This window comes from Bidens hawaiensis, unplaced genomic scaffold, assembly GCF_021521415.1.
Source record: "Bidens hawaiensis isolate Kalapana, Puna unplaced genomic scaffold, B.hawaiensis_p1.1 tig00015763_1, whole genome shotgun sequence".
Taxonomy (NCBI): Eukaryota; Viridiplantae; Streptophyta; class Magnoliopsida; order Asterales; family Asteraceae; genus Bidens; species Bidens hawaiensis.
In genome coordinates this window covers 294,900-366,988 of record NW_027492405.1, presented here as the reverse complement: position 1 = coordinate 366,988, position 72,089 = coordinate 294,900, and the positions used below count along the sequence as shown (strand labels likewise).

General features: G+C 37.3%; 2 protein-coding genes, 1 non-coding gene and 2 pseudogenes across 5 annotated transcripts in view; 1 reads left to right on the top strand and 4 right to left on the bottom strand.

Annotated features, from left to right (window-relative positions):
* The window catches only part of LOC143549711 (ABC transporter C family member 2-like), a 10,648-nt pseudogene extending 1,184 nt beyond the window's left edge, over positions 1-9,464 (bottom strand). The window contains exons 1-26 of the transcript XR_013138178.1: positions 9,417-9,464; positions 7,739-8,138; positions 7,421-7,599; positions 7,184-7,223; positions 6,768-6,924; positions 6,425-6,539; positions 6,242-6,322; positions 6,118-6,142; positions 5,881-5,937; positions 5,675-5,740; positions 5,346-5,420; positions 4,903-5,014; positions 4,408-4,538; positions 4,220-4,326; positions 4,031-4,124; positions 3,778-3,945; positions 3,562-3,702; positions 3,291-3,491; positions 3,048-3,146; positions 2,813-2,965; positions 2,380-2,747; positions 2,106-2,286; positions 1,693-2,016; positions 818-1,574; positions 234-355; positions 1-23 (exon numbers count right to left, since the gene is read on the bottom strand). The exon at positions 1-23 is cut by the window's left edge and continues 223 nt beyond it. The product of XR_013138178.1 is annotated as an ABC transporter C family member 2-like (transcript). The remainder of the gene's footprint in view (positions 24-233; positions 356-817; positions 1,575-1,692; positions 2,017-2,105; positions 2,287-2,379; positions 2,748-2,812; positions 2,966-3,047; positions 3,147-3,290; positions 3,492-3,561; positions 3,703-3,777; positions 3,946-4,030; positions 4,125-4,219; positions 4,327-4,407; positions 4,539-4,902; positions 5,015-5,345; positions 5,421-5,674; positions 5,741-5,880; positions 5,938-6,117; positions 6,143-6,241; positions 6,323-6,424; positions 6,540-6,767; positions 6,925-7,183; positions 7,224-7,420; positions 7,600-7,738; positions 8,139-9,416) is intronic.
* A 6,693-nt stretch (positions 9,465-16,157) lies between these two features.
* On the top strand, positions 16,158-16,228 carry TRNAG-GCC (transfer RNA glycine (anticodon GCC)). Its single transcript has one exon. It is a non-coding gene; the product is annotated as a tRNA-Gly (tRNA).
* A 6,540-nt stretch (positions 16,229-22,768) lies between these two features.
* Positions 22,769-29,980, bottom strand: LOC143549710 (DNA damage-binding protein 1-like). The gene is made up of 18 exons (XM_077040554.1): positions 29,875-29,980; positions 29,184-29,232; positions 28,504-28,563; positions 28,326-28,417; positions 28,187-28,238; positions 28,028-28,090; positions 27,874-27,923; positions 27,617-27,692; positions 27,297-27,506; positions 27,106-27,212; positions 26,893-27,001; positions 26,606-26,806; positions 25,624-25,839; positions 25,421-25,531; positions 25,063-25,338; positions 24,339-24,965; positions 23,943-24,227; positions 22,769-23,396 (listed from the first exon to the last, which is right to left on the bottom strand). The coding sequence occupies exons 1-18, from the start codon at positions 29,976-29,978 to the stop codon at positions 22,815-22,817; spliced, it is 3,270 nt and encodes a 1,089-aa protein (XP_076896669.1). The 5' UTR covers positions 29,979-29,980; the 3' UTR covers positions 22,769-22,814.
* A 2,744-nt stretch (positions 29,981-32,724) lies between these two features.
* LOC143549692 (photosystem I reaction center subunit psaK, chloroplastic-like) lies at positions 32,725-33,703 on the bottom strand. Its single transcript, XM_077040541.1, has 3 exons — positions 33,546-33,703; positions 33,141-33,221; positions 32,725-33,045 (listed from the first exon to the last, which is right to left on the bottom strand). The coding sequence occupies exons 1-3, from the start codon at positions 33,627-33,629 to the stop codon at positions 32,818-32,820; spliced, it is 393 nt and encodes a 130-aa protein (XP_076896656.1). The 5' UTR covers positions 33,630-33,703; the 3' UTR covers positions 32,725-32,817.
* Positions 33,704-61,103: 27,400 nt separating this feature from the next.
* LOC143549706 (protein kinase PINOID pseudogene) lies at positions 61,104-63,454 on the bottom strand (annotated as a pseudogene). The gene is made up of 2 exons (XR_013138177.1): positions 62,877-63,454; positions 61,104-61,957 (listed from the first exon to the last, which is right to left on the bottom strand). The product of XR_013138177.1 is annotated as a protein kinase PINOID pseudogene (transcript).
* Positions 63,455-72,089: the final 8,635 nt, after the last annotated feature.

Genomic DNA, 72,089 nt, shown 5'->3' with positions numbered 1-72,089 from the left:
AAGTTCTCTCCAGCTTCTGACACCTTTATCACCAAAAAACGCAAAAGTAAAAAACCGAGTCGATGATCTGTATTAAACTGATTATCGTGACTTCATACTTTTACTATAAATAAACTAGTTCTTCATGAAAATGAATATCCAGACAACTTTAACTAGAGGAATAAAGAGGTCAATTGATGAACCACATGGCTTTGCTTTAAAATAAATGCAAAAAACCGGAAATGAATATGTACCTCAGCATCTAAACCCAATGGATTCCTCCTGATGACATCCTTTAGATGGGCCCTCTCTAATGATTCCCAAAGATCAGCATCATTGTGCTCATTAAAAGGATCAAGGTTAAATCTCACGGTCCCTTTATAGAATTCCAATATATAATGAGAAAACTTGAAATGCTATAGTATCATTGGTGAAACAAATAAGCATGTCATCATATCAGTTACCGCATCCCAAAAAAAAGGCATTTGCACATCACCAAATATAGAAGAATAAGTGAAGTAATAGTTTAAAGGAAGCATGCCAAATGCGCAAAACGGGTCAAAACTCAACCAAAGGGTACTTTAAATGCAAAAAAAAAAAAAAAAAAAAAAAAAAAAAAAGAAAAAAAACATTCTAAATAACTTTATCAAGAAAAAAAAACTAGATTATTAGTGAAATAATATAGTTTTTGTAATCGTATTTGACACACAGACTATTTGTGAACAAATGAAAAATTTTGGGAAAAAAAGGTGTTTCAGGTCAACCCGACTCGACCCGCCCACCAGCCCATTTTTGCCACCTTTGATTTTATTAAATTAGATAAGCAGCATCAAGATACCTGAGAAAAGAACTGGTGCTTGAGGTATAATACCAAGAACCTTGCGAAGATCGGTTAATCCAAACTTAGCAATATCACAATTATCAATAACAATTCTTCCTGCTTCCAATTCCACAATCCGAAATAAAGCATTAAGCATGCTGGATTTCCCAGCCCCTGTTCTTCCCACTATACCAATCTTATCACTTGGAGGAATAAAAAAAGACAAACCCTGCAGCACAGCTGGAAGTTCAGGCCTATACCGTAACACAACATTCTCAAACTTTATAGCTCCTGAAGAAGGCCAGCCAGGTGGTGGGCGGTTATCATCAATAACAGCTGGAGCCTCAGATGGCAAATCAATATAAGTACCAACACGTTCAACAGCATTCAAACTGTTTTCAGCTAAACTTGCAAGTCTAAGGACAGCCGTCAATAAAGTTGTAATGTTTAATGCATAACTTAGAAGTAAACCCATGGTGGATGCAAAAGCTTCTTGATTTCTTGCTTTCCCGTTTTGCATAACAGCAAAAGTGGCAGTTAACCAAATCATGAGACCTCCAACTGTTTCTAATCGGATTGCAAGCCAACGGTTTGCACCCATGTTGACTAATGTGTACCTGATGTTATTGTCCATGGAATTCCCATTAATCTTGGCCATTCGATCGTACGCTTTGTATGCACGAATGGTAGAAAGACCGTTTAGTGCTTCCCCAAATTGTGCATACACAGGAGATCTTGTGACGGCGTCTAGTCGCTTTACCTCACGAGCAGTGTCCTGAAAGAACCAATAACCAATCAAATAATTATTAAATATTTTCTATAAATGATCAAATGGGTCGACCCACCCATTTTGCCTCTTTCGTTTTGAATATATACATGTTAAACTGACATACCTGATAATAGAGATAAGCTGCATAAAAAACCAACAGCAGCGGCAAGATAGCCCAAAGAGACATGGTGCTCACTAGTCCAATAAGAACAAAGGTTGACAAGAGTTGTGACATTTGGCTCAAAAACATGTTGACAAATGTGGCAATATTTCGATCTATGTCACCAAGATCTTTTGCAAATCTGTTAATGATACGTCCAAGTGGATTGGTGTGGAAAAAGACCATAGGAGCCCTCAATATGGAGTTAAGCATAGCATTGTGCAACTTTCTAGCTGCATAAAGGCTTGTCACAATCAACCAATAAGAACTTACCAGCGTCACCAAAACCTGAAAACCAAATTAATCCATAACTTCTGACTGATGGATTTAAAGTCAACCAATGCAGTAATAAAACTAATTAGAAAGTAGAAACATACTTGACCAAGTGATAAAAGTCCATAGATAATATTATAGAATAATGGGGTGTAGATCTTTGGTGAGCTTTCATCTGTCCATATGCTTAACCATGTGCTGCTCAGTATTCTTAAAGTTTCTGTTGCAGCATATCACCCAAACAGTATAACCACAACCCACAAGCCTCCTAATGCATCTTGATATCTGAAATAAAAACACAAAAAATAAATAGGAAGTTTCGACTTTCAGTTCCATATCTATAATTTGCCAAGATTTACACAATAACATTCGTCTTACCTCTTCAAAACATCATAGCTTACAACACCTGTTTCCCGTTCTTCTTCCTTGATAAGAACAGATTTAGTTTCTTTCTTTTTACCAGAACCCTTAGCTAACTCGCCATTAGTAACAGGTTTTGATGTTTTTGAGTCGTAAGCTCCCACCTCTGGTTGTTCCTCCGCATATTCTTCCATTTTACCTGCATTTTCCATCAGTTTTTGGAAAAGTGCACCATTCTGAGAGAGTTCCTCATAGGATCCTTCCTCTGCCACAGTGCCTTCATGGACCACTAGGATCCTATCCACTTGTGAAAGAAAGTGTAGCTGGTTTGTAACTAGAACTCGTGTTTTTCCTCCTAATTCTTCTTTAATGCATTTCTCAAAAACCTGATAATTGAATCATAGTTAATACTGACCAAATGCTTAAAGATAGGGGTAATTAGGTAATTTACCTGTCTGGCCACATGAGCATCAAGAGCACTCAAAGGGTCATCAAACACATATACATCTGAATTAGAGTACACAGCTCTAGCCATGGAAACTCTTTGCTTTTGCCCTCCACTAATATTCACCCCTCTTTCACCAATCTCAGTAAGATCACCGCCCTGCCATAACACCATAAAACATTTAACTAAAAGATGAAGATATGCTAACATAAACTCGAATTTAATGAAACATGATACTTACAGGAAGCAATTCCAGATCATGCTCCAATGCAGTTACATCTAGTGTTTTCTCATACTTGGCAGGTTCAAAGGGAGATCCAAACAGTATGTTGTCACGAACCTGGAAAATAAATGTATAAATATCAACTCATTATACTTCACTAACACTTATTCATGCTTGATGATAATAATCAGACTAAAATCCTAAATTCGCACTGAATGATTTTACAAAGACAATGGAATTCAAGTATATGGCATGACGTACGGTTGCATTGAAGATCCATGAGACTTGTGGGACATAAGCAACTGTTCCTCTCAAATCAACATGTGCATCACTAACTGGAGGAAGTTCTCCAAGCATAGCAGATATAAGTGATGTCTTTCCCTCCCCTGTACTTCCAACAATTGCCACCAGACTACCCGTTGGTATGTCTAGATTAATATTTGACAATGTGGGTTTATCGGCCTGCACAATAAAACAAAAGAAGTAAACGCTCTGCATTGTGACACATCAAAAGAAGAATTTTAAATAAGACCTTTGACTCCCATGAAAAGAATCCGTTCCTGATTGAGATAGCTGGAAGTCCTGGTTCAAGAGGTGGATTTGGAAGAAGAAGTCTCTCCTCAGCCAAGAGTAGCTCTTCCAAACGTTTCAAGGATACATTGGCATTTACAGCCTGTAAATGAGCTAATATAAAATATATAGAAATATGGAATGAAAATAAAAAACAAATGAAATAATTACACAAAACCTGACTGATAGTGCTTGGAAGCATGAAGAGTGGAAAACGTAGCACAGCAAACAAAGAAATTGATGTGAAGGCTCTAGCAGGTGTCAGATCTCCTCCAAGTAAAGTAAACATCCCAAATGAAACCACAATCACCACCACTGGAATACTATTTAATATGAAAGTATTCAACTGCAATATAATTGTAAACAATATCTGACACCATTAAGCGCCTGTAACCATGAAATCATGTAAAAGTATATGCTTGGTAACATACCGCTCCTAGCATTTGTACTTTCCAAAACCATGATAACTCTTCTGTTCGAATATTCTGGACCTTTTCTTGAAAACTATTCTCCCAAGCATAGCATCTGAAACAAAATTAGAAAGAGTCAAAATGATTATTAATATTTCAAATTATGCCCATTAACAAAAGCTGGTAAAAGGGAAATTTTAGAGAGAGTACTTGACAGTGTCCATGGCTGCTAAGATTTCATTCATGAGCCTGATTCTCTTGTCAGTTCTCTGCAGTCCTTCCTTGGACATTTTTTGCATTCTACTGATAACCATAGTCTGTTTCCAATACTTTTTCGCATTAATATTACATATATGAAAATGTATGCATGCTTATGTGTGTCTGTATTGCCATCGTACCTGTATGGGAAACATGCAAACTAGCAATAATGCACCAAGGATGGAAGCAACACCCAATTGCTGGTAGAGAAGAACCAAAGAGAGGATGATTCGGAAAGGGGCAGACCACAAAGTGTGAAGTTGCTGGGTTACTTGCTGTGGAAAAAGAAATTAAAATAAGATATCCGTTAAACTAATTAAAAGCATCATGCTTATAGGGATTGCCTGTGGAATTAATCACATTATCATTATCATAGGTTAGCAACTTAAAATACTGCATGGTTTCAACAAAGCCCTTCTCTAATGGGCAAAACAAAACTAGCTAAAAAGACAACGGATCATAAGACGTCCAAATTGTATTTCTAACGTGTTAAAACATCCAAACTCGTTTATTCAAATATCATTTTATTACTAAAAAAAAAAAAAAAAAAAAAAAAAAAAAAAAAAAAAAAAAAAAAAAAAAAAAAAAAAAAAAAAAAAAAAATTTAAAAGTTAGGAAATTAATGCTGATGAAACATGCCTGGAGTGATTCAGAATCCGTTGTCATCAAGTTGGTTATCTTCCCGGATGCAATATTTCTGCGACTCTCATTAGTTAGCTTTAAAGTCTTCCGGAAGACTGCAGCAATCTTGAAAAAAAACATGAAATCAAGTAAGCGTACCAAAACAAGCTCCACACATCCAATCAACAAGAAAGAAAACTAGCAATTGAATTGTCAACTAAGCTATCAGTATTTTAATACAATATGAAACTTGTTTGGTTTCTATGCTCCAGTAGAACAAAAGAGAATATGATGGATTCAGCAGTAAATGAGATAAGACTAGATTACAAAGTTTATAACTGGTAACAGAACAAAGGTGCCACTTCTTCCCAAGAAATTTGCCTTTTTATGTACCATGTTATTGAACATTTTTATAAGAAACAAGTATAACTGCACTTGATGAGAGTAAAGTAGTTACCAGAGTTGAACGAAGGCGGAATCCTACACGCATGACATTCTGAAAATATTGAGCTTCGCACAGCACACCAAGTACCTAAATCAATAACCAATATTTTTAACCTTTAATATTAAGTTAAAGTAATCAAAAATCCACAAGTATTAGAATCCCAAAACGGTAGATATAGACGAATCAATCATTTCACTAAATAGTGAAAATCTATATATAGATTCCTTCTTTCTTTGTAATGTCACAAGAAGCATATGCATCAAAGAATGACTGGAAATCATATGAATCTTTGAATTACAAAAGAATAGTATGAATAAGAACTGAAGTTATAGAACTTGTACCACTCCAACAAAAATTGAGAATGCGTAGATGTAGCCAATCTGAGCAGGACCACGTTCTTGCATAGACTGGAAAGTATAAACAATTAGAATAGATATTAGGGGGCTACTTAAAACAGGTAAGAAATGGAATCAAAGCAGCCAATATTTTTTATGCAAAGAACAAATAAACTGTATTAGTCGGAAATGTTTGGAAATAACAAACTCACCAGTAATAGCTCGTTCAAAATCAGTGGTCCAACAAACTGTGAAAGATCATTTCCTATCTACAAAATTTGTGATTCATCGAAAAGTCAAAAGTCATGATATTCATTAAAATCTTATTTACATGGTTTTTTTTTATTTGATAAGTCAGCAATGACAATGTTCTTAAGGAACCAATAACATGTGAGATTCAAAACTATGCAAAAATCAGTGAATTCGGAACTGAAATAAGCATTGGATACCTTCCAAAAGCCTCCCCACCAAAACCTATAACCAAATAACAAGAAATATTTTAGGTTTCTCATACTTATTGTAATTATTTATTACAGGCGATAAAACTTTATAACAAAAGGTCACTATACAAACCTTCCTCCTAGGCTACGATGTAAAGCCCTTAAAAGCCACGGTTTAGGTTTACGGGCCTCTTCTGCCCAATACATTTGAAATCTGAAGGGCAAAAATGTAATTCATCATTAAGGAAAAAAATTACCATAAAGAATTGAAATCCCATCAATCAGAAAAACAATGTAAGCAGAAATAATAGCTTACCTGCTGTTTAGTGTTTCTGTTTGATCCCACGTGTCTAGTTTCCATATATCCTTCTCTGTAAGAGGTCTTTTGTGTCCCAAATACATGAGTGGATCCATCCAAGAAAAGAAGATACCTAAATAGAAACAAGAAAATATCACATTATACTCACAAATAAATGCAATGAAGTATATAATCAGAAGCCAAAAGGTTGCAATCAACTTCAATAGAAATAGATGCAATAAAGCATGTGTACTGTAAAACTAAAGGAAAAATAAAGCATATCGTCAAATGGTAACATATACGGCTTTCATATATCAACCTTAAAAAACTACAAATAAATCAGTAAAACTTAGTAACTTACTAGAAATAATGTTGGTATGCCTCTCAGGACAGACTTCCTCTCCACCAGCAAGTTCTTCGTATTCAGCATCATCCAAAGATTCGGCCCGTATTGGGGTATAACCCGGGTAAGGATCCAAAGAAGGAAGATAGACAAGCAAGCATAGTCCAAACAGAACCTACATCAAAGAAAACTATATATTTGAATACAATTTACTTTTGCTGTTAAACCATTTGACTATCCAAACATATTACAAATTTACAATCGTTTAATATGTCCGTTATCGATGTTGAAAATTTTGATGGTATGCAGCATATGCATTTTGACAAATATGCTTATGTAAGTGTAATTGTAATTGCTAAAAATAAACACCAGCTTACATCAACTGAAGTTATAAAAGATACAAATTACATAGCATGATGAAGAGAGCATATCACCTGTATGGCAACCTCACTGGCAAAGAGATATAGTACATATCTGCAAGAAACAAGTAATAATGAAACCATGAGTTCACTTATAAATCTCATTTTTACTTATAAAATCGTGGCCTCATTACAAAATGCCAAAGTTCATGCACACATACATGGCATCTTAATGCTAAAAGGCCTTTCACATACGGTGTCGATATAAAAATGAGCAGAACAATTTAACTTCATGCGGTTAAAGAAACAAACCTGGTGTAATATTTGCTGACAGAAAGCACAAGACTGAGCAACACTGCATCCCCAAGCAAAGCATAAACGACAGCGAACCTCACAAACCAACGAACTTCATAAACATAAACCATTGTTTCGAGACCAACCACGACCAACATACAGCCCCATGCAAGAGCCTTAATAACCAAGGTCACGATCTGCAATAATTAATGAAATTTAGAAGCATGGTACAGATCATTTGAATAAGATTTCAAAATTTTCTGTGATATCATCACCGCGGGTGTAGGTTAGAACAAATGAGCATGTTGAAGTAAAGGTATGCAGAAAGAAACAAACCTCGTATGGAGCAAGACCAGTCTCTCCGTCAACATTAAAAGCCGAAATGCCCAGTATCAATCTAAACAGAGGCTCAACAGTACAGTACAAAGCCAGCAATCCCAACCAATAGTTGTAGATATTTGACCTCAATTTAAACCTTTTCACTTTCACATCCTTCTTTGTAACCCATATTCTGTATACGCAAGCCCCCAGAATCACCAAATGAGAAATGCCGGTGACCAAAGAATCTGTTGCACAAGGAGTGAAAGGCCCAAATTCATTTTCCACTGCAGTTGCCCAAACACCATTTTCCACTGGACGACAATATGAAACTAGTGGATTGAAACCCATATTCCCTTAATATCAACCAACTGCTTCTATATTGTAAACTTCATTTTTTGTCAGTTTCCCCCCTTTCCTGCAAAAAATACAACCATTCTAAAGTCTAAGCCACTAAAAATCCCCAGTCAAAACCTGCCATGATTATAATTTGCTAACTACTCAGGATCAAAACCATTGGAATTGAACCGCAAGAACCTGATTATTGAGATACTAACTGTATAATTACCTAACACATAAACCAAGCATTTGGTTATATTTATTAAAGTAGCAGTAATCATTTTTGAAAGTGAAAATCCAAACACTACTCACTGCTTACATGAAATCGTTGGTAATTCCAGACCATATTCACAAGTCGGCAAATATGGAAGGACCTAAGTTAACAAGACGGTCAAATTGGTTTAGTTTCCTAATCGTTACAACTGGAATCGAACCGCAAGAACCTGATTATTGATATACAAAATGTATAATTACCTAAGTCATAAACCAAACATTTGGTTATAATTACTAAAGTAGCAATAATCATTTCCGAAAGTGCAAATCCAAACACTACTTACATGAGTTCTATTGGTAATTCCAGACCGTATTCACAAGTCGGTCAAATTGGTTTAGTTTCCTAACTGGTAATAGGACTAGTATGGTAATGTCTTGGTCCCCAAGTTATGGTTAGGTCTTTGGATGTGTAATTAATAGATTCTTATAGTACCGATTTTTTTAGTCAGTCTCCTCTTGCAATAATAAAGTGTTTATCGATTAAATTGAATAACACTAGTAAGAAAAAAAGTCAACTCCTACTAATATACATCTTAGAATTCACATTCACATTTCAATAATCACGTAACCCTAACCTAACTATCCACACCTCAATTCATTCAAAGTTCAAACGCTAGATTCAATCCTAATAACACATTTCAGCTCAAGTCCTAAAGCAAGTAAACAATCAACAAATTCCATAACAAAACAACAACAACAACAACAATAATAAAGTGTTTATCGATTAAATTGAATGCCACTAGTAACCTAAACAGTTCATACTGAAGAAGAAAAAAAAGTCAACTCCTACTAATATACATCTTAGAATTCATATTCACATTTCAACAATCACTTAACCCTAACCCTAACTATCCACACCTCAATTCATTTAAAGTTCAAACACTAGATTCAATCCTAATAACACATTTCAGCTCAAATTAGTCCTAAAGCAAGTAAACAGTCATCATATTCCATAGCAAAACAATAATAATCAAGTGATCACGTTCAATACCAGAAGTAAACAGTCAACACGCAACGAACTGTTGCGTTGAATCACAATTGATAAACATAAGCAGTAGCTTCAATCGATTTGATCAGCAAATACCTGTGCAGTTGAGATCTGTGGAGTAGAAACAGATCGATTGATGATGATGATTGACGTACAGAGTGAAGGTATATGATAGCAGTTGCAGATTCAGTGGATGGGTGGACGTGACGACTGAGGGAAAGTGAGTGGAAGACAAGACTTTGAATTATTATTATTATTATTATTATTATTATTGAAGCATGTGACATGAAAAATTGGATGCAAACTAAAATTTAAATTTATAGTCTACCCAAAAATAATGGAGAAGCGATTATGACCTTTTTATTAAGGTGACTGGCTTGATATCCGGCTTCCTTCTAGATTTTTTTTGGCATATTAGGTTTTTTTCTCCACTTATTTCTATAAAGTATTAAATATTGATGTCATGAATGACCTTTTTATATGTTGTTTTGTTATTTTATTTTTTTAATTTTCAACTCAATTTGATTTTGATGACTAAATAGTTGAATTATTAAATGATTTACACATTAACAAGTGTGAAAATGAAAAATGTTAGAACAATGTGAATTCGAGTAGCAACGACGAGAAAATCAGATGATTATAAGTGATATGATGATGAGACAAATTTCAAAAAGACTTGGTGCATTGTTCCCCATGGTAATGCGGCTACACGTTGGCCCCCTGAACCTTGAGGTTTGACCAAAACCATACAGCCTTACTAGTTGTATCTCATTCAACTTGTCACATTGATAATATTTTCTTGTTATCACGCTTAAGGGAAAAAAATGCTCGTTGATTTGTTCAAATTCGCAATTCATTCACAGTCGGATACGGTAACTAGGTCATCGATTGTGTTACCCCTATACCATGATAGGAAACGTATGCACATTCCACTACTGGCATCAATTATTGGAAACTTCGTTCTCTTCTATTAGTTACTGCTTGACAAGCATGTAATAAGGAAAAGGAAATCTAATTCAATCGTGTTTTCATATACTATGCATATGAGATTCTTTCTATTGGTTTCCTTTTAAGATTAAGCGAGTACTATCAACCATAAAAAAGTTATTTCTAAAATCTAAGGGGAAAATGAATATTATATACCTTTAATATATAACCTTAATAGATATATAATATGTAATTAATTTTTTATTTAACGGTAATAAGATTATATTAATCCAAAATTGTTCCATCATCCGGTTGTAACTTGTAAACCATATGTAGATAAATTACATAACAAGCACGCCATATAGATTTATTTTTATTTTGACCGGCACACCATATAGATTTTTATTATTATTATTTTGGCGTACACACCATATAGATTTTTATTATTATTTTGACCGGCATATATGGCGTACACACCATATAGATTTTATTTTGACCGGCACACCATATAGATTTTTATTATTATTACATAACAAGCACGCCATATAGATTTTTATTATTATTATTTTTATTTTGACCGGAAGCAGCCTCTCTATCCCTATGGGGTAGAGGTAAGGCTGCCTACATCTTACCCTCCTCAGACCCTACCATAGCTTTGCTATTGGTGGGATATACTGAGTACGATGATGATGATGATGATGATGATTTTGGCGTACACACCATATAGATTAGTTAACCGATTTCAGATTCAAGCTTAGTTTGTAATTTATTAACGTGTAATTAATTACTGACAACAAGTTAAAAGCGAGTCTGGATACGTGATTATAATTGCACATATTTATAAATTATAACTGGGTGTTATCTCGACGCGTTGCGCTGGTGTATCTTTGTTGTAGTTGTTTCTCCGTTTAACTAGGCTGGCAGTTGTGTCGGTGTACCTTCGTTGTAGTTGTTTCTCTGTTTAGCTAGACAGTAGGTGCGATTTATTAATTATTACAAAAGTTCCTTCCATTTATGGTGCTATGTTTAGCTAGGCAATTTGGTATACGTTTAACACCAACGCTTATCGTCTATCTCCCACCTTGCAACAATTGCACCGGTCACATGATTCAAACACACATAAAGCATAGTATGTTATAATAACTTTACCGCCACACCACCTTTTCCATTACTTGATTTAGTAAGAAATATTTAAATACAAAAATCTACTACTATTTAAAAAAAAAAAACTAAACCAAAAAAAAACAAACAAACAAACAAAAAAGCCAAGTTTAAACTCATGGCCTGCCATTCATTACAATACTACACTAGTAACACTACCACCACAACAACTTCCATGGTTGTTACTTTTGTTGCTTTCAATTATTACCAAAATAGATTTGAAATATTAAAAAAAAAAGAAACTTAATGGTTGCAACATAATAGCCACTGATTGGAATTTACCAAAATCACTCTAGCAATCGATTATTATTGTTAGATTCGGTCAAATAAAAAATTATCAGGTCAAAGATCTTAAAAAAATGTCAAGAATATACCAAGTTGCATTACATGCAATTATAATATTGTCAGATTGTGTATGACTTTCACAAGAGGTGGATCAACTACGTCACGGGTTATGCAATCAAATATGAAATATAAAATGCTCAAAGAGATCATAGGATGGATTGTGTACCGACCATAATAATAACAAAATTTTTCATTATTATGTAATTTAGTAACTTTTTTTAAACGGCCAAAATATATTACCAAGCGAGAAAAGCAAGTTGTTGACCTTAAGAAAATACAATCATCAAAACAACACCACAAGTTATTTAAAACGAGAAACTCTCTCATTCCCCTCATTCTACTCCACCTATCGATAACTTTATTTCTTCTCAAATTAAACTAACTGAGTGATTTTAATAGACTAGTTTTAAAACCTAACTAATATTTAGTACAAATTTTTAAGTTGCATGTTAGTTGATATTAACTTGAAAGCTTAAAGTTGTCAAAAAGTATTCTTTTTCTTGAACGGCTATTTGGATTACTGACCAACCCGATCATCTTATTTCATCATAAGAAGAAAACCCACTACACATGAGAAAACCCCTTGACCCAAGTTGGAATCCTCTATTTTTTTTTGTCACAAATGTCAGGTGAGACGTGAATCGTCTTTTATATTTGTTTTTATATTTTATATTATTTTTTCACAATGTTAAAACACCTCCACATTAATGAAAGAGTTCATTTATAATGACTATTATGGTTTTATGACTTTATCACAATACATTAATGAAAGAGTTAAATTCACTAATGACTATTATGGTTTTATGACTTATCATAATGCATGCTTGGTTTCTAGAAGTGAAAAGTTACAAATTTAGTTTAAACATTTGCGACCATGTTGCACGTTTACCCTTCGACTTTAATGTCCGTTAGTTTTTATCGATAAATGACCCCCCAAGTACCATCTACGTGAGGGTAATTCAGTCTCTTCAAGTTGCAAATACTAATAAAATATTAATTTCTCCTTACTGATTGTTGTTCGTTTGACTTCCTTTAGATTATATAGCCTTCTTAAATATTTAGTTCTTAAATTTAACTAAACCTCCCAAATCACTGGCGGCTGGAGCAGTCTAGCACTAGAGTAGGAAATCAGCAACCGACCCCACACTAACTTACTAGAGTGATCAAACTGAGTGATGGCAACCGAACCCTAACCAGAAAATTACTTAAATACAATCATCAATAGAAAAAACCGAATTCAAGCCCTCGCTAAAAATATAGGAAATAATTATTTAATTAGTATATTTAAGAGCTTTGGTGCCACAATATAGTGTTCATCCATTTTAGTATATTTTCTAATAGTTTCATCTTATGAGTAATGACACAAGATGTGCATTTGGCTTGGTGGTTGTTGTCTTTAATTTGGAAACTGTTGTCTGGTTACTGCCTTAGTTCGGATCTTTGCTATAGCAGATATTGGGTTCTTTGTTTTAATAATCTTAATATACGTTTTATTAATTTTGTCTTTAGTGATTGATAATGAAGTTTGACTACCAACTTCTTGGGCATTATTTTTGTGATGAATGCATAGTTTTGGTGTAGCTTCCATCATTGAATCACACGTATGAATCAGGGCCTTACATAGCTGAGAATAAGCAAAAGAGAAAATTTTTAATGGTCATGAATTAGGTCGAACTCATCGATCAAATTCGTGTAGACTCACGGTATTTTGTTTTAGTTCCAGTATCGTAACGAACGTAATGAAAACCAACTGAAAGCCAATTTTGTTTTCTTATTTTATATATATTTTGTTTTAGTTCCGGTAATGTAACGAACGTAACGGAAACTGACTAAATTCGCGTAGATTGACCGCCTCAACACCTGGTGTTGACAACAGTTGAGTTTTACCGACCGATGTCGCCCCATTGGTGACTAGTCCACCTCGAGTTTTATAAATTTTTTTAGTTCAAGTACAATAACGCATGTAACCAAAACCGATCGAATTCACATTGACTTGGTGAGTCAACACTTGGGTTTTACTGACCTGTCCCGGCGCAATGCGCGGGGCAAAACACTAATTGGAACTAAAACTTATTGGAATCGACAATCGAATCCTAATTAAAGCATAACTAAAAGATGCCATTTCAATTGGGAAATAAATGGCCTAAAGTTTATTTTATTTATGAAAGTTTGGAATCGGCTTCAACACTCGGTATTCACTCATTCAAAGGCCAAAACAAAATTTTTTTTTTGTCAAACCCACATAAACGACTTAGGTCTAAATCATTTTGTTATCTAATACGTTAACTCAATTTAATATTTATATGTAATATGGTTAGTTGATTACTTTAGTTGTTTTTATTTGGTGATTCTAATATTTTATGTAGCAAGATCATATTATATTAAAATTAAATTAAAATACACAGTAATAACAAGTGGTGGACAAATTACCTACGAATTCGTCGCCTTATTTAAGTATATTGTCAATTTCACGGTCAATATAATTATATAAAATCATTATTGTATGTTTTACGCTGGATTATTTTACAACACCATCATGGTGAAGATATTGTAGTGTTGAAGTCGCAATGTAATTAACTAATAGTGCATTATATGGCAAGTTGTAGAAAGAGAACATTGAATAAACAATGGTCAAAATCAAAATGAAAACCAAATTAGAATTTGATTTAGTCTTGATTTCAAATAGGAAAACCAAAATTGAACCAAGATTATATCTAAGGTGTTTACCGGTTCATGTTTTGGCTTCCTCGATTTAGTAATGAGTTACATACTTGGGGTCAAGTTATTCTATAAAGGGGGACAAAAATGATAATATTAAGAATGATTTGTAGCCATACAAAAAAACCAGTAAAAAAATTAATAAAAAAAAAACATAACTCAAAATTTAATAAAAAAATGAAAAAAGTAAAAACATAAAAATGTTTACACCGTCTTTCTCGTTCTAAAAAAAATGCTGACTGATAAACATTATTGTGTCTTTTTGCTTTTCAATGTATTTTGTATTTATTTTCATCATTGATTGTGTCTTTTTTCCTTGATATTGTGTTATATTACTCAACATTGTGTTATATTTTGTTCAGCATTGTGTTATATTTGCGATCGATTGTGTCTTTTTTTAGTTATAATTGTGTCTTTAATTTCGGTGTTGTGTCTTTTGGTAGGTATTATTTATTTTTATTTTTTGAACGGGAATGATGGGGAAAACATTTCAGTTTTTAAATTGTTTCTTTTTTAATTTATATTTTGAGTTATGATTTTTTTTATTATTTTTTAAATTTATTTTTAAAGGGTTTTTTATGTGGTCACAAATTCTTCTCACACTTCTCATTTTTGTCTTTCTTTGTATTTTAACTTTACCCACATATTGTACTATTTAAAAGTAGGAAAATCAATATACCATATATATATATATATATATAGGCTAAGTATAAAATGAAAACCCAATTGGATTATAAAAACTCTAGAAACTCATTCTCAACCACATGTTTTTAATTAATGTTTAAATCTTGTGGTCCACAATTAAAGTGAATAAAAAATGTAAATATAAATATAACTTTTTCTCTCTCCTGAAAACATATATAAAAATTAGTAAAAAATGTTAAAAAATAGCAAAACGTTTTTTTTGATGTTTCGATGTTTTGTATTAAATGTTACAACATATATTACATGTAACAAAAAAAACCGATGTTATATAGGGTTTTTGCGAGTTTTCACAACTCAAGTGGGTTTTCATTTTAACCTTACCCTATATATATATATATATATGAACTCACTTTCCTCTGGGTTAATCAAACTGAATTTCTTAAAAACAAAAAACCAAATAACTATATTAGTTGAATTAAAAACAAACCAAAAGGCCAAACAGGTTTTGAAGACGTTGGTTCAATCTGGCTTTTGATAGAATCATATTAACATTGAACACCCTTGAGAAGAAGAGATCATGAAAATGGATTGTATCCCTCAAACATACAATAATCATTATTCATAATACTTGATATCATTCTTATTATTGATTCAACATATAATTTATAAACCTAGGGCGGGTTCTATGCAAGAGGAAAAAATATAAGAGAAATGAGATTATGTTAAAACGTTTAAGAAAAATATTTACTTGATACTTAACAAACGATAAGCACGAGCAAGAAACATAGAATCACATAGAGAAATAAAACAATATTAATTCATATTAAAAGGATTTACTCGATACTTAATAAATGATTATGAGAGTGAGTTAAATATCAAAACATCAAGGATTGTACACTATTTTTAATTCAGATATCAATGGCATATAACTTGAATTTTAACCTTTATATACACATTTGACAGCATACATAACAAACAAAAAATAACAAAATAAACCAGAGTTCGAAAGAAATACCATAGAAATAATAATAAAAACACAAAGCACCAGTGGTCTAGTGGTAGAATAGTACCCTGCCACGGTACAGACCCGGGTTCGATTCCCGGCTGGTGCAGTTGAGCTGTGATGACAAGCCTTTAATGGTGGTTGGGTCCATCATAATAACTTCAAATAAAAAGGGGAAAAGAGGCCATTTCTGAGCTCATTTTTATTTTTTGCATTCCATGTCATGAAGTGCATAAAATTATTTAAATTTAAACTGTTAACATGTCACAAAAACGTTGTTAGTTTATCAGTCATTTTTTTTTAACAAGAAGCAAACTCTAATATAAATAAAATCCAGGCGAAAGACTAGAAACAAAAACAAGGAAAAAGCATAAACAAATAAAAATCCACTAAGAAACCTCACATGAGGCACGCCTCAAAAACATTTAATGGTGGAATGGACCACAAGACCAAAGAAACCTCACATGTGAATCATACCTCAAAAACATTCGCTGGGTGAATTGGACCACAAAACCAGCAGATATAGCTCGTGGGATCTCATACCAAAGAAACCTCAAAGCAGTCAAATGTGAGGCACCCCTCAAAAACATTTAAGGAGAATTTCAAGAACTCAAAGTTTCCATATGAGGCGGAGGAGTGTTTTAAGTTTTAACTCGTGCCTTTAAAAAGTAATGAGAAGCGATCTATGAGGTTTTGTAAATAAACAAGTTCTCTAGGAAGCCAGTGTATTGTTATATGCTCATGCAAATTGTTTTGTAGTATGTAACACTTATGTTCGATTTTTGCAGCAACATAGGCAACAAACTTGGTGATATACGTCGATAAGATCATCCAACGTTTACATTTGACGCCTTTTCTATATTTAAACTGTAAAATTTCAATAATTTCACGTGAATATAAGAGGTGCACTTGGTTCTTGACTTAACCCCTGCATTTGCAAAAGGTCTGCGGAGGGGCCGGATCGCTTCGGCCTTCGTGATCTGATATACGAAACCTTACCCTATATTTTTTATGCATGAGGTTGTTTCCCACGGCTTGGACCCATGACATCAAGGTTACAAAACAACAACTTTACCAGTTGCTCCTAGGCCCACCCTCAAACCAAAAAGAGTTGCTCAATATCCTAAGGTCATACTTGTATACTATTTATGTTTACATAACATTAAAGGGCTGCATATCAACTAAAATTCGATTGAAATTTACTTTTTACACATCCACTGTACTATGTATTAATGAACTAATGTATACTTTTTTTTAACGACGCTCCCAATGTTTGAACCCTCACCAATTTTAATTTTGAGAATATAAAATCTATTATTAATAATTTGCGGACATGACGATGGGCGATTAAAAAAGTTTAGCTTAGCATTATGAAAATAATTTAAATTATTAAAATTATAATATGAGATCATGAGCTACCATAATAAGTTAATATCATTGTTCTTTTTACCAAAGCAAATGTAAAATCATCAGTTCTTATACATATTGTAAACACCTATGAATTATAAATACTATATAGTCGAAATAAACATAACGCACCAGTGGTCTAGTGGTAGAATATTACCCTGCCACGGTACAGACCCGGGTTCGATTCCCCGCTGGTGCAGGTGAGCTATGATGTTAAGCCTTAATGATTGTTGGGTCCATCATGACAGCCTCCATTTAACGGAAGAAAAAATAGTCCTTTCTGAGCTCATAATCTGTGGTTTTTTGGCTCTTCATTTTGTAGTTTCTGTAAAATTGTCACATATGGTTAATTGTCATCCCCTAGTTAATCTTTTATTACTATTACTATTATTATTATTATTATTATTATTATTATTATTATTATTAATGGCTAAATTTCACTATAAGACCACTACCTAAGTACGGTAGAGATGATCAACAAAACCGGTTCCTGGAACCGAACCGGTGGACCCGAACCGGTTCATACCCGTTTTTTGTAGGAACCGGACCCTATCTGATTCAACCCAATGATCCGTGACCGGTTCTTGCATTTCTGAGTGGGGGTGGGTAGGAACCGGAACCGGTTCTGGAACCGGAACCGGTTCCTAACCGTTTTTTTGGCCGTTTTTTGACCGTTGGGGTCAAAAATAGCCGTTTTTTGACCGGTTACGGTACAGGAACCGGGTTAGGAACCGGTAAGAACCGGTTAGATAGGTTAGGGGTCCGAGGGTGGGAGAACCGGTTCGGTTCCCTAACCGGTTCGAGCCTGGAACCAGTTTAAAAGGTGGTTTTGAATATAGGAACCGGTTAGGAACCGGTTCCGGTTCCTAGTCCCAAACCGTTTTGAACATCTCTATAAGTACCTAGCATGATTAATTATATTATTGCAACCATGATTAATTATATTATATTCTACAAAGAGATATATTAGTAGTTGTCCAGTTTGCCCAGGACACTTTGAAATCTGACCATACATCATGAGAAATTGGCATTCTTAAAGTCGATTAATTAGCTAAAAGTGATATTCTAATGCATATAATAATGATTTATTTTTTATTTTGAAACTACTTATCTTGTTAAATGACAAAACCTTTATTTTCTTAAATTTAGGTAATCTTATTTCACAACTAAAGTTAGGGTACTCTTTTTTTGTGTGTGTATTTATAAATATAACATCGTCATTTTTCCAGGCTCATAGCGTGTACCTATCCGATGAATGTCTTTTTATGTAGCACCATTTTAATATATAAAATTATAATAACACTTATTTAAATAAATAAACCTCAGATGTTTTAACATTGGCTATTTGGCTCGTAGCATGTAGTCATGTACCCATTAAGTTGCAAATATAATGACTCACCGTATAAAACCACTCCCATTAGGCTGAGGGGTGTGGGGGCTCTAATGGGGGGCGAGTGGGGGCTCCAGCCAATAATATTGTGACGTGTGGCAGAGAGAGAAACTGGATAAGGGGGGTGTTGGAGCCCCCGGCCCTGGTGTGGAGGGGCTCCAGCGGATTTTTTTTTTATTTTTTTATAAATATATTCAAAAAACGTATTATTAAAAAAACTCATAAATTATTAAAAAAAACACACATTAAAAAAAAACACATTAATATCTAAAAATAAAATAAAAATTAAAGTACTAAAAAAACATTATTCTTATTCTTCGGCTTGGTCTTCTTCGATCAACCTCTTTCGGATACGTTCCTTTTGCTTTTCCATCAGCATTTGATCGACCGGATTTAGGTTACTGAAGTCTCTTGTAAGGAAGTCCAAATCTCTCATTCGACTTTTTTCCTTTTTGTCATTAGAGACCACCTCCATGGTTTTGTTGAATTTATTGAGGGATTCAACAAGATCGACGATGTTTACGGCTCCCCCCTCAGCCGGTTTTTTCCCCTTGGCGTCCCTTCCCAATGGCCGCCTCCTCGGCGGTGAAGACGTTTCCTCCCCCGCAATGTTTAGGTCGAATCCAACGCGGCAATCCGACCCGGCGGAAGTGCTATACGCTCCAGACGAACTAGTTTTAGTCCGTTTCGGCCCTACTTCCGCATCATGGTCCGCAACAAAGTTAGGAGACGGTTGTATGTTGGATGGTTGAAAGCCAGATGTTTCTTGCGGCCCCGAATAAAACATCGGTTGGTCTGGTGACGACCATAAATCGTCGTCAATATAATCTGAATCTAGGTTTGGGTACCAATTTCCAGACATTTTTGGGTATTATATAGGAGTTTGGGATATTATATAAGAGTTTGTAAGGTGAAATTGTGTTTTGATATGGTTGAAATGGGAGTAATTTGGGGTATTGTATAGAGGTTTTAAGGTTTTTTTTTTTTAAAAATTCGGAGCTCAACGGCTCTTTCTCGCGAGCTCAACGGCTCTTTCTCTCTCTTCTCCCGCGACCACACTCACGCCTGCCTGGGGGCTCGCGCTCGCGCCCCGTTCGCGCCCCGGTGGTGTGGGGTTAGCGCCTGGGGGCTCGAGCGGAGGGGCTCTCGCGCCCAGGTTAGCGCCCCACATCCCTCGGCCTTAGCAAACCATTCATGATTTGTTTCACTATTTAAAAAAAATAAAAAATCTAAGAAATTGAGCAAACCCTTCGTCACACCAAACTAATTTGCAAACCATCACATGGCCATGTGTCAACATTTCTATGAATCTTTTTTTATTTTTTTTCCTTTTTCTTTCACACTAGTTAGTTTTTTTAACTATAATATTGTTCTTTTTAATAACTTTTAATAATTAAATTTTTGAAAAAATATAAAACACTGACTTGTTCAATTTCGTTTTTGAACACATAGGTATAAATTTTATTAAAAAATAGAGTTTGTAAAAAAAAATAGTTTATAATATAAAATAAATATTAAGTGTGCTTGATGAATACAAATATATATTTTATTTTTTATATTTCTACTCACTTTTAATAAAAAACAATTATAAATTATGTTTATTTAATAAAAAAATAATGTATATTAGGTTGCTAATGAATGTGAAAATCTGGATTTGATTACGTTGGGTAAATAAAAGTGAGAAAAATTAATTTTATAATAAAGATTTGGTTGAGTTGGTTTGTGAATTTGTGGTTAGTTATTACAACAAATAAATTTAAAAACTATCAAGTGTTTCACAAATAGATATTTATATTTGTTTTATTGTATAAAATACAAACGGTACTCGAACATGTGGGGTCGTTGTCCGGGACTTTCAATAAGGAACCAAAAAACAAAATCATATTTGAGCAACCTTAACAACAACTTGCTCATAATTAATTCAAAAAACAAAAATCAAAATTGAAATCAAGTTTTCAAAAAGTAAATTCATACATAAAGTCATAAGGACTGAATTATCACAAAATGATTATAAAAAAGTACATGCTTTTGTCTAACTGGTCAAATAGACCGAGTTCCAAAAATTGATTGTATTTTTAAAGTACCTAAATGCTTTTAAATATATATATATATATATATATATATATATATATATATATATATATATGTGTGTGTATTTTTTAAATTAGATTTAAAAAAAAAGTCGATTAAACAAGACGAAGACGGTTTAAGAGGAAGAAGAGCTTGTAGTTCGGCTCTTGGAATGGGCTTTTTTTTTTCAAACAACAAAATGGATTAAATTTCCTGTATTGAAACGATGATAGACCTTTCATCTTAAAACGATGAGAACCGTTCTACTACTAACGGTTGAGGGGAAAAAATGAATCACCAACGGTGGAGGGGGAAAAATGAACGGATTGAATTTTGTGTCTTGAAACGATGGGAGACCATTCTGATGGCAATGGCGGAGAAAAAAAAACGATTGCTGAAGATGGTGGATATGGAAAGGGTTATTATACAAAGGACTCCTGTCGTAAAAAACTAAATACATACAAAGCTAAATAATAACGCAACTTATATGAAAATGAACCATGTATATAATTATGCACGTACATAATTACGCATGCACATAATTGCACAACTTATATGATAATTGCGCAACTACTTCATAATTACGAATGTACAAAATCACGCACAAAACATCTGAATTTTTGAAGAAAGACAATTTAAAGAAAGAAAATATATAGTAATAGAGGGTACTCAAATTAAAGAGAAAGAAAATGTTCAGTTTTACGGTGTTATTTTTCTTTAAAGATACTATAGTATATAAAAAGATAGAGACATTTAGAAAAATGAACTTAAAAGAAAATCAATTAACATGTTATGCCATTTTTACTCCTCCAGCCCTTTTCATAGTTGAAAAACATTGATGTCGGTTTTTCTTTATCTTATCCATTGATTTCTTAGTTTAATTTAGAGATAAGATCAGTACGGTATCCATACCTGTACCCAAAAGTACCCGTACCTAAAATCATTAAATCCGGGTACCCATACCTGTACCAGAATTTTATGGTACGAGTATTGGTACAAGTACTTTAGGTACGATACCCGCTTTAGTACCATGTTTTTCTTTTTTAAAAATATTTCCACTAAACTTGGTATCAATACCGGTATTGTACCGACAATCAATTATCTATAATACCAAAACCAAAACTGTAAATAAACAAAACATAATACCAAAACTTAAAATGAAACAAATCAACCATAATATAAAATCATGCATGGGGTTGTTGCTAGTTATTGATTGGAAGAAGAGAAAAGAACCAGGGTTTGATTGGTTTGAATAGAATTATTATTATCAATGGTTTTGAAAAACGCACTTGAAGCCATAAGAATATCCCAATAAATACACGGTTAGAGTTATGAGTTTTGAAAATCTCAAATAAAAACCCCTATATATTCCTAACGGATACCGAGTATCCGTAATACCTGCACATGTACCTGTACCTGTACCCGAAAGTACCCATACCTAAAATCAGTAAATCTATGTACCCATACCCGTACTGATTAGACGGGTATGGGTATTTGGAGAAAAAAATCTCATCTCTAGTTTAATTGTCCAAAATCCTTCTACACTTTGTATGACATGTTACCCGACCCAGCACTAATAAATAAATAAACGAGAACCAAACTCGTTTGGACATGTTACCCGACCCAGCAAAACAAGTTATCGCAAAGCGTTAATAACTTGTTTGCAAAATATATTTAGCAACTCCAAGAGAAGTATAAGGCAAGATAAAATTAGCATCCACACAACCTTCATTTTTGTATACAAACCATACCAACAAAAAAGAAGTACATAGTCTAACATGTCAAGGTTTCAACACAAACTTTTTCAAGAAAATAGAAAAAACTAACCTTAATGCAACCTTGTTAATTCTTCTACCCTCTTCATAACTTCCTCAACCGAAACACTCATTGCTTTTGCGATCTCTTCCATTCGGTTCTTTTTAAGATCAAGAAACGACTCGATCAGATCACCATCCAAGAAGTTCCTCGAGTCTGCGGTTTTCTTCTCGTTGTAAAACGACCTCCATTGTTCATGGCTCAAACCACCAACGCCTTTTATAACCTTTCTCAAATTAGCTTGAAGTTTCTCCATGAAAAGGTATTGTTCTTGAGGGAGTGAAGCAATGACACCGATAACCCCGTTGACCGTCCCGAAAATGACGGTGGGGATTTGACCGATATCAGAATCGGGTAACCGCATCACGAGTGAACCGTGTCGGAATCGGTTCACGAATTCTCCGAGGTGGTATTCACCAACGACCTCTAGGCGCCCACGTTCCTCGTCGGTGGCGCCTTCGCTGTTTTTACGGACCGTGAAAAGGTTGAAGTTGTTTTCAGCACCGAGGTAGATGTCGTCGTCGAGAATCTCGACTGCTGACATCCAGTTAGCGTTGTAGTCGCGAGCCCGTTCCTCTATAGCACCTTCCTCATGCTGATGTGGCAAAAACAAAGTTATTTATGAGGGTTGTCCAAAAAAGCTCGTGGAACACTCGAAAACACAGCTCGAAAAAAAACTCTTGTGTAAATGTTCATAAAAATAATACACGTAATCTTTTGCATCTGCCTCTCGATCTTTAAAAAAAGAAGAAAAAGAAACAAACATAATGCTTATAATATTTTGAATCAGTCTCTCGATCTTTAAAAAAAATGAAACCAAACTAATACATGTAATGTCATAAATTCTCTAGTTTATAAATTTTGTATTATGTGTATGTTAAAAAATTATTTTGTCTTTTATACTATCAATTAGTAGAAAAAATAAACATATTGAACAAGTCAACTCAACGAGCCACGAGCTGGCTCAAGTTATTTATGAGCCAAGCTCGAGCTCCACTTTTCAGCTCGTTAAAAAAGAACAAGCTGAGCCAGCTTGTTTAAATTCGCACGGAACCCAACCTGTCTCGGCTCGGCTTGTTTACCAACCTAAGTGCTATTAGCCTATTACATATAAATTAAATAAAAAGGGAATTGAAATTACCTTATAAATCAAGAGGGAAATTGATTTCATCAAATCACCAACAACGATGAAATCCCCACGGGTTTGTACATAGAGAGCAAGTATGTGACCATGATGCCCACATTCAGATTGCAATTCGTGTGTACCATCTTCACGAGGCATCCATTTGTACAGCTGGATTTTTTGATTTATAGCAGCAAGAAGTTTACCATTGAAGGCATTCAAGGAGTAAACCGCACCCTTAGTTTCTTTCTCAGCCACTAGTTGAAGCTTCCTATCTTCAACCAAAAAAACCAAAATACGCCCCTGCACTCGTTTATTAAATTTAAAAACTAAGAATATGTATAAAACTGTTAAAACATAATAAAAAATTAACATAATAAAAAATTAACATAATAAAAGTATAAAACACCATACCTTTGATGGTTCATTTTCCTCTGGCATAACGTAAGCCGTGCCAACACAGTAATATGCATTATTATCCTCCGAGAACGAACAGCTAAGTATGGAACAACCGTACTCAAACTGGTCAAGCGCATAACTTGATTTGACATCAAATGTTTGATCATCCAACAACCGAACAAAATGCATTTCAGAATCCTCTGTGCCTGACTGGTTGTACTTTAAACTGCATATCGCAAACGTACGAGACGTTTCTTGATGGCAAATACGCCTGGCGTGTTCACCAAGCGGGATTGAACGGATGTGAAGTTTCTGAATATCATCAATTGTCCCGATTGTTAAGTCGCCTTCTTTAGCAATTGCGAGACTGTCTGGAAAAGCAGCAGAATTGAAAGGGCACATGTGACTGACTTCTTTTAGGTTCACATTACTGTAAAGCAACTTTTTGTTACTGCTGTAAATAACAGTTGGTCTATCAGAGGCTGCAAAAACATGAATAGTGTTTTTTGATGAAAATGTTCTAAGTGTTATCGGCTGGGTCCCGAGTGACACTTTTTTCCCATCTGTTAATTCGCCAGTTTCCATGTCCAGTAAATAGTTTAAAAGATGACCGTCTCCAAGTGCACACAACAAGTACGGTATCTGAAAAGTAACTCATATATGAATAATAATGATAATAATAAATTAATAATAACAATAATAAAAATGTAAAAAGTTTAAAGGATCTTAACAAACGTACCCCTTCAAACGCACAAAGAAGAACCGAACGGGGAATAATTTCACCACCAAGATGATCTTCAGTCTTGAGAGTTAAGTCAGGGAGTGAAAATATTTTGACACTGATATCGGTCCACATACCAACCGCAGCAAGATTGCTTCTGTTGGAGTTTTCACCGATCGGGTTTATGTCAAGGCATGAAATATCATATTTCAGTTCGGCGTGGTTTATTTCCACTAATTTTCCATCCTCAATTTCAAGGTAAACAAGATTTCCACCTCTAGTAGCCAATAGAACCTGTCAAAAATTAAACTTTGTCAAAAAATAGACGTCACCCCAAATGTCTTTTATATTAAAATTTTATATGATAACTAATTACTTGAGAAGCATTAGCGGTGGCAACATTAATAGAGAAGCCAGGACGAGGAAACCATTCGTTTTTTAATTCTCTTGATTCTGATCTCACGAGTCTGACAGAGCTTGAAGTAATCTGAAACATGAAACATAATTTTATATGGCCTCGAGTTAACAAAACATTTATATAAAAGTGAGATAAAGAATTGCAAATGCTCTCAGGTCTACCTGGACAAGTTGATTATACACAGCATCATGACAGAATAAAGTTTGTACTTGAGAACAAAAGCCCTCAATCTCAGATTCCTCCAGCTCGTCTTCTATATTCATTGCTAATATCCGAGTCTCATTAATGAAACTAACAACCAAAAATGTGTCATACAGATCATCTGTAGCTGATCTTAGTGACCAAATTCCTTTGATACCTTGTAGTTCCACCGACGCCTTAACAATGAAAAGTGACATGTAAAATTAAATACTCATACCTTAGGGTATTTGAGGCAACATCGGGTACCAATCAGGTTCATCGGGTCGGTCGGCAACACCGCCGCCAACCCTTCGGGTAAGGCCATGAGCCATCGGCAGCCAATTTCGGGTATGCAAACCCAATGAATAGTGAGAGTTTTGACAATTGTTATGACCACTAAACTTATTATTATTACAATAATAATAATAATAGTTTTTTACCAGCAATCCAGCATAAATAAACACACACCCCAAAAAAATTTTTATACCAGAAAACCGACTTCATATTATAAAAATTTATACCAATCAACCCGAAAACCTACTCCTACATTTTGGAGTTGCACGATTCAAATTTCCATTTACAACTACGATTTGATCTAGTTAAACATCTTAATAGGCTTATCCCTGATTCATTCGTTGAAAAACAAACATTTTAATTTTAATGCATTTTTTAAATTAAAAAGTATTTTTTTTTATTATTTTTATTTAAATGAACGAATTTTAAGTTTTTTATGTCTAGTATTTTTATTATCTTGGATATATAAATTAAATTTATATTAAAAAAATGAAAAAAAAATGATGATTCACCATAATTCTCCATCTACCCCCAATAAATCTCCATACACTCTCTACTTTTGACATGGCAGTTTCATTGATTGATCCTTCACCATACTTCATAAATCTTCATCCACCCCTAATACCTCTTATAAAAATATAATATCACCAATAAAAGGTCAACACATACCTGTTCATTTATCCCGATCCCGTTTCTAACAATGCAAAGGGAACCATCTTTATATGCTCCTGAACAAGTAACAACCTGCCCTTGACCTTGTCTCTCTAAGTCAACCACACAAAAGTCAACAATTGGGCCCAAGTTCACATATCTTTCTAGCACTTCCACATAAGAACCTTTTGCATCAGGCTGGAGATTTAACTTAATAAGCTGCAACGGTAAATCGAGAAAAAAAAATACTTCAATTACATCATATACCTCATATAAATACAGACATATTTCTGAATGCTACATACCTGGGAATCTCCATAGCTTGAGCCGACATATACAAACGCATTATCAAGATATGATATAGTTGATGCTATAGATGTTTCTCCTAGAAGCTCAATTTTGAGTCCAGTGACCCTAGAAACAATAAAGAAAGAATCTTTTAGAACAATCATATAACAAGAACATCAAATAAGCTTAAAGAAGCAAGCCGTGTAGCAAAATGTAGAATCATAACTCACTTTTCTTTCTCGTGCACTATGACAAGCAAGTGAAGAAGTCCACTAAGATCCCCAAGTAAATACCTTGAACCATCCGCATCCACCCTTCCATAGGCTCTAGTAATAGACTACAACATCAAACAATCCAACGTTCATCAACCAAGAATATTTTGTAAAATGTATTGTGGGACAACAAATAAAGACTGACTTACAGGTCTAATTGGTATTGCTTTAAAAGCAGAAGCACTACAATACACAATTGTCTCTTCCCCTATGATTAGCACACCACCAAAAGGTGGTGGGACTGGTATTAGCAACTCTGCCCCGTTATCAAGATTGTTCTGAGACCATGGACCTTCAACAAAGTCTTTATCCTTCAGTGATACCTCATATGTTTTTACATGGCGAGCGTCTTTATTATCCTGAAAAAACGGTGCGAAAATAAGTCCATCATTCTTGAAAAGAATTTTTGATTCTCATTAAATAACAGTCAGCCTGATAAAGAAACTAAATCCTTGTAAAGAGCCCCAACCTGATAAAGAACAACGATTGTAGGCTTTGAACAACCGTATAGAAATTTGATGTCCAAAACTTGAAGTTCTTCTAGCCTGAAATACATATACAAAGACAACATAGGTCAATTATTATTATTTTGATCGAAGTATGGCTATACCAAAAGGAATCACAGTAGTCGTCCTGAGCTATATACATAATATGAAACAAAGCACAGAACTTTTGCGTTTCTCAAATAAAAGTAAACTCCATGGAGTGACCAAAAGTAACGTATACCTGATGTTAAATGCTTCTTTGAGTTGTCCTTTGTTATCAAATGGAATGACCTGAATAAAAAGGCTCGTGTGGAGTATTCCAATGATTTAAGCATACTAAGGAAGAGAAAAAGCATGACAGAGATAATGACATAGTTACATCCGGAACAACTTGCCTTAAACAGCCCATCATACAAATGGAGTCCAATGAGTCTGCAGTCAGGGTCAATTATGCCTATCTGCAAAGGTCAAACATATAAAAGAAATATTTAATTTGGTTCATTTTTGCGATAATATAAAACAATGTATTTATATCCATGGAGCTTCTTATTTACCTGGCCATTATCGGTAGGTCTGCCTATGCGATCCGAGACATCACCCATAGCTCTACATAAATCAGGAAAACAATTTGTAAACAAAAAAACATGAAAATGTTGTTAAAAAGCATAGTTTAGCTTTGTTATATGACCAAACCTTGTAATAACTTCCTTTGCATCAGCATCCCATTGCAAAACACAAAACTTGTATCTTTCGGTTGCAATAAACAGAAGGTCTTGTGTTTCACCCTTCAATAAAGCAAAATCATACATGAATAAAGAAAAAAATCATATCATAAGTTCTTTCTATGAAAAGCACAAAATAATTTACTCACATGGGAACGGAAAAGTTCTAGGGTTGCGATTCTTCCGTATATTGGCACGTCCAACAAAGGCTGCGTAAAAGTAAATTTGCAATTAGATACGGTACAAGATTTTAATTTAAAGATATGGGTGGTGTCATAATTTACTTCCCGTATCAAAGTTAATCAATGCGTATAATACAACACACAATTCATGTAATAAAAGTAGTATCTTTCATCATTTTGATTCCAACCATCTTGCCTATTTTGTTCTACAAAGACATGCAATTCAGCCTTATTGTTCTTTATTCTCCCCATTTTGGGCAATTTCTATACAAGATAATCATCCTTTTACTAATGACCAACTACTGTTTTGTTTGTATAATAACACTTGTCGGAAAACGTTTTGAAAACTAAATTTAAAGAAAAATGATCATTTCTTCCCTCAAAAAAAACATATATTTTCCCAAATTTTCATACATACAGCTAAAAAGAAAGCAGGACCAAAACCAAACCTTGGCTGGTTTAAGTTGCCAATCAGTTAGGTTTAAGCTTAAATATTCAAAATTTCCGAATCAAAACTTGCCATACATGTAAATCAAAGTGTGATATAGAACTAAAACACATACATAATAGCAATTCATATCTAAAAAGTAGTATTAACCCAAACAAAAAACTATTAATAAACAAAAATCATATGAGAGCCAACTCACCTGCAAGCCGTGTGCGGTAAGCAAATGAATCTCGATTCGGGTACATTTCCTGAAAAACAGATGCAAGGTAAACAAAACTGATCCAAAAATCCTTTTTTTACTCAAAATATATATAACATTGTTTGAGACTAGTTTTACCATATTTTATATAAAAAAAATTTATTACATATATAAATCACAAGTTTACATATGTGTAAAATTTATGTAATAACAAATTTACATATATGTAAATAAAAGTTTAGATATGTGTAAAAACTAATTTTCATAATTGTAACCGTAAATGTAGATATAAAAAGTGATAAAACTATACTCAAATAACATTTACATACAAATTTTTTTATAAAAAACATTAGTTATTAAGAGTTCCTGCAAGTTCTTGATAATTTAAGAGTTCTGTAATAATACTCATCCTAGATAGCTGCATATATATATATATATATATATATATATATATATATATATAATCTGCTACAATTCTATCCTACTGTCTTAATCAACAATCAATTGACTCTTCAAACACAATTCTTAACCTAAACAACACCAATTTCACTTTTCTCCTTAAATTAATAAACTTTCCCCAAAATTAACTTCAAATTTCGAAACTAGCACCTCAAATTCCTTCATCTAATCGAAATCGAAATAAAAAAAAACAATAATTGGGAATGAAATGAAAATCGAAATGAATGGTTACGCGATAATGAGATTGAGCTCTTGAGGACCGGTGAAATTGCCGACGCATGAGTGAGTGACATTGGTAGGCTTATGAGCTGTTACCACGTAATTGTACGTACTCATCTTCTTCTACACTTTGGAACCCTAAAACCCCTTTTCTCTGTTTTATTTGTATTTATTATTATTAATGGACAAAACTCACTATTTGTATTTGCTGTTGTTGCGGCGCTGCCTACGACGTCGTTTGGTTAACCACTTGTCATTTACTCATTTTACTATACTAGTTCTTGTTTTTTTAAACCAAGACTTTCATTGAACACACACAACAAACCCGTTAGCAACACCGAAACAAACAACAAACAAATTATACATCGAACTTCATCCATTTTCTCCAATCTACTCTTAACTTTCTAAACCGACCCTTAAACCAAATGAAACTAAGACATTTAATTTGGTCCGCATTCTTTCACATTATCCTCGAATATGTTCTTGTTTCTGGCTTGTGAAATACACCAACAACATCATTGGTTACTAATTTAAAGTTGAAGTTAAAACTTTAGTTTATTTATTATTATAAAGTTTTATATATTTTTAAAATGTGAAGTATGTATAGAAAGCATAGTGATCTATTCATGAAAAAAAATTAAAATAAAAACACTACTAAAAAAAGAGAGAGTGATCCATAGATGGATATTCATATCTGATTAATTAATAATTCAATACATATATGGTGTTCATCTGTGTTACTTATTCGTATCCATTAATTATCGTTACAACTACTAAAAGAGAGAGTGATCCATGGATGTGAAATCGATATTCATAAATGATCACAGAGGTTCATATACAGATATTATTCGTATGGTTTTTATTTGTATTAGTTAATGATTGGTGTCTTGGTTTAAAATGTACAGGCAAAGTTAATAGAATACAGAGACAAAATTGATTTAGGTCACTCGTTTATTAATATTAACTGATGAATGGATATATAGAGACAAAATCAAATTTAAGTGTGCAATTGGTGTAACCGATAAAAAAAAGTTAGGTTAATAAGTTCATATATACATGTGGTTTTATCTCATATAAAGTGTTGTATTTAAACATTTTATCATTAGGATATGTATTGTGGAGGGATTGTAAAGCCTATGTTAACCTGTCACGTCACTGTCATATAGGCAATGGTGACTTTAACCTTAAAGCTTCGTTGTGGTTTAAAGCCTCTTTAAATTTGATCCAACCATGTGCGAAGATTGTGACAATAGCGCCCAGTAAAGTTTTGCACCCCCCTCCCCTTCGGGGCGCCCCATCGATACAGGCCCACACACTGTGTTTAGGGCGGTGAAGCCCCTCCACTCGCTCTTACCGCCATGGTTTCAAGCCCACAACGGGCAGCCTTAGTTTGAAAATCTAGAATAGATTTGTCATGATATCAAAAGAACCATTCATGTCATGATTTGGCAAGCTATGATTGTAAGATTCATTTTCTTAAATTTGAGTACATGTAATATCACTTAACTTGTTGACGGTGCTAAACGTACTCTTTCTAGATTTGAGCAATTAATTAATAGATACTTTGCTTGTTTTAAAACAAGATACGTCATTCGATATAAAAAATTGCATGATTTGAGAATATAAATACATTACCATTATCTAGATGTGAGCTCTAGTTGTTTTTCTTGATACATATACACACATATTCAATAGAGAATCACAATCGATTGTAATTAGAATAACTTTTTATCACCTATATCGGCATATATACATGTTACAAAGATTTGAACCACTGATCTTAAAAAACATATAGTTGAGATGATAGAGATGTTGAATGAACATTTATTGGACGCTTAAAATGGTTAGAAGAGTAAAAATACACCTTCGTTGATTTTCTTTTCTCTAGTTTTTATCATTTATTTAATGCGGATAACTTTTACATACTTTATAATATTAGTTTAATACAAATTATACTGTAAAAGTAAACATTTCATTCTCTTTAATTTGAGTTTTGCATTACTATACTTTTTTATTTTTAAAAAATTAACCTATTTTAAAACGCCGATGCATTATGTGTATAACATGTGTAATTATAAGCATAAGTTGCGTCATTATCATATACCTTGCACAATCATTTAACCGTGCCGTGTAATTATTGTACGTACTAAGTTATTTGTGTTGCGCAATTTGTGCGTGGTTAGTTAACTTTGTGCATAATTATTTGATACTTATGCGTAATTTTGGCGCAAATGAATTTACCACTCACCCAAGTACACTTTGCGTCTTGATGGGTTCATATGCTTTGAAGAATAAAATGTTTTTGTTTGTTAACCCATTTCTCTATATAATAATAATAACAATAGTAATAATAAAAAAACGCTATTATGATTATTAATGTTAATGATAGTAATAATGAATGCTAATAATAAAAGGAAAAGATAACAGAGTTAATTTAAATGACATTTAAGTGAAAAAAGTCAAAAGGCGCATAATGTGTGTTAACTAAAATACGTATAAAGGACGTTTTGATGTGTTACAATGTCCAATAAGTTATTTGTGCTGCACAAGAACCCAATATTTTGGTTGAGTCTAAACATATCGACTCATCTAACCCATTTAACATTTGTGTTGTGTTCAGGTTGAGCTCTAAATAACCACGTTAACCATCAAAATGTTTTCACCTTGTTTATGGCCAAGCTACAATCATTCACAACTCAAATACAACCTCGTTGGCCCAGATAGATATGGTAAAATAGGCCAACTAAATATGGTAAAATAGCCCTTTCGGCTCCGGCTAAGAATGATTTTGTTGGTTAACATAAATAATTTAAGCAAGACGACTTAGCTTAACACATCTAACCCGACCTGATAATACTCATGCTTAAGTATTTAAACTCAAAAACATTAATTCAAAGGGCAAACAATAATAACAATGTTATTAACATGATACTATGTTTTCAAACAACAAGCTAGCTTAGATGGCACCAATGTTTTTAAGGCCCAAAACAACACCAACACCAATAATGTGTCCAACGGTTCCACAAGCCAATGTATCGGCAAGAGTGAACCCAGCTGGGTCGCCGGTTTGAAGCCCGGAGTCCCTAACCTCAAGCTTTAGCCCCGCGGTCGACTTCCTGTTTGCTGATGGCGCTAAACCAAACCGTCCAGCAAACAACATCAAGGTGGTTGATGTCACCATTATCTATTCAGAAATATCATTCGAAGTCTTTTTAAGTATTTATTTTAATTTCTAAGACTATTAAATGTTTATATAAAGATTTCTTTAATTTAGTTTACCAAATTTGTTGACGAACCAATGAAATCACATCGAACGCCTAAAGCTCCCTTTCCCTTCGGTTTCATCGGTCGCAAGGCCACCTGAAAAGTTATCATGCGTATAAAACAGGTCAATTTAGGTCTACTCAGATTATAAAATATGTCACTTTAGGTCTAGTGAAATTATACAACGAGACAATTTGGATATATACTAAAATTACAAAACGGAACACTATGATGTTATTATTATTATAAAACTTGCTAACTTAATAACGGTCCACGTGGACAAAAACTACCCACCAGTTTTGCGTGTCGCCACCACCTACTAGTCTAGTCGCTCACATCGGCTCGTTATAATACAATTATTAAAATAGTAAGCCAATAAAATGATTAAAAGAACGTTCTAAGAAATTAAAATCAACTAACCATGTTTTGAACTGGGGAGAGTGATGATGAACTGGCTTTTAAACCAGTGAATTGAGGAAGTGAAGACATGACAGCAGTTGCCATTTTTGATCTTCAAAGAATTGAAGTTGGATTTCTGAGTTTGACAAAAATTGTGAGTTTTGAAAGATATTAAAAAGCAGAAGCCACATAAAAAGAGTTTAGTTAAGGGCCATGCAAAGTTTGAAGGAGGATAGAGTTTGATCCTTGTTGCTTACATGGCAATCTATTATTGGAGATATCCATATACATTAGATTTTATTTTTATTCTCATATTTTTTTTAGTTTATAATTGTAAAAAACGAGTATAGTTCATACTTTTTTAGTGATACATAAACAACAAAATATACCAATTATATAAACCTAAGTGAGTATATATTTTTATATTAAATAACAGGGGTGTTTAATATTAATTTTAAATAATTAAACAGAACTGAAACCCTTTAAATCCGAATCAAATTACATATTCGGCTTTTAGTTTGGTTTTTAACTGAACCAAATTAGGTAATTAGTTGTCGCCTTATCGGTTGTAGGAAGCTCAATTTGGTTAAAATTGAGGAATTTAAATTATATGTTAACCCATTTTCATTTAGCTTAATTCAATCCCATTGTTTATTGAAACTGAATCCAAGGGGACCCGAGTTACATTTTAATTTCTTGGGTTTAGGTTTTTGTTTAGAAACAGAACCAGATTCGTTTTGCAACTTTTAATTCGATTTGGTTTTCGGATTTGACTGAAAATATCTTCAAGCCAAATCACATGAATGGACTTCAGGTTGGTGGTATCAAAGTGTTCTTCTCTATATTTTCTGGGTGGATTAGATTGAGGAGATGTTACGCTGTGAATTACTTTGCTAATGCTTTTACATGTAACGTTTGTATCTACCGGTTAACGCTTTCACAAGTAACACTTGTATCTAACACTTAATTCTTTTACATGTCATATTTGTTTATAATAGTGAAATGACACCATATATTTTCAGTAGATGACACGATAAACTCAAAATAAAGAGAAGTTGGGATTTTGAAAACATGAGTTGAGTGGAGACATCGGGCATGCGACCATTATAATTTGTTTGCTGTGATCGTGCTAATGGGAGATAAGCTAGTTATGTAAGTTTAGAGAGTAACTAACAATGTCGAACGCATAGAAAGTCATCTAATTGTTATTTTTTACAAGAACATCACCATACATTGTTCTATTAATTACAAACCAGGCAAGATTACCATGTTATTAATAAACATATCTACCATAGTTCATATTGCGACTGAAATAAGCGAGTTCGTCACACCACATTTACACCTATTCAACCCGTTTTATTCATTTCATTGTAGTTGTTACCACATTCACCAAGAAAACTAACGGTCCTTTCAGTATGATACACAAAGGCAAAAGTCTAATTTATTGTTTGTGCATCATTGTATATTTGTGTTAATAGATAAGCAAGGTATCTTACAAAAATGACATGCAATAAGATTCCTAAACCAACAACAAAGACACCCTACCTTTTAATGCATCATTAGCTTACCATGTACAAAAGTAACACAATACAACTACTTTCCCACCAATACAACTTACATATTGATGTAGCTCTTGATTTTGCGGGCCTATAAGTAGAAAACAGAATATAAAAAAAAATATATTAGAAATTTAAATAAATTAAAGTTAGTTAAGAATAATCATTTATTTTAGTTTTCTTGTGGTTGTACCAAAAATGTAAAACTAAAGTAGTATCATAATGCAACTTACTCAGATGCAGCATATTTGCATTTTTCGTAACCTATCATTCATAACGCGTATAACGCGTGAAAGATATTGTAACTCGTTAGTAATGCTTAAACTTTTAACTATTCAATATGGTTTGAGTTGAAATTAAGATTGGCAATTTATTAGTTGAAATAAGCTTACTCGGATCATTCTTTGTCAACATGACAGCGCCACCAAAATTGCAAGCAACGTCGGAATTCCCATTTTGTTGGTAGTAGCTATTGAAAGCGAACGAAGCATGCGAATATAATGTGTCCGGTTGATAACATGGGCCTCCAGGTCGAATCTGATTACAATCTGTCATACCCAACCCGCAGGCCCAGTCCAACGCGTTTTGTAGATCATCTTGGCTTGCACTTGGTGAGGCCACACACCAATTTTGAGTATCCAAAAATGTCATGTTGCCTTCTGGTGGTGACAATATTGTGCCATCCGCCTTTTCTTCTACCCTTTTTGCCCCTACCACCACCACATCTACAACATATTCACTTATAAGTTGTTAACAAAATCATTGTATTTGTTTGGATGTAAACAATACTTGTATAACATATATCATAACCGTGCATTAATGGCTATTTATAAAGTTTTATAGAAAATATACGGGGAAAGTGAATTTCAATCTACGATACTGTTAGTCATCTAACGTTTTATGTGAAATCAATCAAAACTATATATGTATTTCCGATTAAAAATCCCCTAAAACTGACTCAGTTAAAACATGTGCATGCTGATGGTTGATCGTCTAACACCCATCATGCACGCATATGTTTAACATCCTAAAAGAAAGATTAGTTTTCTTTATGTCTAAAAGGTTGTGTTGCTTCAATCTAAATTTGTTCTTGTCACAAGAGATGATTTATACACCACAAAAATTACTTAGTGCTTTACATAGTACATACATTATAAGGTGATATTGTATCATGCTATAACGTTATTCGTTGTGATGTCTAATTTGAAAAGGCAAAACAAAACTCGACTATAATAAAAAACCAAGATAATAACTGAAGAGGTATGTACCCGCCTCAACAACGAGCGAGACGGGTCAACCCACAAGATATAGACAAGAGGCTTGAAATCAAGACTTTATGAAAGCACAAAGCCAAAACCTATGCGCATGGCGCATATCACATATGCTCACGCATATCACATATGCTCATGCATCACATGCTCAGGCACCACAGATGCTCACGCATCACAGATGCTCAGGCATCACATGCTCACGCATCACATATGCTCACGCATCACATATGCTCACGCATATCACATATGCGCGTGGCGCATCCGCGCGCGGCGCATATCACATGCTCGTGCATATCACATTTGCGCATGAAACATCTGCGCGTGAGAATAAAGAGAAGACCTCGCGCATCCTCAGGATAGGCGCATATCACACATGCACATAATCAACCTCGTCCTTATCCAAATCAGGATTAGGGCAACTTTGATTGTGCACATCAGACAACCTTCTAGAAGGTATCTTTTTAAGGAATAAGAATATGCTGATGTTGACAGCTGCCAATGAAAGGTGGACAACTCAGCAAAACCCATGTGCTACCACGTGATTATAACCAATGAAAAAGCACCAGGTGTCCCAAAGGACACGTGGCGCAAAGCAACTGGAAGAGGCCAACAAAGCCCTAATTGGGTCTGAGCCCAATCATTGGAAACCCTAGCACTATAAATACAGCATCAACTCCACAAGGAGAGACAACAACATCCAATTACAGACAATTACAGAGTATTCAGCTATTAAGCAATACATTCCATTTCCTTACTCTCATATCATTATCTTCTCCTACAAACACTTATTCTCACACCGGAGGGTTACCCCAAAGAGGACCCCTCTGTCCCTTTCTGAGGGGTAAGTTTACGGTGCTGTTCATTTTGTAGGTGGAAGAACCCAGATCCATCAGATCCAAGAGAACCATCGGTGAAATAGCATAATCACACCCGAGGAAAGTAGATCGTCTACCAGTGAGTCGATCCACGTTTCTTCAATAACACCAAACCGAACGGATCGAAAATGCAATAATTTGTTCGAATATAACTGCATAAAAGTAAAACTATAATAGATAAAACAAACGGAGATAGAAGAGATGCATACATAGATAAGATAGTGCAAGGAGTGTTTGCAATGTGAATGACATGATTTAAGATCAAGATTTGTCTCTGAATTCTTGAATTATGTGTAAGGTTTAAGAGAGAATGAGGGTTAAATGCACATTAAGAATCAAGAGTTTTCTTCTACCCAAATTTTCCTCTTTCCCTTTTCTCTTTTCTGATTTGCTTTACCTTATATAATACTACTTGATACTTGTTTGTATTAAAAGAATAAATACACAATTTTTCTAATGATTAATAATATATAATAAAAGGTTATAATAAATGTTTCCTAGTTCTTGTAATATATATTCAGAAGCAAAATAATAATTTTATTTTTCAGATGCAACATTTACAATTATGATATTTTCTAAGTTCAAAGATTTTGAAGGTCGACGTTTAGAAATCATGAGGGTTAGTCGATAAAATGTAATATGTGTTACATACAAATACTATTAACCATGCATCCTAGAATAACCTAGATGGCTAGATACTAGGTTCGTCCATGAAAGTTTTATTATGTACAAGTTTGTTCTCGGTGATGAATGCCATACGAATTCATATCATGTGTACTATGCGAAAAGATCTGTATAACTTGTAACTCAGAAGGTGGTGTTAGTACGTCATGGAAGTCTATACAAAGATCACCATATTAGTGGTTAATAGACACCATAGTTTACTACAACTTAATATATTAATATGATGTGAATAGGTGGAAACAAAACTTTAGCTGTTACATAAAAAAAAAAAGGTATAACTTTTTTTTCTTATTTCCAAATTTGAAGAGGTAGGTCCCAGCAGAGCCCAGTTGGACCCGCAAGACTCACATTGAAGATGGACGTCTGCGCAGAAACCAACTGGATCCGCAGGACCCACCATGCTCAGAGACGTGACGTCCTTACGCGCAGTACGCAAGCTGTTCCCGCAGGAAATGCCTCCCAATGGTGAAGTACTCTGCCTGTTCCCGCAGCTGCGGATACAAGCCATCAGGGAAGGCCACCCGCGCAGCAAGGCTACACGCACAAGGCACTTAGCTCTCAATCACTCAGTTGTCACCTGAAGGAATGAGCAAAGCCGGGAACAATCCCGCACAAAGGCGGGAGGGGGAATACTCCCGCCCAAAAGCCAGTCCGTACGATACGGGAAGATCTTTTGTACTGTACCTGACGAGGTATGGGCAAAAGATCTGACTAAAGATACGACAGCTTATTGACAACAGTATGGCGAGCACCATGCTCTTGTACTGTATGTCACTATTAGCCGCTGCCTACTCACCAACTCCTGTCATACCACGTGCATAGCCGGCAGTTGGTGGAAAAGGAATAGTACACAGCAGGCCTGGTCACTATCAGCCGCTGCCTACCCACCAACTACCAGCAGGGCACGTGCGTAGGCCACAGTTGGTAGAACATGAATGCTATTCAGCGGGCCACACCTCCTTGGAAACCTACCTTCGGCTATAAATACCCCAAATGGTATGATCATCTCATCTCATCACATTATCATCATATATTATCTCGTATTACATATTATACCTGATATCTGCTCTAGCAATCTCTTAATATACATTTATATTTAAAGAGCAATCTAGTCTGATTCTCACGCGGAGGGTGGTCACAAGGAGGAACCCCCCCCCCCCCATTCTCAGTGACAAGCTCACGGTGTCTGTTTTGCAGGTTATCAGAAGAACCATCTTTTCTGGGTCTAACCCCTCGTGGGAAACATCTATCTAACCCCCAGGTTATCCGTAATCTGCCCGGGGTCCGGTTAGTGTTTCTTCATTGGCGCCATCCGTGCATAAAAGCTAGAACTTCATTTCTTTTCAGTTTTTTCAAACTTCTGGAAAGATGGTTAAAGAAACTCCGGTAACCACAACCCCAGCTACTGGGGGGAATACCGGCGACTACACAGTCTTTACAAACACTACCCCGGTTACCCAAGCCGGGGCAAGTGAAGTAAATTTTACGAACACTACCCCAGTTACCCAAGCTGGGGCAAGTGCAGTAAATAATCGCTCACTGGGATTCACCGATACCCAGTTAGAGAAACGAACAAGACTCCCCCGCCAAACACTCGATGAAGTTAAGGCATGGGCGGAGGCACGTCAGAAGGAATTCCAAGCTGAGTTGGACGAACGCTTGCGTTCCGTCCAACAGGCTGACGAATTCGAAGAATACTTGGACGATGACTCGGAGGAATCCGACACCGACGCGAACCCTCGCCATAGGGCAAAAGGGAAGCGTAAGGAAACGGACTCCCAACCGAGAAGGCGTTTTGGAGAAGCCTTCAAACCAAAAAACACAGGTGGAAATCCACGTGACTTCTCCAAAACATTCAGACAAACTGTGGCAAATGCGGGAACGTCCAAATTTGCAAGGGACATTGCGGAAGCAATCGCCCCAAAAAGTGCCAAACAGATGTCCAACATCGGCACTTATGATGGTATATCTGATCCAGACGATCATTTGAACAGGTTCATAGCGGGGGCAACCGTCAGTAGTTGGACGGAACCTACGTGGTGTTACATGTTCCAAATGACGCTTGTTGGGGCTGCTAGAGCGTGGTTCGATCGTCTACCGGTCCACCACATCTACGGTTGGGAAGACTTCCAGCAAAAGTTTAGCCAACACTTCAGCCAGCAAAGAAAGTATACCGAGGAGCAATGGACAATTCTCAAATGCATTCGAGAGGAAGATGAATCTTTGCTAGACTTCATCACTCGCTTCAACTCAAAGAAGCTTAGTCTGGGTAATATCAGCGAAGATCTTGTTCGCGCTGCTTTCATCCAGGGCGCGAACGACCCAGAGCTCATCCGCACCTTAACGGGTAAAGATGGCATGCCATCCACATGGGATGCCATCATGACAGCAGCTAAACGCTTTGCGGAAACGGAGAAGCAACTGGGTAGAGATCTCCCCCAGAGCACAAACCTCTACACCCAGAAAACAAGAGAAGACAACGTCCTTACCGCCCGATTAAACAAAAAGCGGAAGCTAGGCATTTGGCAGTCAAGGGTAAACTTTGACACCTCATCCGGCTTGCAACATCGGTTAGGCGGAAGGGATAACGTACAGTCGAACCAGAACTCCAGATGGACGCCACTCACCAAAAGCGTCACCGAGATATTCGCCACTGAGGAGCTCCCATGGCCAAAGGCTCCAATAATCCGACATCGTCACAATGCTGATCGGAGCAAATACTGTGACTTTCACAGGACAAAAGGCCACAACACTGAAGAATGCACAGACGTAAAGGACATGGTCGAAGCATTTGTCAGAGATGGGACGCTCGCGCACCTCGTGGCGCAATGAACGCTGAGCAGGCTGATGCGTGTAGAACCCCAGCTGGGGAAAACACGAATAAAATTACAGCTTCAATGTGGAGACTACATGCTGCGTAAAGAACGAGATCCCGAACCAGGTGCATATCGGCTCGATGGCACTCCCATCCCAACAACATGGAAGGGAGCTCAATTACACAGTTTGCATGTAGATCAATTCCAAATTTGTAAAGAAAAGGCCCAGAGCCACTTCTAATGGAAATGATTCTCCTTAGAACATCGACGCTGATGATTTTACATTTATACTTTATGAACTTTCCACACGGATATGCCGGTCTTCACCGCATATATAAGTGTGAAAGTCGTTGCGTGGGGAAGGCGGCAAAACCCGCATAAACCCAAAAAACGGCAAACCTTCACGCAGGTCAGTTGAAGGGTAAAGTTCAGTCATCCCACTAAATGAAAGTGCCGGTCTATCCGCATGAATCATATAGAGGAAACTGAACACTAACCTATTAACAACCGCGCGTCGAACGGTTAATTTATTCAACACGGATATGCCGGTTTTCACCGCATAATTACGTGGAAAGTCGTTGCGTGGGGAAGGCGGCAAAACCCGCATAAACCCAAAAAACGGCAAACCTTCACGCAGGTCAGTTGAAGGGTAAAGTTCAGTCATCCCACTAAATGAAAGTGCCGGTCTATCCGCATGAATCATGATAGAGGAAACTGAACACTAACCTATTAACAACCGCGCGTCGAACGGTTAATTTATTCAACACTGATGCCGGTTTTCACCGCATACATAAGTGTAAGTCGTTGCGTGGGGAAGGCGGCAAAACCCGCATAAACCCAAAAAACGGCAAACCTTCACGCAGGTCAGTCATAGGTAAACTTTGGTCAACTAAATGAAAGTGCCGGTCCTAACCGCACAAATCATGAGAGGAAACCGAACCTATTGACAACCGCGCGTCGAACGGATAACTTATTCAAAACAGAATTTCTAACAAAAGGATGAGGAAAACCTACACGCAGGTCAGATATAGGTAAAGTTTAGCCATCCTACTAAATGCAAGTGACGGTCCTACCCGCACAATCACGAAAGAGGAAGCAAAACTTCAACCTATTATCTACCACGTTCAAAGGTTAACTTATCCTAAACACTTAGAAATTTCAAAAAAGATGAGGAAAACCTACACGCAGGTCAGATGTAGGTAAAGTTTAGCCATCCTACTAAGTGCAAGTGACGGTCCTACCCGCACAATCACGAAAGAGGAAGCAAAACTTCAACCTATTATCTACCACGTTCAAAGGTTAACTTATTCTAAACACTTGGAAAATTGCTAATTTAAACTAAAGTATGCAAGTCATATAACGTTTATAAAGCAAGGAATCCAGTGAAAATAGCGGTCTTACCCGCACAAAGATTTATATTTCATAATATTCATTACAAGAATGGCCGGGTAACTACCCGCCTACAAGAATATAAATCTATACAAGCTAAATCTATCCTAGCAGTGGGAAGGGATCTTCAGGATCAAGCTTCAGGGCCACTTCCACTTGGACCAGCACCATCAGTAGAGCGTGGCAGTTCAAGGAAAGCTTTAAGGATAGCTAGCCCATCATCAGCAGCAGCAACTTCGTTTACCTTCTCCACCACCGGATGCGGGAAGGCGGCATACTGATTCACTGCTTGGTCGTATACAGCTTCAGTATCCACATCAAATAAAGAGAAGTTGGAAGGCGGGATGCATTTCTCAACGAACCCTAGACCAAGCAGGAAGCCGGCCTTTTCCCCATCCTCATGAGAAGCGTTGAGGGCTGCGCACATAGCATCGTCATAAGACGTCTCCGTGAAGACTCGATGCACAACCTACAAAAAAAAAAAATATACAAGTATCAGAACCTTTTCTATTTACAAAGAAAAGCGTAAAGACATGAAAAGCATACCTGAGACAACGCTTCTCGAAGAAGCCATTCCTTGGCAACCAGAGCCTCTTGGAGGGCAGCTTGAGCTTCGTTACGGGCGCGTTCGGCTTCGCTTTTGTTGAGGTTGGCAAGCAACACTTCTTTAGCCGCAGCCTCTTCGACGCCCTTTAGCTTCCGCTCAGTGTGGTCAAGCACCCCCCTCTGGTCCAAGATCTCTTGGAGCTTTTTGGCGTCTTCCATCGCCAAGGCATCATGAGCCTGCTGGAGAGCCTCTAATTTGGCTTTAAGCTCCTCATTCTCCACGCGTAGAGGCTCAGCAACAGCTTCAGCCTTGGTGGCCCTCTCGGTTGCGTTCCTTGCAGTTTCCTTAGCCAGCCGAAGCTGTTCGTTAACAGCTTGGGCAGCCTTGGAACGGGCCTCGAGCCGGGCCTGAACTTCAACCTCAAGAGCCTTGAAGGCCTTCTCCTTCTCCGCAGCAGCCGCGGAGAGCCTCCTATTCTCCTCCCGGACAGCCCGCGCCTGAGCTACTTCTTTAATGCGAGCTGCTTTTAACTTGTCGTTTTCACGACAAAGCAGCTCGACGCGCGGCTGCATCCGGGCCAGGAGAACCCGAAGCTCATTGGTTAGCCTACCCTCCTGGTAGCTAGCCATGGCTTCCCCCAACGCACCACTGGGAGCTGCGTGACGAGCCCACTCCACGCACTCCACAGGTGTGCGAAGGGTTGTTCCTCGGCGAATGTTCCATCGTGGAACATACACTTCATTGGAATCCGACACTGCAAAAAACATAAAGCAGTTAGGAAAAGATGATAAAAATATGAAAAGGGCCAAAAGAACCCTACGCACCTGTAGGGTCAACAACAGGCCGATAGCCGCCAAACCCATCACCTGAACCCAAGGGAAATCCATCCAAGAGGTCAGGCAGATGGGAAGGAGGCAGAGGTTGGCGATAAGCCCCATGCATACCTGAAGGATCGGGCGTCGTTGCCGATGACGGAGGCATGGTAAAAGCCGCCGCGGTCGCCGCTGCGGAATCCGCAGCAAAAGTAACCGCCGGCTCAGTGAAAGATGCGGTAAAAATGGCACTGACAGCCGGCGGTGATGTCATCACAGCTGGAACAGTCGGCTCAACGGAGTGAGCAACTGAACCAGCGGAAGCAGGCGCAGGCGCAGCCGCCTGGGTCGTCGCCTCAGGTAGGCTGACCAAGCCTACCGTCATGGGCGGAGGGGTACTCCTCTGCGCTCCACCCTGGAATGCGTCAACATCCACGCATGCACAAAGAAGATAAGTGTTAATGATATTAAGCTATGAAGTTAAAAATAAAGTTTGTACTTACGGGTTTTCTTGAGCCTGAAAGTGCGGACAGGCGGGGACGAACCCGATGGAGCCGGCCTCTTTGCGCCGCTCACCGTCGTCATCCGGGGCTCTCCGGAGGTGACAGTCGCAGCCTCCGGAGCAGTGGTCCTATCACCACCCGGGTTCCCCGCCACCTCCTCGCTCTCGGCCTCTGAGTCAGACCGAGGCACCGGATCAGCAGTGGAGGCCACCTTCTCCTTCCCCTTCCCTCCGGCAGCCTTCTTCTTCCGCACCAACGGAGGACCATCTGCGGATTCCTCATCAGAACATAAGATTAGAGGAATTCCAGCAGAGGTTTCAACATTGAGGGGTCGAGGGTTGAATAGCGCCTTACCTGGCAGCCTGGCGCTCAGGATCTCGTGGCCTAACGGGTAGACCTCCACGAACCGATCCGCTGTTTGTTCTAGGATGGGCAACTCGTTCTCGTCTAGAGCGCGAGTACCCATCCGAGCGGGACTGTCAGCCTCCCGCGGATACAGGAGCGACTGCAAGTCGTTCCCCTCTGAAAAAAAAGAAAAGCAGTTAGAAGAGATTCTAAATCAACAAAAAGAAACAGAGCATACCGTAAGGAACAGAGTTCAAACCGTATTCGAGGACGATCGGGATCTTTCGCGCATCCGCATCCTTCCACACCCGGCTCATCCCGAGCATCACCATCCCGGACTCCGCAAACCGGTAAACCGGAGATTGGACTCGGGATATCTTCGAGAACCATTCCGCCTCCTGGTAGTTGGAGGCGTGAAGGCTGGGAAGTGCTTGCCCATTCTTGAACTTCATGGCAAGGGGGATGGCGCGAGCGGAGATGAAGAAGAACTCCTGCTTCCATGAGCGAAGACTGCGCTCGGTTGCGCTAATCTTCAAACCCTTGATCCGGGTTATCAGCGTATACCACCCCTGGATGCACCTCCAAGAGTAGAAGGTCATCAGGCGGTCGACATAGGGCTCAATGCCCAGAATCCGGCACACCCACTCGAAGTGGCGAATCTTCGCGATCGCCATCGGGTGCACCTCGGTCAGGTGCACACCGTGCCTCTCCAGGACACGGTACACAAACTTTGTCAATGGGAACCTAAGATTCCCATAAACAAAGAATGCAGCATATACCCCGATCTTGCCTCTGGGGGCATCATACACCGTCTGATGGGGTTCAGGAAACTCAGGCTCGAGAGACTCGAGCATGAACTTCCTGACGATGTACTGATATAGATCGACAGGCAGAGCACACTGGCACTCGCCAGCAGTACTCTTGTCATCGGCGAACACCCCAGCCTCCTGGGCTGTAGATTCGAGATCACGAGAAGACATCTTGCAGATGAAAGTAGAAAACGATTTCAAGAGAATGCTCGACTGAAAGGTGAGTATTCGCCGGAAATCGTTTTGAAGATGAAGAGAAAAGTGAAAGTGTGGATTACAAAGAACCCTCTCCCCCTTTATATACTAATCGCAATTAATGCGATGAATTTAATGCGGAAGAGAGAGAAATCGAAGGTGCAATGAAACTATGACACGTGGCAAAAAGCAAGCTGGCAACAGCTGTTGAAAGGACGCGTACCATTAATTTCGCGGCCACGCGCCCGATAAATCGCGCCCACGCGCCTGAAAAAGCGTCTGGAATGACCATGTACTGTCACGTCACCATAACTTCCTGCACGTCCTGACACGGTCAGAAGAAACCGTCGCACGACGTTTCAGAGGTTTGGACTGTTCTTATCCTTTCACCAACTCTTCGAATTTCAAAAATTCAAAAAGATTCAAAAGTAAGCGGGAAAATACCCCTTACCTTGGCAACCAAGTAACCATAAGACGGGTGCGGGTACAGTGTTAAGGCAAAACCCTTCACATACTTAGCATCTGCAGGGAATTGAAGCCAAGAATACCTCGGCAACCAAGTAACTATAAGACGGGTGCGGGTACAGTGTTAAGGCAAAACCCTTCACATACCTAGCACCCGCAGGGAATTGACGTCAGGAATACCTTGGCAACCAAGTAACCATAAGACGGGTGCGGGTACAGTGTTAAGGCAAAACCCTTCACATACCTAGCACCCGCAGGGAATTGACGCCAGGAATACCTTGGAAGTAAAGTAACCGTAAGACGAGCGCGGGTACAGTGTCAAGGCAAAACCCTTCACATACCTAGCGCTCCGCAGGGAATATTGAAACCAAGAAGGATCTTCTGGGCAATGCTTGCGGAAACGGAAATAACATCCCCGCATAGCGGGAACGTCGAGAACTACATTGTTTGAAGCTCCAGGATGGAATTGGTGGTTTTAACATAATTGATCACTATGTTCAAAACTACCAAAACCTCATGGAGAATCCACACAAGTGGGACTCAACGCTCCTGACTTGCGAGGAGGTTACAGACCTACCCGCATCATACCCAAAGATCAAGCAGGAAAGTCGGGAATTTCTGCAAGTGACAAGGACTTCCGCGGGAAGAATCCCCATGGAAAACCTTAAAACTAAACCCTTTTCAAAACCCTTTGCTTAAGTCCAAAAGTTCACCTCACTTTATTAAACATTCATGAGAAGAACATTGGACTGGGGGGACTTGAAGAGGTAGGTCCCAGCAGAGCCCAGTTGGACCCGCAAGACTCACCTTGAAGAGGGACGTCTGCGCAGAAACCAACTGGATCCGCAGGACCCACCATGCTCAGAGACGTGACGTCCTTACGCGCAGTACGCAAGCTGTTCCCGCAGGAAATGCCTCCCAATGGTGAAGTACTCTGCCTGTTCCCGCAGCTGCGGATACAAGCCATCAGGGAAGGCCACCCGCGCAGCAAGGCTACACGCACAAGGCACTTAGCTCTCAATCACTCAGTTGTCACCTGAAGGAATGAGCAAAGCCGGGAACAATCCCGCACAAAGGCGGGAGGGGGAATACTCCCGCCCAAAAGCCAGTCCGTACGATACGGGAAGATCTTTTGTACTGTACCTGACGAGGTATGGGCAAAAGATCTGACTAAAGATACGACAGCTTATTGACAACAGTATGGCGAGCACCATGCTCTTGTACTGTATGTCACTATTAGCCGCTGCCTACTCACCAACTCCTGTCATACCACGTGCATAGCCGGCAGTTGGTGGAAAAGGAATAGTACACAGCAGGCCTGGTCACTATCAGCCGCTGCCTACCCACCAACTACCAGCAGGGCACGTGCGTAGGCCACATTTGGTAGAACAGGAATACTATTCAGCCGGCCACACCTCCTTGGAAACCTACCTTCGGCTATAAATACCCCAAATGGTATGATCATCTCATCTCATCACATTATCATCATATACTATCTCGTATTACATATTATACCTGATATCTGCTCTAGCAATCTCTTAATATACATTTATATTTAAAGAGCAATCTAGTCTGATTCTCACGCCGGAGGGTGGTCACAAGGAGGAACCCCCCCCCCCCCCTTCTCAGTGACAAGCTCACGGTGTCTGTTTTGCAGGTTATCAGAAGAACCATCTTTTCTGGGTCTAACCCCTCGTGGGAAACATCTATCTAACCCCCAGGTTATCCGTAATATGCCCGGGGTCCGGTTAGTGTTTCTTCAAAATTCCAATATTTAATCAATTATTGTATTTTGTAATTTTGATCACGGCTGTCGGGCCGGTGGTTGGGTTAAAAGTTTTTAGGCCCAATACTTTAGTGTTCTAATTTTATGTATGCATATTATGGGCTACCGGTGACTATATAGTCAATACTCAATAGATTAAATATAGAGACATTGTTTAGAAGAAAACCAAAAGGATATTACGACCATTACGACCAGTAACAAATTCTTCTATCAACCATTTTACACTAGAGAAAGACATTCAGTCTTCTATATTTCTGTTCAGAAGAATTTATCACAGCGAGTTAATAGTTTTGATTCCATACTTTACTTTTACCAATGAACTTAATAAATCAACATTTATTTGAAGGTGTTGCGATTAGCCGATTAGAAAGCATATCACATCTTAACGATCGGTTATAGAATACGATGATTCTAATAAGACGAGTTTGCATGTGATCATTGATCATATTAATCAAATAATAATGGCTGATCATCATTACGACAGTAAATAACATATTTATAATTCTACTTTTATGGTGATGGATCTAAGTGTTGTTCAGGGGGGATAAACCCCCACTGAGATTCGTCTCAACAGTAGAAAAATTTTGATTTCTTTTAGCATACCCCTTCTCAAATATCTAGGAGGCACCTAGGAAACTGATAAAGAGAGAAGAAATAAAAGAGGCTGAGTGATTTTTTTTTTTTTTTTTTTTTTTGCAAGGACGTCATGAAAGCCATGAAGAGATGGTTGGAGAAGATGAAATTGAATTGGGAAAGCAAGTGTTCATGAAAACACAGTCATTTAAAGATTAAATACAAGTTTAAACAACTCTTTTTTGTTCAACTAAAAGAACAAAATAGACCTCTTATTGATTTGAGATTTAAACAGCTTAGTAATTTAACCTTCTATATGTTAGATAAAATCGTAATTCATAAGTAAATCACATTAAGCAAATAATATATAATGTTATTGGAATACTTGATCGTGCTCTTTATTTTCTAATTTCTTTTGTTCAGAAATTTTTTTTGGGAATGTTCATATACAAAATGATTTTAACATGAGAACGTAGAAAACAATATCAGTCTACAAAAAATGAGAACGTAAGAAACAATACCAATCTACATAAGCAATATTCTATAATAAAAAGGAAAAATCCTAATAATAACAACAAAATAATCAAAATTAGCAACAAAAAAATAACAGCAAATACTTATAACAACATAAGAAAAAACCTAATAATAACAAATGTAAATCAACAAATACTTATAACGTCTTATAATCAGACATCAACAATACGATAAAAAAATAACAGCAAACACTTATAAAATCAAACTTAATAATAACAGTAAATTGGTTCTCACTATTTTCATGTTAAGAATGATTTGTATTTGATCCTAAAACGTGTTTTTTTATCATATTTATGGTTTACAAGTGTTTTCTTTTTTTCTTTGTCTGTAAGTGTTTTTTTTCATGTTTGTGGTATATTGTTGTGATAATAAAAAATTTATACATGTTTAAGTTTGAAAGGAAATGTTGTAAATCCATCATATCATTAGGTAATAAGTATGAATAATTTGGAATATCATTAAGTAAATAAATAAATTGTTTATACCCGGACCCTAGTAACCGGCCGGACTTATTTCGACCGACCCATTTTGACCTATTCATTTTAACTGACATAATTTTTCCCCCACTGACAAAAACTTCTGGATTCGTCACTGTAAATAATAACGGTTGATCATACAAATTTTCATGTTCGATTGGAATATTTACTTAGGAACTAATGTCTACGTATGACAAGAAGTTTATATCAGCAATATTTTTTTTTCTCTTTTATTTATTGTGGTTTTTATATTTTGAATCATAAAATCACAAGGTTCACACATATATCAGCATTCAACATCGTACAAGCGTGATTTTACAACAGTGTGGCTGATGGTGGCATGTTACATGCTACCACAACATGACAACATTGGTGATCGATGAAATTTAACTTGAAACAAAAAAGTTGCAAAAATACAATCTCTTTAACAACTATGCAAAAAGACAATATATAATCTTAATAAACTTGCTGAAACTTATACTCAAAAACTTGAAAACTATAGTATTAAAAGTTGGCTAAAGGGTTATAGTCATTTAGTAAGATTCTTTTCTTATAATTTTGTCTCTCTGTGTTTAGGTAATCTAAACTACATTGCTTGCAAGAGTGAAAAGGACCTAACCTATCTACCACACATATACAGTTTAAAGGGTCAGACATGCTTTCAAACTTTTATATTGCTTTATGTTATGAACCAACTGTACTGTTTACAAGTTTTTTTCATATCTACTTACATTAAAGCCAATGGTGCCACTTTTAATAAATGTTCAATGAATATGTATCACACTGTCACTCAATTGTCATTCAATACGTAAATAACACGTTAAAAACGAATATAAAAAACCATATAAAACATAAACAAGTTTACTGGGTCCGCCCCTGTTTATATGCTCAGACTTCAGAAGATATATCTACGTATATATAACACTACGATTACTTTCTATTGTCAATTTGTTTTATGTCAAATCCAAACCTTCATCTCATGTGCTCGTGTCCAACATTTCAATTTACGACTCGACATATCTTTGACTTAGGGAAGTCAATATTCATAATTTCTTGAACACCATAAGATGTTATGCAAAACATTGAACAGAAGTCGGGACCAGTTCTACTGTGACTTTATGGGTTGTGGGAACCATGGGTCTAATGTTCAACTCAAGCCCGGTCCTTAATGTTTTCGGGCCAATTCTTTTAATGAACCTGTCCCAACTTAGGGTTTGTCCGATCTGTTGTCTACATCAATCTTCCAAAGCACCAAACGGTCCAAACTGATTGATATATAGCATAAAGGTATATGTAATAACTCTCCTACCAGTTGTGTTTTTGGTGATATGTAACAAATCATAGTATTTGTTTAAAAACATGAAACAGACAATACATTATATTCCAAATATATTGATAATAATAAGTAGTAAAGCGTGAGTTAACGGCTTAATGCTACCCAAGCAAGGGCTTATTGGACCATCGACCATACATGGTTGTCTCGCTTGCCGTCGTTGATCATAACTTGTATGTACTGTTAGTGTATAAACATGATCATAAAAGATGGTTTTTGGCGTGTTTGGCCTATTTGCAAACTAAACTTTTTAATTAGCCATTTTTTTCTAAAATTAAATATTTAATAAATAATAAACGAATCCAGCTCGATTTAGAAAACATTATTAGTATACAGCTCAAAAAGAATAGAGCTCGTTTTCTCCTAAATTAATTAGTCAAGCTTGAGCTTCCTTGGCTTGTTTACACCAGACAGCCACCCCTACTATTTAGTAACATGTGAGTTTGGATTAATGATAGTTCAAAGTATTAAAAAAAAATACGTAAATAGTTTGCGTTAAGTAAAATTAGAACTGTAATAAGGTGTTGCTATAGTTTATTAGTTTTATACGTATACCACCCCACATTTATACAAACCCTATAACACACCATCGTCACATCAATTAGTTTAACTAATAAACCTACATACGTGTCATGTAACAATTTCTACATATAATACTAGCCGATATATACCATTTTCAAACATAAGACATACTTATATAAAACCTTATTATATTTTTATACGACCCATATAAAACTTACCACACATACAAATCATATTAAGTTAAACAAATCATATGATATGTGAAAAATATTATACGACACGTCTACATGGATTTTTTTTTTTTTTTGAAAATTGACTTTCATTAAAAACAAACACAACCAACGACTATCACCAAGACTGAGAAAGACGTCGAAAGCCACAAACCAAAAACAACAATCACGTTACATCAAATAAACACCATCTTTTCCAATCCACTACCCCTATCTTAGATCTATTTTTGTACCAAAGAAAACCCAAAGATTTTATATCCGCAACCATTTCTACCACCTTAGTGTTCTTGCCCGAAAAAATCTTTTCATTCCTAGCCCGCCAAATCCTCCAACAAGTAATGATGACAATGCCATGAATAATCAATCTCTTGTTCCCCGTCGCACCACTAACCTTATGCACTTCCACCAAATCATTAACATGGAAAACAAAATATCTAGGGATGTTGCACCATGAACCAATCGCATTCCAAACGGCCATAGAAATGAAACACCCGGTTAACAAGTGCTCGAGCGATTCCTCATTACTCTCACATAAAGCGCAACTATGATCATCACAATGCAAATGACGTCTAGCTAAAGCCTCCTTGGTTGGGAGACAATCCAGAACGGCCCTCCACATAAAAATATTACATTTTTTCGGGACCCAATCGCTCCATTGAAAACCGAAACTCCCAGCATCCACAACAGACCGAACCATCCATCTTTTAATCGACGAAACCTCGAACTCTTTGCAGCTACCAACCGCCCAAGACCATGAATCTTCACGGTCAACCATCACCACCCCTTGAAGGAGATCTTCCAACTCTTGCTTCTCGATCACCTCCTGTTGGGAGCAAGGAACTCTAAGCCAATCCCACACAATGCGACGAGAGGATCCAGTGACCACCAACTGATCTGCTAACAAGACATTTTTATGTTTTTCTACCGCATATAAGGACGGATACTTGTCCATAATCGGCGCCGAACCCAACCACAAATCCATCCAAAACCGAACTTGGCGACCATTCCCAACTGTGGCCCGGATCACTCTATTAAAACCCACACCATCAACCTTAAATTTGTTCCAAAACATAACACAATTCTTCCAAACCCCGGGAACCCCATTATTAACCGGAGCAAGCCCCCAACCGCGCGAGGACCCCTGAATAGACAACACTACTCTTCTCCACATCGCGTGATGATCGTTTAGAAATCTCCCAAGCCATTTAGTAATCAGCGCTTGATTATTAACCTCTAAACGAGCGATACCTAAACCCCCTTCTTTTATAGGTTTGGTGACTACCTCCCAAGCCACCCATGACATCTTCCTCACTTCATCCGAACCGCCCCATAAGAACCTTCTCATCAAAGCTTCTAAATCATTGGTAACCTTCTTGGGTGCCTTAAAAAGCGAAAAATAATAAGTGGGAAGACTATCCAGCACCGATTTAATAAGGGTTAACCGACCGGCAATAGATAACGAATTAACTTTCCATTTAGAAAGCCTCTTCTTGAACTTGGACACAACCGGTTCCCAATTAACCACCCTATTCATGTTAGCGCCAACCATAATCCCTAGATAAGAAAACGGGATTCTACCCGGCTTACAACCCATGAAACCAGCTTGGATATCGATCTCACCATCTTCTACACCTACTCCAAATAACACTGATTTATGAAGATTAATCTTTAGCCCCGAACACAAGTAAAATATGCGAAGAATACGCTTCAAGTTATCAAAACTAAAAGAAGACCATTCTCCCATAATCATAGCATCATCCGCATAAAAAAGATGGGATAAAGTAGGACCTTCATTAGGAAGAGTAATACCATGAAACGCACCTATATCACAGGCTTGTTTCAACATACCTGAAAAAGCCTCCATCAGAATAATAAAAAGAAAAGGCGATAGCGGGTCACCTTGACGAATGCCTTTATGACACCCAAATTCGAATGTAGGAGATCCATTAACAAGAACAGATGATCTGGTCGCCAACAAAATACCACTAATCCAATCACACCAGACCGAAGGAAAACCCATCTGAGAAAGAACCGACAACAAGAACTCCCAATTCACATTATCATAGGCTTTATCGAAGTCAATCTTGAACATAAAAATTCTTCTCTCCCTCTTCTTAGCCCAAGCAATAACCTCATTAGCCACCAAAGGGCCATCAAGAATATATCTCCCGGATAAGAAAGCCGACTGATGCTCTGAGACAATCTTATTCATAACCGTTTTGAGTCGATTCACTAACACCTTCGACACAGTCTTTAAAATACAACCAATGAGACTTATCGGTCTAAAATCCTCCAAAGATGACGGATTGTTTACCTTAGGAATTAAGGTGATAAAAGACGATCCAACCCCCGAGCAAAAACTTTTAACACTATGAAAATGATCAAGAATATCCGCAAAATCCTTCTCGAACAACTCCCAAAAAAACCGAATGAACCTAAAATTAAAACCATCCGGCCCAGGAGCTTTGTCACTACCGCATTCAAAAACCGCCTTCTTGATCTCATGCATGGAAAAATCACTGATCAAAAAATCCGCCTCCACCGAAGACAAGACCGAAAACCCATATCCAATCAACCGAGGCCGATGTGTAATAGATTCTTTAAACTTACCAGCAAAGAAACGCAAAACTTCATTTTTAATGAGAACCGGGTTTGTTTCCCACACCCCATTCACTTCCAAACCCGGAAAATAATTTGAAGCTTTACGTTTATTAATAAAACCGTGAAAAAATCGAGAATTTTCGTCTCCATGAATTGCCCAATTACACCGAGCCTTTTGCTTCAAATCCCGGTAATAATGATTATCCAACTCGCCTAACCGTCTTTTAATTTCGCTTAAAGACCATGTCTCTTCTTCCAACAAATCCCGAGCCTCCATGGTTTGGTCCAAATCACGCAACTCTTGCTCCAATAAAACCCTTTCCTCCTTTTCTTTGGCTTTACAATCGATCGCCCATCTAGAGATAGCATCACGCAAAGCTTTAAATTTATACAACAATCTCGCGTCCGGAGAACCATGAAACAAGCCATCAACAAGCGTCTTCTTAACCAACGTCCCAAAATCCTCTCTACCAAGCCATGAATTGAAAAACCTAAACGGTTTGGGACCATAGTTCTTGGAAGAACCAATTTTCAAAACCAACGGACTATGATCCGGCTTATTCCTTTCGAGAGCAATATACTCCGCACACGGCCATTCCATAAAGAAATCCCAATTAACGAAGATTCTGTCAATACGGCTTAATTTATTTCCTGCAACAAAAGTAAAACGCCTCCCTTTCAAGGAGTACTCGTGAAGATTCGAATCATCAATGAAATCGTTAAACTCATTGGCCTCACCCACATTAAACAAAGAATTCCGCCTATCCTCGGCACACCGAACCGAGTTAAAATCTCCTGCCACAATCCACCTCCCATTACCCTCCCCGATCAAATCACGAATTTCCCTCCAAAGAGCTCGTTTAGTAACTAGATTTTGAGGAGAATAAACATTGAGAATATGAAACAAGCTACTCTTTCCTTTCACAGTGCCCGAAACTAGAAGCCAATTATTATTCTTGACCACCCTTTCCATACGAAAGACTTGAGAATCCCAGATCGATAATAACCCACCCGACCTTCCAGACGAAGGAACCCAATCAAATGAATACTCACCATAACCCCAAAACCGTCCCACATCCACAGAATCCAAGGAAACAAATTGCGACTCTTGTAAAACAATAAAACTAACCTCATGATGGACTCGAAGACCTCGAATCCAATCGGCTTTGCTAGAACTCCCTAACCCACGAATGTTCAGAGAAAAAACATTCATTGAACACCTTCTTGATAGCCTTCGGAAACAAGAACCTCTTTAACATTAGAAACAAAATCTTGCAAATTCTTAACACCTAACGCCTTACTCAACTCAATGACACACGTCTACATGGATAGTGTGTCATTATTCGTCTAGACTAACCATTGTGCTAACATCGTACTTTTGCAAATACTTACAAAACTAACAAAACCGTTGTAAAAGTTAAGGAAGTTTCCGACCAGACCATAATGCATGTACATAACGTGGTTAGGTCCAAGTGGTTAAGTTGGCCTGGCTGTTTTATTGGGCTTAGCCGACAAGGCTTTAATGCTCACATGCCAACACAACTATCTTTCTTTCTACCCTACTCTCTCTACTTTCACGTGCTTATCACCGTCATTAGATATTAAACACCAACATATAATATATACACATAAAAGTGTCATTTTATTTTAAAATTAAAAAAATAATGTGAAAATGTGTGAATAACCTAATTTTGTTGAACTTGTACAAACTGGTTACATATTTGACAGGATTTCAAAAACAATTGCAACCACTATAAGAGAATATGATTAGAAGCCACGACCGAATTTGGAACTCATTGAACTCGATAAATCTTAGCTAAAATCGGATTGGTGAGAGGATATTAATGGTGACGTTTGCTGGTGGTGGTCAGGTGGACTGGTGGAGGAAGTGACTATCAATGCTAACGTGATGATAACATTGTGGACTAATGTTGATAGTGATGAAGATATATAAAGAGTATGAGATGAGGAAACTCTAATTTTTTTTTAATTTTTTTTTAGTTTAATGTGGTAAAAATATGTCATGTCATCAACATGATCATGGTACGCATTATTTAATCACATTAACTGGTGATGAATAGTAAGTTTATTAATAAAAAGCATAAAGAGTATGAAAGTTCAATAAATAATATTAAATTTTGAGTAAGTAGTTTGTCCTATTTGATGATCAATTGCATAGGATTAGCCTCAACTTGTTATCATAGATAAGAAACTTCAGAAAATTTATTCTGGTGCACCACATTTCAGAAGTTAGTAAGGCTAAAGGTAAGTTATGAGAAAAAATTTATAACAAATGATAAAGACATGTCGCCAAAGGCGGCGGAGGTAGTGTTATGGTGAAATCGACATGTAGAAAAATGGAGCTAGGAGATTTTGGTACGCAAACAAAGGATAAGACGAGAGGGGGAGTTGACGATGCCAATGGCAACAATGTCGTGGTTCTTTGGGGAGAGGGAGACCCGAGAAAAGTGAAGATAACTCTGTGAAAGATATAGGATTTAGATCTAATGAAAGCTTACATCAAATCATTTGAAAGATAAAAATGATCTAACATGTCACCAACACACAACACGTATAAGAAAATGGTATCTATGGGAAAGAACTCCTTGCTAACTGCTTCAATTTTCGGCTAGGGCAAGGAGCTCCCTCTTGCACAACTCCCCCGAACAAGCCAGATCACAAACTTTCCTGTCCTCCCTCTAGCACACGGGGAGCGACCCTACACACCTGGGGAAGCGTAGAGGTCTTGTCCAATAATTTCCACGAAAAGCTTGTCAAAGATCCACTATTTATGGAATTAGCATGACCTGGCGATCAAATTCTTGGTTGCTTGATTACTTAGATTGTCATAAGTTATCTCCAGTTCTCTTCAAAGATCAATATGAACCATTCTGCATGTTCCATGAATCCTTGAACTTTTTAACGGGCGTGTACACACATAGTAGCTTGAAAATCCGGAGCAAGAAGTCCATATCTTGGATAGATTCGACAAGCATATGGAGCTTACCGGTGATCAACATAAAATTGTAGTTAACATTTAATAATGAATTGTTGTTTTGAAAAGCTTTTACGCGTTTCATAAGCTCTCAAGGAACTTTCTATATTTTATTACTTATATCGTGAAATATTATAGTCTTTTAGTGTGATTTTAATAAGTATCTAGCTGTCAAAAGAAATATATATAATTATGAATTCTATTTACTCGCATGGACGAGATCTATATAAATACGTAAAATTGAATAGTAAACAAACTGGACACACATATTATTAAAGATGAAATTCATAAAATATATTTTTTTAACAACGAAGATTGGACGTTCAATATTACATCGATTTTGATTTTTGAGTACAATACAAAGAGAAACACCATACCCTTTTATTTTAATCATGATACATAATAAGATTATACTTAACAAATTAGACTCACTCTTATAATATTTATTATCAATGAATATTGGTTTTAAATAATCCAAACTATTACCTATTGGCAAATAACAGTCTCAACTAAAGGGGTATTTGTTTTTAACGGAAAGCGACTAACGGATGTTAACTTCATTAGTGATTGGTGATTTGCTGAAGTAGACCTATTCTCTAGCCACATCACACCAGAAACCTGTAAATCACCTCCAATATTCTCCCTAATATCGTTACACCGTCTCTCTTAAAAGCTATGAATAATTACAGTATTCGATTCTTATAGCTCTCTACATAAACTGATTACATACTAAACATGCCTCGATATCCTTAATGCATAAACATCTTTAACGATATTCGGAGTGATTAATAAAACATTGCACCGCTTATAACGTAACTACTTGAAGGTTTTTAATGAAGCATCGTCGAAGGAATAAGCCTTGATTTAAAAATGAGTTTTGTTGTGATAATGAGAATAAAATCGAAGGAATAAGTAGGAAGTAAAGGTAAGACATGGATTAGTTGGAGTAGAGGAGACATTTGATGTGGTTTAGGTTATGAGATTGTCTCCTACACATGATCTTAGTTTCCTTTGTTTGCGCTTACTTATCTTCTTTTCTTTGTAGGTCCCATCTTTTTATAAATTATAATATACAAAACCAGAGTGAAGTCACTCAAATATTACAAACGTTTGTTAAGAGGAGGGGGGGGGGGGGGGCGTACACCGCCACAGGGCGCCTTGGTGGTGGGCGCTGAACCCAAACCTGGCGCCTTCTCTCTCTTTTCTTCTCATCCACACACATACATATCTACCTATTCTAATAAAGTAAAATAAATATGGACACTTGTTATGTTTTGGTTAATTCTCATAATTTTTTCCCTCCAAAACTAATATATCCTAATATATGTAATAAATCAATAATGATTCACTTTCCTTTTACACTATATTTATATAATATCTATATATTTTTATAAATATAAATATTAACATGTTATTTTACTATATATTTCAAAATACTTGTCAGTCAGTCAGTCAATCATACCCAGTAAAATCCCACCGACAGCAAAGCTATAAGTAGGGTCTGGGTAGGGTGGGATGTAGGCACACCGTACCTCTATCCAAAGGAATAAAGAGGTGGCTTCCAGAGAGACCCTCGGCTCTAAGTACATATGTATGAAGCAAAATAAAGGAAATCAAAGTTTAACAGCTATATAAAAACTACTACTAATTATAATAATATTAATAATAATATTAATAATAAGATCATAGTTTAACAGCTATATAAAAGCTAATAATAATTATAATAATAATAATAATAATATATGTAAGGGATATTTCAAAATACTTGGTGAATTTTAAAAATCAACAACAAATCATGTTTCTGAAATGAAAATTGTTTCGGGTTTTTTGTGAAACTTAAATTTGATTTTATGGGTCAAAAGTTGGTAAATAGATTGTTTGGTAAAAGTTAATTGCATTTAGGTTAAAATTTGTAACCGGTCAAAACGGAAAATTTTGAGTATTTTTAAAAGTTTGAGAATGCAAAATAGATTTATCGTCAAATTTTTTATGAGTTCAAAGTATTGACTTTAAAATGTCAAAAGTATGAAAGTTAGAAGTTTAAACATGATTCAAGTTTCAAATTTATTTTTAAGGGCATTTTTTAAAATAATCAAAAGGTTCGGGATTTGGCAAACTGACTATTTTCCCCTTAACTATTAAAATATAAGAAAATATTGTGAACACTTTCGACGTGTCACCCCCATGCCTATCAATGCTTCTAACTTTTATCAAATTTGAAATATTTATGTCAACATTAATTTTTCCTACAATGATGATCAGAACGTTGTATGGGAAGTATGTCATGCAAAACTATGCTCAAATGAATATTCACAAAATTGAATGGGTTAACATATTGTTTTTTATGTTGTCATTATGACAAAGTCGAGAAGACCCTCTGAAACTTATCAAAATATTTTTCATGGTGTAGCTCAGAAAAACATAGCTCTTGAAGAACATCCATTGTTACAATTTAATGTTCTACTTTCCTTTGATGAGTGGTAAATTGATAAATATATCAATAAAGGTAACACTCCTTTTGTATTTAGGTTGAGTGGTTAGAACTACTATCGTATGAGAAGATTAATTTCCGAAATTGGTTCATAACCAAAAGTCTTTTAATTATACATATATGGCACCGAGAATGAATTTTTCAATAGAAAGAAGCATTCTCGAGTGCGTTTTTGCACGGACATTTTTTTATTAAGTTCATTTAAAAAAATCATTTTGTGATATATATAAATAAAATCAATTTATGTAGACATTGTATAGATACAAATATCGATGTAATACATTTTTTTTCATATACTCTATGTAATTATTTTTTTTACTTATAACTTGATAATTCGAATTATTTCGTGTGTGACACGGGCTCTAAAACTAGTATATTTATATATATAATATGGCGTCTATGTAGGGCTTTAACCATAGCATAACGTTATGAAAAAAGGTTTCAAAGCCCCCAATACGCAAATGACACTGACGTTGCACTGTAAAGGAGCTTCAATGTCCTTTACCATATCATACAACCTTAGAGGTGAGGTTACTTCTTTCAATTACATTTTTATCATTCTATAATGATGGTGTGTATGTGTTATTTTGACTTATGTAAGTTTTGAAACACGCACTACAAGTGTACAAGAGATGTACATGAATAATATTATTCTAATTCTGTATCTAATTAGTCTAGAGTTACTTTTTAGCTTCAGCTTTTTGAAAAATTCATTACGTAATATTATTCATAAATCTTAATGAATAATCTTTTTTCATAAACCAAATAAAAGAAAAAGATTTGTCAAGGTGTAGTACATTTTTGTATCAAAACTTGCATACTACCTTACGTCACATGTAAAAGTCTTTCACGGACATAACATTCTCATAATCATGTCTAGTTTGTTTACACTTTACCGGTTTACCTGGACCATTTTGTGAGATTAAAGCTAATTCTAGAATAGTAAAGTTAAGACTTCTTAACGTTCTAACAAGTGAAATATGATTATACACATTTTCTTGCATATGATTTCATTTATAGACCATTATACTTGGTTTATGTGTCACGATTTTGCGATAAAGATGCCAATGGCACCACTAGAATAGAATCAATCAACCTCTAAATAAACTTGGGGCTTGAACATTAGTATTTTTTTATCGTGTCAACTGTTTTTTTCAAACAAGTCTATATTGTATTATAATACAGATAAAAAGGACAAAAGATAAATTATATAGTTTTATGAATATAAGTAACGCAGCATGGTACAATTCTTTTAAACACAACATTAAACCAGTTCCTTAACAACTTTTAAGCATTTATAACGTTTTCTTACACTAATATTTTTAAAAAAAATTACACTATAAAAACGAGCATTCTATTCATTATAACTTCAATATCATATTTAATAGTTTTCTTTTTAATTAGACAGAAATACAAATTTTGTCTTTAAAAGATAGCAGATTTATGGATTAGATCCTTTAAAAACTTTACTTTCAGCCATTGTCCTTTATATGCCAACTTTCCTTAATTTTTGTTCTTTACAATAACGAACGTTAAGCTTTTCCGTTAAATCACCTCATGTGTACTGCACATGAGGGCATCTTAGTCCTTTTACCTACTCATAAATTTATGATTAAAAATAAATTAAAAAAAGTAGTGTCTATATTCACCTTCATAGCATATCTCTAGTTTAGCATTAAACATATGTATTAGTGAGATATGTAAGCATCTGATATAATCATAGAGGATATCCAACAATAGAAACAAGATTTTTCCTAGAAATTAAAATGGGGTATAATCCTCTTCTTAATCAATAAAAATAAAACTACACCTAACTTATATTTACATCTCCTCAATGGTAATCTCACTAGTCAAAAGAAATCAAACGATGCCGCCGTTGCCGTCGTCGCCTTTTGCTGCGGTAACACCGGCGGTGTCACCGACCGGATAAGCGCAAACTTCAACCCATTAAAAAACGGGTGGGTCTTAATATCCGCCGCCCCACGTTTCGACCCGAACCGGCTTTCGGGGTCCTTATCTAGCAACTTTGTTATCAAGTCACGCGCTTGCGTTTCCCGCGAAGAGTTTGGCGAAACCGTTGGAAACCTTAGCGGCTTTTTTACAATGTTACGCAATGTAGCCTCATTCGTGACACCCGCAAACGGCGTGCACCCGTACACCATTTCGTAAACAAATATCCCAAGGGCCCACCAGTCAACGGCATTGCCGTGTGACCGCCCGGAGGCGACTTCCGGAGCGACGTACTCATGAGTTCCGACGAACGAGCACGACCTCGCGGTCACGGGCTCTGCCACGAACAACCGTTTCGCGGCGGAGAATGATTGGATTTTTTTAGATCTAAAAAGTTGACTCGGGAGACACGAAAAGTGACCTGAGGGCTGACGTGGCACCGTCACAGCAGGTGAGACGGAAGTTAAATCCGGTGACGGAGAAAATGAATCAGCAATGGATTGAGATTGGGATTGGACGGCTGGGATGGCGTCAGAGCATAACGATAGGTCAAAATCAGTGAGCATGATATGACCGTCTGATCTGACCAACACGTTTTCAGGCTTTAAATCTCGGTAGATGATACCAAGCATGTGCAGATACTCTAAAGCTACCAATACCTCAGCTGCATAAAACCTGGATGCATCAACATACACAAAAACAATATCAAAAACAAAATCTCTATGAAATAAACTCTGAACTCTCAAATCAGTTTTAGCTCAAATTTTGGTATATTCGATTTGAAAGATAGAAATAAAAAAGGCTCTATTAAAGGCAAATTTGCAGGTACAAAAGTCAAAAAGCCTGATAATTAGTAAATTAGTAAATTCTGTAGCGTCCAAAAGTTGTTTTCAAAATTGATCACAACAAATCAGGAAATTGCGTGTAGAAACAACCAAATACAACAGAAAATTGATTACCAAGGTGTTTGACATTCATTATTTTACATCTTTATTTTTTTTAAAGGGTAAATTTCTTTGTTGGTAGTAGAAACTTGAAACCAATACGTTAGTGTTTGTCTCTACCATTAGGCCAACACCCAATGGCATAAGTTATGAGTTAAAAGTTGTAAATTATGACTTATACACCTAATAAACATAATTTTCTCAAACATCTTCTTATAAGGAGATAAAATAAGAATCCCATTTTATTTGCTTTTTAAAAAGTAAAAATTTTTTGGTAAAATTTTATCCTAAAGCTCCAATTAAAGTTTTGATTTATGCTCTCAAAAAACATTATTTTCTTAAACATCTAGATAAAGGGGTCTGGGATTGCTTATTTTCACTAACTTATAACTTATTAACTTTTTGAAAATTAATAAGGTGTTTAAAATTGCTTATATTATGATGAGTTGTAACATCCAGGAAAATTTTCATAGGTTATGATGTTGTAACTTATTAACTTAATAAAAAATTATAACTGAGTTAAGAAATCCCAGCTTATTTACTTTTTAAAAAATAAAAACCGTTTGATAAAATTTTAAAGCCTCAAATTAAAGTTTTTCTAACTTATTTTTGATTTTCAAAAAGCAAATAAGAAATAGTGTAACTAATACCTAGCCGCGGAGAGAGAAAACCGTTTACGCGGCTGCAAATGCCGCAAGGAATGCAAATCTCCACCCGAACAATACTCCATAACAACACAGGAGAAATGCGAAGCTTCAAACTGCGCATACAAGGACGGCAAAAACGGATGATCAAGCATGTTCAAAATCTTCTTCTCCGTAGCCGCTCTTTGCACCTTCTTCTTCAAGGCCAAGACGTCCTTGTCCACCACCTTCATAGCATAATAACACCTTCTTTTCTCAGCATCTTCATTTCGCAACCTGCATAAATAAACCTTCCCTATGTCACCGCTTCCGATCTGTCGGACGAGAGTGAAATCCCTGAAGCTCAAACCGTTTCCGCCGTCGGTGTTAATTCCTTCACTACCGGTTCGTTTAAGCACCATTGACCTAATCGCCTGCCACGACGATTCCGACGACCGGTGCGGCTTCACCGCCATACTCTCCGGCGAGTACATAGGTCGAGTGTCTACCACGTCGAAGGATAACCGGCTGAAGCTGGTGCAGCTGTCGCTGCTCATTGAACTCTGGCTACAGCCTTCCGGTTGGTCCTTTGGAAGCTCTAACATTATTGAATAGGACTCAATAATAAATGATTACAAATATATAGAGATGAGATTATTGTGGCATTGGAGTGGGATGATGGCAGAAGGTTGTTGGGGTGTAGTTAAGACGACGTCGTACGGAGAGGGGAGAATGAGATAATTTGGTTGATGGGGTGAGAGATGGGGTGGTGTTTATGTAGTAGGGGTGATTAAGGTGGCACGTGAGGGGGAACAGGAGTCGCACGTGCTGAAGGGGGGGGATTAGTGACGTAGGAGGAGGCTTCGTGGCACGTGAGTGAGACTGTGAGCATGAGATGAGAAGATTGTTGCTTCTGTTTCCTTCTCTCTTAGTAGTCTATTGGGGCTACTATGGTAAAGGTATCAGATATTTACAGGATCGTATATGTTTCCCATAAGCTTTTAATTTTAAATATAAATAATTTTACTTTTCAGTATTTAGTAGATAATATTTAAATAAGCCGGGGGGGGGGGGGGGGGGAGGGGTGTTTTCGGAGTCTTCAGGTTTAGGTTCGGTTTAGTCGGGTTGCTTGATAGCCAATGAGGAAGTTTGAGCTAAGTTATATGGGTGACTGAAGTCATGATGGATGATTAGGCTTAATACTTATAAAAGTTTTCTAATTAAATCATGAAAATTTACACCACGAAACGGGGTGACCGGGAACACCCTTGTCCTCTCATAAGTTGCCCCCCCTACGGGCAACATGTTGGCAACATTGATGGCGGCACCTTGGGTCAGAGAATTGAGCAGCTTGAAATTTTAGGTTCATGAAACCGATTGTGATTTGTGAGGTTGGGTTTTGGCTTCATCAATCCCTTTGGCTTACCCTTGGCCTCCTAGCATAATTGTAAATAAATGCTTATGTGGAACTCGGGTAGGTTGGATTTCTCGGCTAGGGTTTTCGGTACGCTGATATAATTTATTTTATTATACTCTATAGCGTGGTTGTTATATCTGATAAGAAAATTATACTATCAAAACATATTATGCACATGTTGCTTTCATGTCATTCGAGTTGGTCACTAGAGCTTTGGCCATGGGACACAAATAAACATTGATTAGATGTTTAAGTTTAATTGTTTAAATTTACATATGAAGCAAAGTACAACATCTAGATCGACAAATCACAAATGTAAGATTACAAATAATTCATATGTGATTGAAAGATACATACAACGTAATGTACCTCAACCTAACACGAGAATGACGTGCCTTTTGAGATTTGGGTAATTTAGTATACAAGCATAATAGTCTGGATCAAGATGCCTATAACTAGGAATATCGAATCTAGCATCTTAATGAAGTTACGTTTTTCATTCTTAAGGCTGCAGGGTGTGGGGGGCTCTAATGGGGGCTCCAGTGGGGGCTCCAGCCAATAATATTATGACGTGTGGCAGAGAGAGAAACTGGATAAGGGGGGTTTTGGAGCCCCCGTTGGAGCCCCTGGCCCTGGTGTGGAGGGGCTCCAGCGAATTTTTTTTTATTTTTTATAAATGTATTAAAAAAACGTATTATTAAAAAAACTCATAAATTATTTAAAAAAACACACATTAATTAAAAAAACACATTAATATCTAAAAATATAATAAAAATTAAAGTACTAAAAAAAACATTATTCTTATTCTTCGGCTTGGTCTTCTTTGATCAACCTCTTTCGGATACGTTCCTTTTGCTTTTCCATCAGCATTTGATCGACCGGATTTAGGTTACTGAAGTCTCTTGTAAGGAAGTCCAAATCTCTCATTCGACTTTTTTCCTTTTTGTTATTAGAGACCACCTCCATGGTTTTGTTGAATTTATTGAGGGATTCAACAAGATCGACGATGTTTACGGCTCCCCCCTCAGCCGGTTTTTTCCCCTTGGCGTCCCTTCCCAATGGCCGCCTCCTCGGCGGTGAAGACGTTTCCTCCCCCGCAATGTTTAGGTCGAATCCAACGCGGCAATCCGACCCGGCGGAAGTACTATACGCTCCAGACGAACTAGTTTTAGTCCGTTTCGGCCCTACTTCCGCATCAAGGTCCGGCGCCACCAGCTCAACCCACTTGGAACACCTTTTCAACCTCTCCCACAACTTTAAATTGTAACACCCCGACCAAAGGCGGATTATACATCGGGGCGCCACATATTGCTTCATTACTCGCGACACTATTGGTGTCAATATTTATTAATACACATTTTATCGCGCACGCGCAGCGGGGAAAATAAAGAACATAAATCAAACATAAATCAATATATTATAAATTATAACATTCAAACAACATTAACTTGTCTTGATACATTTTAATTCTAGGTCCAAAAGTAAAAACGTCCTACGTGTCCACAAGCTCCAAAACAGCTACTGCAAACCTGAACATGTGTTAAAATAAACGTCAAACACTTGCGTGTTGGTGAGAAATCAAGTTTAATAGATAATCATAGATAATCACAGTAAATCTGCGCGCAACACGTGTATGTCTAGAGTTTAACAAGGGTGTAATCAGATTGTGATCAAGCCTAAGATAGTTCATAGATCATAGTTCAATCCATGCTCCCAATTGAGCATAAAAACGAGAAAACATATGTGCAAGTGTAAACAAAGAAAACCGTAAACGATAGGTCTCCCGTGTTCAACTAATGGTACCAACGGAACTGCGGAATAGGCCGAACAAAGCGGTTAATGATACACACATACAAATAAACAGCCAAGTAAACGTCCTCAACACATGGGATACTGCGCGACTAAAGCTCATAAACAAGTTTAAGACTCTAAGTTTGTATGAACACATGAACATCCCAAAACATTAAAAGCAAAAAGGGATTAGGTACGAGATTACTCACTTGATAAACGATGCGGTGAAAGATATGCAAGAATCAACTCTTAAACAAGCAAAGTTAACCTATAATTAAGATTATTGTTTTAACGATTGGTTTTAAGTCTTGATTATAAGTTAGCATAATTAATAAGTAAATTATTATATATATTACCGGAAAAGCAGGAAGAACAAGGAGGAAGACGGAGGCAGAGAGGAAGACAGCAGAGAGAGCAAGGAGCAAGAAAGCAGGAGAGATTAAGTGTTTTGTGTGTGATGTGTTATGAAATATTATTATTATTTATAGAAAAACCCTAGGAGACACAATCCCTAGAAAAAGGGGAAAAGATCTCAAAAAGTAAAAGATTCCAAAAGCAAAAGATATGGAAAGATATGGCAGCTGCAGGGGGCAAGATAAAGCTGACAGGGAACAGTAACAGGCATGGGCGGATCAGATAAAGGTACTGGTCAAGCATGGCAAAAGCAGATCTCAAAAGATAATGTCAGTCACTTTATCTGTCAACCAATGGGGTTGGTGCGCATGCTGCGCCGAAAGTAACTTTTCAGACAAAGCAGATTAGGTCAACAGCACAAAAGATAAGACAACACAAAAGCAAACGGCTAGATTTAAACAGAAGAAAACTCGAAGGATTCAGCGCGAGAAGGCTAAGGCGCGAAGGCAGACACAGAAGGTCAAGAGAGCGCGAGCGCGAAGGCAGACAGAACTATCCTTAACGCGTCGCGGAAAGAACTACATTTCTAAGCGCGCCGCGGGAAGAATCACATTTCTTAGCGCGCCGCGGGAGGAACTAAAATTCCTAGCGCGCCGCGGGAAGAACTATAATTCTTCGCGCGTCGAGGGATGAACTACGATTCTTAGCGCGCTGCGAGAAGAACTACAATCCTTAGCGCGTCGCGGGAAGAACTACCGTTCTTAGCGCGCTGCGAGAAGAATTACAATTCTTAGCGCGCTGCGAGAAGAGTTCGTCTCGCGTATCGCTGAAACAGGTGGTCTTCACGCAGGATTCCTTGTAAGGGGTCTGGCGCGTGGAGCTGCGCAGACAACCTTAGGCGGGAAGGAACAAAGGACAAGCACAGAGTTAGAAGAAAAAGAGGGAAACAAGGCGGAAAGAGAGAAGAGGGACGGGACGGCGGAAAGAAAGAGAGAGAAAGAGGCGGGAAGGAAAATATATATTATTACTAAAAGTAAAATATAAGTATAAATATTAAATCATAAAAGAAAGAGATCGGGTCAGAGAAACGGGTACCTGGGTCGGGTCGGATCGGGTCAGATGTCACAGTCTCCCCTACTTTAAGAAATTTCGTCCCGAAATTTATCTCGAAGTAGGTTGCGCAGAGAACAGGTGCGGGTACTTGATCTTCATTTGATCTTCCCTTTCCCATGTAAACTCGGCTCCGCGCTTGGACTCCCAGCGAACTTTCACGATCGGGATACGACTGCGCTTGGTTTGCTTAACCTCGCGATCCATAATCTCAACAGGCTTCTCAACGAAATGCATAGTTTCATCAACTTGAACTTCATCAAGTGGAATGTGAAGGTCCTCGTCAGCTAAACACTTCTTGAGATTGGAAACATGGAACGTTGGATGCACATTACTGAGCGCGAGCGGCAGGTCAAGTCTGTAGGCAACTTTTCCCACACGCGCGAGAATCTTGAATGGACCAACATAACGAGGAGCAAGCTTACCCTTCTTCCCAAAGCGGACAACACCTTTCCAAGGCGACACTTTGAGGAGAACAAGATCACCAACTTGAAATTCGAGAGGCTTCCGCCTACGATCTGCGTAACTCTTCTGTCGGCTTCTGGCAGTCAGCAAATGATCACGGATCTTGGCGATTTTATCGGTTGTCTCTTGAACAAGTTCGGGTCCTGTGATTTGAGTTTCACCCACTTCGCTCCAACAAATCGGGGAGCGGCACTTACGACCGTAAAGTGCTTCAAATGGGGCCATACCAATACTGGAATGATAGCTGTTATTATAAGAGAACTCGATCAAAGGTAGGTGTGAATCCCAATTACCTCCAAAATCAAGAACACAAGATCGGAGCATATCCTCAAGAGTTTGAATAGTTCGCTCAGACTGACCGTCAGTCTGAGGATGATATGCCGTACTCATGTCCAAGCGAGTTCCTAGCGCAGATTGGAGAGATTTCCAAAAGCGAGATATAAAACGGCCATCGCGATCGGATATGATGCTCAAAGGAGTACCATGGCGGCAGACAATTTCCTTGACATAAAGCTGCGCGAGTTGCTCAACACGGTAGTTTTCACGAGTGGGCAGGAAGTGAGCAGACTTAGTCAATCGATCCACTATTACCCAAATGCTATCATGCTTGCTTGCTGTCAAAGGTAACTTGGTAATAAAGTCCATCGCTATACCTTCCCATTTCCACGTAGGAATTTCTGGTTGTTCGAGCAAACCAGATGGGCGTTGGTGTTCAGCTTTCACTTTAGAACAAGTCAGGCATCTAGCTACGAACACAGCAATATCCTTTTTCATGCCAGGCCACCAATAAGTAATGCGCAAATCCTTGTACATCTTATCAGCGCCAGGATGAATAGAATATCGAGATTTGTGCGCTTCACTCAGGATATCAGCGCGAAGATTCTCATCAAAGGGAATCCAGATGCGATTGAGATAGCAGAGAATTCCACTCAGATTAGGGACAAAGAGTGCTTCCGCGCCACACGCTAACTCGGCGCGAAGGTTACCATTACTGATGGATGCGCGCTGCGCGTCACGAATACGCGATTCAAGGTTGCTTTGGATCGGCGCGAAGTGAAGCTGCGTGCGCGGCAAAATACAGTTAAGCTGGCAGGGTTTTCGGCTGAGCGCATCGGCTACCACATTAGCCTTACCAGGATGATACCGGATCTCACAATCGTAATCGCTGATGAGTTCGTTCCATCGGCGTTGCCTCATGTTAAGTTCCTTTTGATCAAAGATATGCTGAAGGCTTTTATGGTCAGTGTAGAGGATACACTTAGTACCATAAAGGTAGTGTCTCCAGATCTTCAAGGCAAAAACAACTGCACCAAGCTCGAGGTCGTGAGTTGTATAATTCTTTTCATGAACCTTGAGTTGCCTTGATGCGTAAGCGATAACCTTGCCTCGTTGCATAAGAACACAACCGAGACCTTGGTTGGATGCATCGCAATACACGACAAAATCATCATTACCCTCAGGTAGCGCAAGAACAGGAGCTTCACACAACAAACGCTTGAGCGTCAGAAAGGCTTCTTCTTGCTTCGAGCCCCAAATATATGGTTTACCTTTGTGCGTAAGAGCTGTTAAAGGCAAAGCGATCTTTGAGAAGTTCGAAATGAAACGCCGGTAATAACCAGCTAAGCCCAGAAAGGAACGGATCTCAGAAGGAGAGGATGGCGTAATCCAGTTTTTGATTGCTTCAATCTTGGATGGGTCGACATGAATACCCATCTTGTTTACAACATGACCAAGAAACTGTACTTCATCAGACCAAAATTCACACTTGGAAAGCTTAGCATAGAGTTGCTCGGCTCTAAGCTTTTGCAATACCAATCGGAGATGTTGCTCATGCTCGGCCTTGGTCTTAGAATACACCAGAACATCATCGATAAACACGATCACGAATTTATCCAAGAAAGGCCTACACACCCGATTCATAAGATCCATGAAAACGGCGGGTGCGTTGGTTAGACCGAAGGACATGACCAAGAATTCAAAATGGCCATAACGAGTTCGAAAAGCAGTCTTCGGAACATCTTCATCGCGGATGCGCAACTGGTGATAGCCAGAGCGGAGATCGATCTTGGAAAAACAAGAGGCACCTTGGAGTTGATCAAAGAGGTCGTCAATACGCGGTAAGGGATACCGGTTCTTAATGGTGAGTTTGTTCAACTCGCGGTAATCAATACACATGCGAAACGATCCATCTTTCTTTTTAACGAACAACACCGGAGCACCCCAGGGCGAAGAGCTAGGGCGAATGAATCCTTTAGCAGTCAACTCTTGAAGTTGGCTGGCCAATTCTTGCATCTCAGCGGGCGCAAGACGGTAAGGAGATTTAGCTACGGGGGAAGCACCAGGGACAAGATCAACACGAAACTCGACTTCACGAGCGGGAGGGATACCAGGAAGATCATCAGGAAAAACTTCAGGGAAATCACGCACAACAGGGATATCGCGAAGCTTCTTTCCTTCATCGGGTTTAACCACATGGGCTAGAAATGCAATACACTTCTTCCGCATGAGTCTTTGGGCTTCGGCGCAAGACATAAGCTTAAGACCACTGGAGGGTTTTTCGCCGTAAATATGAAGATCACCATTTTCTCGAGGTATGCGAATCAATTTCTTGGCGCAAATAACTTCGGCGCGATGCTTCGAGAGCCAGTCCATACCAATAATAACATCAAAGCTTCCAAGAGGCATAGGGATGAGGTCAATTAGAAAATCGTTTTCGTTAAGGTTAAGCGTGCAATCTTTAATCACAGAGTTAATTAAAACAGTTTCGCCATTAGCCAATTCAACTGAAAAATCTTCTTTTAAATTATCGCGCGGTCGCGCAAGCTTCCGCTCGAAGGCGCGAGAAATAAAACTTCGATCAGCGCCAGTATCAAAAAGCATAGATGCATAAAATCCATTAAGCAAAAATGTACCATTAACTACGTCGTTATTCGCTTGCGCTTGGTGCGCGGTTATGTTAAAAGCTCGGCCACGCGTCACTTGGTTCAAAATTTGGTTCACCGGATTCGCTTGAGTAATCTGAACTTGTAGCCTTGGGCACGCGTTCCGGAAATGACTTGGATCACCGCAGTTAAAGCACGATCTGGGTCGTGGGTTTTGGTAAGTTGGCTGTGGGTTCTGCGGGTAGGCTGGTGGTGTTGGCGCAATCGGATTGGAGGGAGGGGTTCTACAGTACTCAACGGAGTGACCTACGCGGCCACATCGGTTACATTGTCGACACGGGACTTGAGGTGGGTGATGAAGTCTACAGGTTGGGCAAAAGGGTTGGTTTCCTGTGTAAGGCTTCTTAGTTGGCGGGGCAGTAAGTGCTGGATTGGTTAAGGCATAGTTGTGGACTACAGGAGGTGCTGGGTAGGTTGACAGTGGGTTAGGCGCGTAAACTGGAGGTTGGTAAATGGGTTGTTGGGTAATGGGCGGGTTGGTAAGCGCATAGGCTTGTCTGCGCCTAGATGATTAGATGTTTAAGTTTAATTGTTTAAATTTACATATGAAGCAAAGTACAACATCTAGATCGACAAATCACAAATGTAAGATTACAAATAATTCATATGTGATTGAAAGATACATACAACGTAATGTACCTCAACCTAACACGAGAATGACGTGCCTTTTGAGATTTGGGTAATTTAGTATACAAGCATAATAGTCTGGATCAAGATGCCTATAACTAGGAATATCGAATCTAGCATCTTAATGAAGTTACGTTTTTCATTCTTAAGGCTGCAGGGTGTGGGGGGCTCTAATGGGGGCTCCAGTGGGGGCTCCAGCCAATAATATTATGACGTGTGGCAGAGAGAGAAACTGGATAAGGGGGGTTTTGGAGCCCCCGTTGGAGCCCCTGGCCCTGGTGTGGAGGGGCTCCAGCGAATTTTTTTTTATTTTTTATAAATGTATTAAAAAAACGTATTATTAAAAAAACTCATAAATTATTTAAAAAAACACACATTAATTAAAAAAACACATTAATATCTAAAAATATAATAAAAATTAAAGTACTAAAAAAAACATTATTCTTATTCTTCGGCTTGGTCTTCTTTGATCAACCTCTTTCGGATACGTTCCTTTTGCTTTTCCATCAGCATTTGATCGACCGGATTTAGGTT

Coding starts and splice junctions, on each gene's coding strand:
- LOC143549710 (XM_077040554.1), bottom strand. CDS start 29,978: ATGAGTACGTACAATTACGTGGTAACAGCTCATAAGCCTACCAATGTC. Junction 28,564..29,183: donor TTACCGCACACGGCTTGCAG/GTGAGTTGGCTC, acceptor ACTTTTACGCAG/CCTTTGTTGGACGTGCCAAT. Junction 27,002..27,105: donor ATAGTGCACGAGAAAGAAAA/GTGAGTTATGAT, acceptor TATTGTTTCTAG/GGTCACTGGACTCAAAATTG.
- LOC143549692 (XM_077040541.1), bottom strand. CDS start 33,629: ATGGCAACTGCTGTCATGTCTTCACTTCCTCAATTCACTGGTTTAAAA. Junction 33,222..33,545: donor TCTCCCCAGTTCAAAACATG/GTTAGTTGATTT, acceptor ATAACTTTTCAG/GTGGCCTTGCGACCGATGAA. Junction 33,046..33,140: donor TTGGTTCGTCAACAAATTTG/GTAAACTAAATT, acceptor ATTTCTGAATAG/ATAATGGTGACATCAACCAC.